Source organism: Gossypium raimondii, chromosome 8, assembly GCF_025698545.1.
Source record: "Gossypium raimondii isolate GPD5lz chromosome 8, ASM2569854v1, whole genome shotgun sequence".
Taxonomy (NCBI): Eukaryota; Viridiplantae; Streptophyta; class Magnoliopsida; order Malvales; family Malvaceae; genus Gossypium; species Gossypium raimondii.
The window spans coordinates 9,613,968-9,685,215 of NC_068572.1; the positions used below are offsets into that span (position 1 = coordinate 9,613,968).

Consider the following 71,248-nt stretch of genomic DNA (forward strand, 5'->3'; position numbering starts at 1 on the left):
GTGACTAATTGGATTGACAATACATTGAACAAGACCCAAGGAAAATAGATCTTGAATTTGTTTTTAGATTTATTCACTTGTCACATTCATAGTGTGACATACCTAAATCCTAAGTGGATTATGGATTATGTATGCATGACTTCGTACACTTTAATGAAAATAAAATCTTGAGTTTGAATAGATAAGGAACTGAAAGCTGGTGCATTGGGTGTACGACTTCTGTAGCACGTAGCATCATTCACAACAATGGAATTCATGGCCTGAGACATGGGTAAATGATATCCTCTCATTGGTATTACATGGTTGATGAAAAGTAAACATGGTAATGGGTCTTTTGTCTTTGTGATGAATGACTTAATTACTATTCTAAAGTAAATGACTTTTCATGAAAGAAGGTGTAATAGTTACCATAAGATAAAATAACATCATATTAGGAGAACGAATATTACCCTAAAGAGATCAAGGATGTCTTATGAGGGTAAGACACTTATGAAAATGTCATTGGATGAGCACTGAGTAATTACTTTTGTAATAGTATGTCGTTAGGGAGAGCTTAGTCACGATATCGAATCGAGTTGGATCACATTATAGAGTACTAAGTCAAAAGGCCCAAAACATACTCGTAATTGGATCCGATGTGAGAGAGGCCCTAAACCTCTCATATAACATAAAGGGGGCGGCAACCCTAGTAGCAATACTAGGGTGTGTCGTCCACCCCACTCCTACTCTAGGTAGGAAGTTGTTTTTCTATTTTAAATAAACCACTACAACTTAACAAGGGTTCTACCTTCTCTTCTTATAAATAGATGGCATCGATAGGGCATAATACATTACTTTGAGAGATTGTTACTCTGTTGAAAAATAGAGAGAATTTATTCTCAACTATTAAATATATTTCTCTAAAATAACAATTCTATCGATTTCTATTAAAGAATAGATAATTTTTGTTTTCACCCCAAAAAAAGAGAGAAAAATTTTTCTAGTTCTCTGTTCAATTTAATTGGTTCGAGTCCACACTCGAAGCAATTCGTTGTACAAGAATAGCAGAGAAAATTGTTTGGTTGAAACTCAGGAACAACAAAAGTCCACTAAGCTGAAAACACAGGTATGAATTCGGTTAGGGTTTATTGCTATAAATATCACAAACCGGGTAAATTTTCAAAATTTTAATTTTCCATTATGTAAGAAAATCTTTTTCAAACCAGATTTTTTCCAACAGGCATGTCATAGGATAAGTAGAGTACGAGTTACTTTGACTACGTGTTGATGAGGCAATGGGTGCCAAATCACTTCGGTTATATTGATGACCATAGGGTGCAACTCATATACTTTAGAATTGTCAGATGAGGCACTGGGTGACAAACTGGTTTGTTTGGTTGGATTCGTGTATCCATCTGAGTCTGAGTTAGGTTAATAGGGAATTAAACGTAAGATGTATAATGGTATATAAAACAAATTGAGATGGTATATGATTTGTACATCGGATTTATAATTTCGTATGAAAAGCATGATATCTTTATAATGTTCAATTGTTTATATATATAATGATACATTTGTGAAATGGTATGTTATAAATCATGATTTGGAAATGGTATTCTATGGCATTTTGTTAGGTGTTAAAATTTATTTATGTTATGCTTAGTTGTTCGATTATAGAAATATCGTTGAGTTTATACTCAGAATACGATTTTGTTTTGTACGCAGGTTAGGTATTTATCGAATCATCGAGTGTCGATTTCAACATCAATCTCAGAATCCTGATCTCAAATTTTTTGGTGAATTTCTTTTGTTGAATATAGGGCATGTACCTAAGGAAGTTTTTGTTATTTTCTTCATGGTTGGTAATGTTTATTTGGAAGATGTTATATGTATAAAGTAGTTATATGCATGCTAATATGTCACACCTGGATATCTTTATGAACCCTACTTTAAAAGAATTTTGGCACTAAATTAAACTCATGAAAGTTGATGGATTTTACCTAGAATTTTGGGAAAATTTGTGGCTAACGAGTAAATAGTTGGATTTCAATTTTAGTTTAGTTAGAAAATAACCGACAGGTTCCATAGTTGAAGACAAAATGATTAAGGATACACAGTTGTATTAAGTAGTAAAGACCATGCCAATGGAGTATATATTTATGGGTGCATGGAGACAGAATTCTTTTCAATTTTATTTACCAATTTTCCTCTTTGATCGCTCTGAAGAAGAATAGGATGTAGCTGAAAGAAGCTCTGCATGTTGCAACTGTCGTGTGAATTAAAGTCTAGAAGTGGAGAAATTGGGGAAATTGTAAGCTTTCTTACCCTCCTGTACTCGTGGATTAAAGAAAGAAGTAAAGTAAAAACTCTCAAAGATTCTATATAATCTAAGATTTTGGGTTTCTAAGGACTTACCACTTTTAGTTTAACCAATAAAGGGTTGTCATGTTTATCTACCAGGACGAATGAGGCTTTGGCGTTGGACAAGCTAAGCTGATGAAGATAGGGGATTTAGGTGAGTCTCTGTACCCTACTTTTGGGGTGTTATAATGATGTTATGTTGCTTATTGAACAACGATAGATATATATTGAGTTGGCCTGAATTTCATGATGTGTGTGATGGATAGAAGAGTCGGTTGTGTTTATATAAAAACTATGTGATCTTTTGCTAGTTGTTTGTTGCTTGTTTTATGGTTGTTTATTGATGATTAATTAATCAACGTAATGTATGTGAAATAATAAGTTGAGTGACTGTGCTTGTGTGTTCATGAAACTTGGAGTTTGGAGGGAGAAGTAGTGACAAGTTGATGAAGTTAGGATTGGGCAAATGGTTGGAAAAAGGGAGTTTTTGTTAGATGCAATCCGGTGTTGCTGGGTGCAAACCGTGATGTACGAAGCTCCAAGCCTTACAGAGAGGACACTACGGTGTTCGGGTACCACATGTCTAATGGAGCAGCTTAAAGGAATGCGTTGAAAGAGTGGGTACTATGGTGCTACATTGTGGGAATTAGTTCTCCAAAGAAGTGAGGGTATTGAATTCTGGTAAATACCGCAGTTACAATAATTACTTGGGTAGATGCCAAGCGCTACCAGCCAGAAGTAGTGAATACAAGTATTTGGGATGTAGAATAATGATATATGGGAAGAGGGTGAGACTCATGAGGGAACATGGTCAGGACCAAACCAAGGTCTAAGTCCGCTAGTAAATGGCTCAAAGTGCATAAAGCATGGGCCTTATCAACTAAGTTCGTGAACTCTCCTATGAAATTCAGTGAGTTAATTCTAAGCCAGAAATCTCAATTTCTTAAGATTATGCAATCTTACACGCATTTCATGTACAGATCTCACTAAGTTCTCCCAAACTTATAAATTTGTTACTTGAATATAGGTTAGATAAAGACTCGAAAAAATCAAGAGGGACCAAGCCAGACTCTGCCAAAGTTATGTGGTGCGCAGTAGCTGTTCATGTATATAGAGGGGCACCCGTAGAGGCCACGCCTCAGGGTTAGAGTTGATTGAATTTGTATTAAGGCATAATGTAAACTTCTAAATAACCATTAGATCACTAATGGTGTCAGGTTGTATGAAATTGAAACTAATATGATAAGTGTATAGATGTTAGAGAGTAATTTGATGTCTTAAGTTGTATAAGTATGTAATCAAATCAAAATTTATAATGTGTTAAAGTATTCAAATTATTGTGGCATTCGATACCCGGTCTTGGCGACCAGGTCGGGTAAAGGGTGTTACGTAATATGTAAATGTGGTATGAACGGTTGAACCTTAATTGGAAATGGTAAGTTTTGATATAGGTAAGTTTGGTAAGATATGATAGAATGTTAGTTAAGTAAAGTGGTATGAAATTGTGGCAAATTGGTTATGTTTTGATTGTGGTATAGGTGATGGTTGATGGTATGAATAATGTGTGTATATATAACTTAATGTTTGGATATGATATGCTCTATTTATATGCAGAAACAGTATGTATTATAATCATTGATATATTGATAGTTATTAAAGGACACTTAAATAGAGGATTAGGAACAAAAAGGGCATGTTTGGATATGAAATTTGTTGGTAAGATCTTAACGCTTGATTGGTATTTGGATATGAATTGGATATGTATTTGGTATGTTTATGTTAATATGAATATGTATTATGACCAACTTACTTCTATAAACGCAAAACATTGAGCCACTAGGAAAGATTTCTTAAATAGTTGTTGATATTGTTGAAGAAATAGATGCTAAGGATGTAGCTACTGCAAAGAATCCTGAATAAGGAAGCAATGACCATTAATATGAAGCTGATGTTTCATTGGATGAGATGGACGTCTTGGCTACACAATCGCAACCGTCGAAGCCAAACCAAGATGATTCCACATTTTCAAAGAAGAAAAAAAAGACTTCTGATGTAAATGAACAAATTTCTTCTACTTCACTTATTGATGATGTCATGTTATTAAAGGAAAACGTACGAACTGTTGGCCTTGAATTAAGTAGGAGCATTGTTTCTGAAATGCTAATTTAAGAGAAGTAAAAAATGCTCATTCAAGAAAATGCCCAAAAATTATATCTGGCCTTATGTGAAGTAGAAGGATTAACTGAGGATGAGTACTTTCTTGCATTGAGAAAAATTCCAGACTATCCAACGCAAATGCTCGTTTTCTTAAGTCTACCTTCTTTTGTGCGATTGGAATAGGTGAGAAGATTTATTTCTACCCATTAAAAGTCATGGTTGTGTTGGTGATGTTTTCGTATATTTTTGTATATGTAATACTTGGATGGTATAATGACATAATAGAATGCCACAGATTGTGTTGTAACTTTTTTATGCTGTAAAATTTAACATACAAATTATGGCTTATAAGCTAATGACATCATGTAACTTTTTGTTTATGTATGAACATTATGTTTAGATGTAAAATATAATTCTCAAGCTATTTATTACTTCTAATCTTTTGCTTTTTACTTTAGAAGATAATTAAATTATTTATTTTGCTAATGATATTCAAACACATTAAATATGCATTGCGCTTAAAAATAAAAAGTAGGCTATATATTATTGTTCTAATATTATATTTTTATTTTATTAATTCATATTTTAATAATAATTATATTAAGAATGTTATTAAATTATATGTTATCATTTTATCAAAATATATTTAATAATAATTATATTAAAATTTAATAGTAATAACAATAATTATCTACCTAAAAAATTCTTCTAATGGTACTTTGATCATTTCATCTTTTTTCCTTATACTATTACAACATCTATTTTATTCAACCAAACACAAGAATACTATTGCAGTTCTATTTTATCCTACTTAACCAAATAATTAAATAGCTCTATTTCATTATGTCGTAAGGATTTCTCAAAAACATCCTTCACGATTAATGAGATTCTGCATAAAAGGATGAAGCAGCTATATGACTTGACCTTTGGTCTTTATCACAACTTGTGGTTTCAAACCTCCCCACTACATTGCTCTCAGATTCAAATGACACGTTCACTCCTTTAACCAGAGGAGCACACTCATGTTTCTTCTAGGATAAAACACATAAAACTTCAACTTCTAGTGCTGATTCATTCTTCAATATTTCTGAAGGCAAATGAAGTTAAATAAATTAATTTAGGAAAAGGGAAAAAAGGAATAAGCTATCTAAAATAAATCTTCATGAATTTATCATGCAAAAGAAGACGAGGAAAATTATAAACAATGGGAAACTTTAAAGCTTCTATAAGAAAAGTTAATTATACATTTTCAGATTCTTTTTCACATTAATATAGGTACAATAATTATACTTACAGATGAGAGAGATGATTTCAAATCAGTAGTAGACATTGTAAAGGCATTTTCTAGATGAACATCTTTTTCAAATAGTAGGTGAAAGAGAAGGGTTGATATATGATGCAAAAATCTTAGATTGGGTTAGATAGCTTTATGATTTGTAGGTAAATAGAATCCTTCCCGATTCGATGTTTGATTCAAAGATGGCTCTTTAATCAATGGTTTGACACGAGGATTTCAACTTTTCAGAGGATCTATGAGGCAATACCGCATCTTCTTTCTTTTTTTGTTTCTCTTCTCAATCATCGGCATATAGGACAAACCCATCATGATTTCGCATCACACACGTGGAATAAATAAAATGATATAGTTAATAGAATGTCATATTTTTAAAATATATTAATTTTTTTATTTTAAAACATGTTTTAAAATTTAAATTTCTTATATAATCTTTTTTTTGAATGCTCGTGAATATTATTCCAATATTAAATGGACTCGATCTTCTCTTTGTACCCAGATCTTGCAAAGTTTATGTAAGCTTCAGCATCGCCCCGAGCTATTGCTGCATATTTTACCAGGATAGGTCGGTTTCTGCCATTAGAATGCATGAAAAGATAATATCAGGATCAAGTCAGAAGACGGCCTTGCAAAAACTATATGTCTTTCCAACCAGCATTCTAGTTTAATCCTCTCATATATTTACATTTTTCCAACTCCAGAAACTGAAAGAAGATTCCCTGATTCCTTTAACTAAATGAAATTCTTCACTCCATTTTCATTTTCCCAAAACCACTCAACTTTTGAATGTAGTTCTTCCAATTCATTGTCCAAATTTACAAGTCATTTCGCTCACCATATGTAGGAAACAGATAGAAGATTTAGAAGTGAAAACAAAAGTAATGCACTAGAGACCTGTGCTGTTAGCAAGCCCCTCGGTAAGCAAGTGGTTTGAATTTGCCTTTTCCACAGCTTCACAAAAAGTTGCCAACCATGGATCATCAACACGAGAAGCAGAATTCGGCCATTCAGATTTTGTATCCCCATGGGTCAAAGGTTGCATCCATGCCCGTGGGTTCTGGTTTTTCCATTTTTGAGTTATAGATAATAAAAAAAGTGTGTTTTAAAATAATTACAAGAGATCCGTAAACTTTAGTCAAAACTAAAATAAAAGTGTCATGTGTGCTCGTTTAATTCTGTTAAGGAATAACAAGGCAAAAACTCATATTCATTCAACGATTAATCAAGCCTTTATATAGGCTGAAGTACAACTGAAAATCACAACAAAATAGCAACTAAGCTGATACTAAATCTCTAGAAAATAGGAACTAATCAGATACACCTAAACAACATTTGACTATACTCAAATTATTCAAAATAACATCTGACATTCCCTCCCTTAAACTGATATTGCTACCGATCAGTTTAAACAAGACATAAGGTGTAAACTCTAAGCTGAGGCATCCATCAAATAAACACCAAGGAGCTTCCTTAACTTTTGAAATGTTGCAATTTTGAGGGGCTTAGTGAATAAGTTAGCAACTTGATCTTCACTTCTGTAGAAAACAAGATCAATCACACCATCTGTAGAAAGATCCCTCAAAAAATGATACTTCACATCTATATGCTTGCTCCTCCCATGTAAAACTGGATTTTTTGATAATTTAATGACTGAATTATTGTCACAAAAGATTGTTGTTTCCTCTTGCTGTACGAACTGAATTTGTCCAAGAATCTTCCTCAACCAAACAACTTGACAGGCACTTAATATGGCTGCTACAAATTCGATTTCTGTTGTTGAAAGAGTGACTATGAGTTGCTTCTTTGAAGATCATGAAATAGCTGTTGATCCAAGCATAAATACATAGCCTAAAGTACTTTTTCGATCCTCAATATCTCCTGCATAATCGCTATCTGTGAAACCAAACAAATCTGAATTTTCTCCTTTCTTGTAAAGCAGTCCGAAAGATGCAGTCCTTTTTAAATAGTGCAGAATATGCTTAGCAGCCTAAAGATGTTTTTCAATGGGACTCTCCATGTATCTACTAATGAGACTAACACCATACATGATGTCTGGCCTTGTTGTCTTTAAGTACATCAGACTCCCCACAATTTGCTTGCACATGGTGCAGTCTACTTTCTTTCCATCAGGCACTTTGGTGAGCTTTAATCCAACTTCAGTTGGTGTGGTAACTGGATTGCAATCCTTCAATTGAAACTTTTCTAAAATATCTTACACATTTCTTTTGACAAATAAAAGTACTAGCAGCAAATTGATGTACTTCAATGCCTAAGAAATAGTTCATCAAGCCGGGATCTGTCATCTCAAATTCATTCATCATGGATTGCTTAAATCTCTCCATCAAGACACCATCATTCCCTGTGTAAACGAGATCGTCTACATACAAGCATATTAAAAGTAATTTTCCATCATGACCAACCTTAATAAACAAAGTATGTTCATAAGGACACCAGGTAAAACCTTCCTTCAAAAAATAAGCTTCAATTCTACTGTACCAAGCACGAGGAGCTTGTCGTAATCCATATAAAGCCTTCTTTAGTTTGTATACCTTATGCTCACAACCAGAATTCACATATCCAGGAGGTTGGTCGATTAATACCTGTTTGTGAAGATCACCATGTAAAAAGGCAGATTTTACATCTAATTGATGAATTGACCAAGATTTTTCAGTTGCTAATGCAATCACCAACCGAATCGTGCCAAGTCTCGCAACCGGTGCGAACACTTCTTTGTAGCCTACTCCAAATTCTTGCTTGTAGCCTTTTGCCACTAGGCGCGCTTTGTATTTGTTAACGCCGCCATCCTTGTTCAGCTTAGTCTTGTAGACCCATTTGACAACAATAGTGTTTTGGCCTTTGGGAAGATTTGTTAATTCCCAAGTGTTATTTTTCTCAATTGCTTCAATTTTATCATTCATTGCTTCTCTCCACATTTTATGCTTAACTACCTCATCAAAAGTAATTAAATCACCATCCATGAACAAGGCAAGATGGATTAATGGATCTTTCCTTCGATCGATTTCAGACACTTGATAATCTTGCATCCAAGCTGGCCTTTGTCGATGGCGATGAGGGCGTCCACTAGGTGTTGTAGCTGTTTCAGAATCAGGCTGATGCATCACCGCTTCAACAGGATCAATTTTGTTATTGATTAAATTCTAATATTGGTGTTTCTCCTCAATTTCTTCAAAATCAACCGTTATTGGTGCTGCACCCTGAGCTTGATCATTCCAAGGCCAAAACCTTTTTTCACCGAATACTACATCACGACTAATTATAATTTTCTTGGTTACGAGATCATAGAGTTTGTAAGCTTTTTTTTTGATCACTTACTCCAAGAAAAACACACTTTTCCCCCTTGTCTTCAAGCTTTTTCCTCTTTTGATCTGGAACATGGGCATATGCTATACACCCAAAAATTCTAAAGTAATCAATCGTTGGCCTCTGTCCACTCCAAGCTTCTTCAGGAGTCATATTCAAAACAGCTAGTGTGGGGCTTCTGTTCAAGAGATGGATACTCCAATTTACTGCCTCTAGCCAAAAATTCTTTAGAATGGTGCTTCTTCGCATAGACTACGAACCATGTTAAGAATATTTCGATTTTTCTTCTCACATACACCATTTTGTTGTGGTGTATAGGCTACTGTAAGTTGCTTACGGATTCTATGCTTCGTGCAAAAATCATTAAATTCAAGAGACATGTACTCACCTTTACAATCCGTACAAAGAACTTTAATAAGATTGCCACTCTCCCTTTCAACAAGACTCTTGAAATTCTTAAATGTTTCGAAAGTTTCAGTCTTTTCCTTTAAGAAGTATACCCCCACCTTTCGACTAAAATCATCAATGAATGTGATCAGATATCGTTTATCTCCATTTGAAATCGGTGTGATTGGACCGCAAAAATCTAAATGGACTAGCTCAAGTTGCTTCTTTGCTCTCCATGCTTTGCCTTGTGAAAATTGAGCTCGGTGTTGTTTGCTAACAACACAATCTTCGCAAACTCCTGATGGGATTGTAATTGAAGGAAGCCCCTCCACCATCTTTTTTTGGTGTAGTGTCCGTAAGCCACCGAAATTAAGATTCCCATATCTGAAATTCCAAATCCATGCTTCCTCCTTTAATTTTACTGTGTAGCAAGTATGAACAGAATCATGAAGAAAGAGAAGAAACATTCTGTTCGATGTCATATCAACTTGAACAAGAAAATTCTGCTGCTGGTCATAAATCTTGCAAGCTCCACTTTTAAATATAATTTCATACCCCTTCTCAAGTAATTGGCTGGCACTCAAGAGGTTTGATTTCAATTCAGGAACATAAAAAACATCATTAATGGTCTGCGTTTTACCCTCCGAAGAAACTTAGATAGTTTCTTTTCCAATGACTGTAATAGTAAAGGCATCTCTAAGCTTCACTTGGGTACAATGGGATTCATCAATTGAAGAAAATGCCTCCTTGTTGCCACACATATGGTTGCTACAACCAGTGTCAAGGTACCATAAAGTTGGCTAAGATGCCTCTTTCTCTTGACATGCCATTAGGAGTATCTCTCCTTCCTTTTCTACAGTAAAATTCGTTGTCTCCACATGTCGTCCGAGATTGGTTCTACACTCAGATTTGTAGTGCCCATACTTGTGACATCTAAAACATTCAACTTTAGACTTGTCGGTTGGCCTGAAACCTGTTGAACGTCATCCTCGGCCCCTACTTCTCGCATAATTAGAGGAAGAGCCTTCTATTTTCTGATCGTTGGAATTGTTGCGTTGGTGGAATCCTCGTCCTCTCCCTCTACCATGTTCATGGTTTTTTGGATTGGTTGATACCTTCAATGCTCGTTCCTCTTGGTCTTGATGTTGGAGTTTCTGCTCATGAACCAATAACGAACCTTGCAACTCATCAATTGAGAGTTCTTCAATGACATTAGCTTCTTCTATGACGTAGACAACATAATTGAATTTCGGCGTCAAGGATCGAATAATATTTTCAACAATAGCGGTGTCCTCTGTCTTGTCACCATAGATCCGCATCTTATTGATGATTGCCATCATTCTCGAAAAATAATTTGTGACTGACTCCCCTGAATTCATTTGTAGCGTTTCGAATTTCGTACGAAGAGCTTGTAGCTGCTGCCTCTTTGCTCTTGTAGACCCTTAATACTTCCTCTCCATAGAATCCCAAATTTGTTTGGAAGTGTCCTTGCAAAGGATTGTCTCCATGATAGACCTGTCTATTGCTTGAAATAGGTAGTTCTTTGCTTTAAGATCCTTCATCTTCGCCGCTTCATGAGTAGATCGTTGCGCTGGTGTCAGAGTTGCTCCTTCCGGTTCAACGATGCCGGAAGTAACAACATCCCAATATTCTTTGGACCTTAGGAAGTTCTCCATCAACATGTTCCAATGATCGTAATGACCATCAAAGCGTGGGATTGCTGGTTGAACAAAATTATCCGTGGCCATTGCTGCTACTGCAAACTTGCTATTTTAAACTCTCAACTTTTTACTTTCACTCACACTCAAGGTTTTGCTAACCTGGCTCTTGATACCACTTTTAAGGAATAACAAGGCAAAAACTCATATTTATTCAACGATTAATCAATCATTTATATAGGCTGAAGTACAACTGAAAATCATAATAAAATAGCAACTAAGCTGATACTAAATCCCTAGAAAATAGGAACAAATCAGATACACCTAAACAACATTTGACTATACTCAAATTATTCAAAATAACATCTAACAAATTAATTAATGTGTCACGTTATTAATTTTTAGTAGATTATTAGAATTTTAATAACGAATAATTTGAATAATTTTCTTAATTAGAATAACTAAATTGACAAAAAAATCAAAGTGATTAAAATAGGAACAACACTATTTCAGGATGACTTGTGCTATAGTTTACCCTTTTCTAAAATACTTGAAAGAAAATCTTTTGAAGATAACTTTCTTTTTGTTTTATCTGAAACTTCCTTTTTCAAAATAAATATCCATAAAAAAAGTATTACCTTAAAATATTGGTCAAATTATGCTATTAGTACATATATTATGTGTAAATTATAGATTTAGTCTTTTTATTTTAATTTAATTGATTTTAGTTTTTTTTTCTTTTTAATTTTAAAATTTTAGTTTTAACCCAACTATTTAGGTTTAGGGTTTAAAGAATATGTGTTGAAAGGTGTTGACTTTTGGAATGCCAGACTTGCTAGCTGGATTTGGAGGAAGATTTTGAAGCTTCTTTTTTGAGCTGTTTTTCTCTTGGGTGGAGTAGAGATAGAGATAGTTGGCATAGATTTGCACATTCTTAGGCATTCCTTGATTGCATGGATAGACTCCCAACTAAAGATAGTCTTATTAAAAGAGGGATGGGGACTAAAATTGAGAGTAAAATATCCTTTCTTTGAATTCTCTTTTATCAAATTATGCAGAATTTTAGTACCAATGAGCAAGTTACATTGCAACATGTAAAGGATATTGTAGCAGAATTCTGCTTCTTTTTGGATAATAAAATTCATCACTTATCTAAAATAAAAAAAAACCGAAGTTTATGTGTTATTTTAAGATTTATTATAATTATATATTTCAATATACTTAATTTCATATGATGTAAATTACATAATAGATAAAAATAAATTAAAACAATATATTACAAAGTAAAAAAATAAGTCAGGTCGAGCTCAAACCTTGAATATTGGAGCTTAAGCCTAACCCATATATTTTAACGAGCCTAATTTTTTTGTCTAAATCTATTTTTTATTTGTTCAAACCTTCCTTATATTTTGGCATTCAAGTTTAGTCAACAAGCCTTGCCCTTGAATAGGTCTACTCAAATAGTAGCCCTTAAATATAATGTGAAAACAATATGTTGAAATTGCACTACACGTGATAATATGTTTGAGTATAAGATTTTAAAAATAACATAATTTATCTTACGCTCCCGTTTGGAACATGAATTTGAAATTTTAAATTTGAATTACGCTTATCATGTAAACAACAATAATAAAATACACATATTATGGACAAGTTAGTTGGGATTTAATATAATATTTATTCGAACAAGTATAAAATATGAATTTGTCAAACCCAAAAATATTTTAATAATTTTAAATTCATTGCTAAATTGGTATCCAATAAATCCATGGATTTGAGAAATTACCATGAATTTACATTTCTCACTATTTTACTACTCAATTTACACTATTTTCAAGATCCAAGTTCTTGAATACTACCTTAATGAATTTAATTGCTACTATTAGGTGAAGACTAAAATTTCAAAGTTTGAAAAGTACAAAATTAAAAATACCAAATTAGAGTATAGGGACTAAATCTGTAATACATATATAGCATAGGGGCTAATAATAAAATTTAACTCAAAATATTTTTCATTTTCCCTTTTTGGTTTTCACCCTATGCAATATCTAGTAGTATATATGATGTGTTTCACTTTTGGCATTAGGTAGGACAGGGCTCACTACTATAAATGTTAACGTTCAATTATATAATTGCATCATTGAATCACAAGTCCTCATGTTCCCTACCTGCTTAACAATGTGTCCTTAATTTCATAACCACAATTATTTCATAAATCCTTCTAAATGATTAAAAACAACGGATTTAATTAGCCACTACCTACACTACCCAAAACATTTCTCTATTTGGCAAATTAAGAGTTGTAAAATAATGAAATATAATTACAGTTTCAAACATGCTATCAATCAAATTATTATTATGTTTTGTATAAAACAAAGCAAGTGATGGTTGGAAAAAGAAAATTACTGTCGAGAAGCACGCGGCAGAAAATATAGAGTCTAGTCTGAGCGGCTCTTTTTTGTATTTCCAGCGTTAATTGCAGGCATAATAGGTAAGATATGACGCCTCCTATGGGGCTCTCTGCCTCTGCCTATGGCTGGGAATATACCCACTCACCCAGATTGATGGCATTGGCAATCAATGAATCAAAAATCTTCCTTCTTTTTTTTTTCTGCTTCATTTTCCTTTCTTTTTACAGAATCCTCCCATTTCACATCAATGATCAATTATTTATTTCCTTGACATTTTTACAGAAAATCAAAGAGAGCGCATCTCCTACCAGATTCCCCCCCTCCCCCTACTTTCTTCTTCTATTATTATAATTTTGACCAAATGGATTTGGGCGACTCTCTATAATGATATTTTTTCTATTTACCATAGATTTTCTGAAGGGCCTATATGATTTTTTTTCGTCGTTTTGCTTGTTTTCTTCTCCAAGCCGAAACGTGGCGGTGGACTGACTGGAAAGTGCAAACATATTCAACAATCTACTCAATCTGCGCTTTTGGATTTGCAACTTTTTTTTTTTAATTACACCAATAGTCACTCAATTTTAGATAGTTAATAAAATAATCACTCAAATTTCAATTCAGCCACTTAACTTTCGAAAAATAACAAAACAGTCGCCACTATCCATTTTTCGTTACAGATGCAACAGAGCTACCGTTTTCCGTTGAGCTACCATTTTCCATCCCCTATCACTGCTCTCCCATCCCTCTCCCTCCTTCCCACCATCCACTTGACCTCCGCTATCAAAAAGTTCTCTTTTCAAACCGGATGCTTCGACAGCAAGAATCGGAGGAGCAATCTCACCACAAAAGAACAAGATGAGGAATAGGAGCCCGAAAGGATGGCGAAGATTGAAGAATCAAACATTGTTGTTGGAGTTGAATTAGAGGACGTTGGTGGGAGTTCGTCTTAGATTTTGGTTGATGGTAAGTTGTTCCCGAATTTTTGGGCTTTCAACCAAATTTATGGGCAGGTCCCAAGTGGAATGTTATCGGTTTCCTTGTTCAATATTTGTTGGCTTTTGGCATCGTTTTCGTGGTATCTTTGCCTTTTTTTTTTCATTATTCAGTTTTGTTGTGTTGATGCCTAAAATGATTCATGTTTGAATTCATATAAGCCTATGAAGGATTAGGATTATGGGTTTAAATCAAAGTTACAAAATTTAACGATATGATAGCTTCTGGATACTAGTAAAGGGAAGAAAATCTACCTTGAATCCAAATGGTGGTTAGAACTTGAACTTGGTTTTGGAGATTTTAGTTGCAAAGTTCAAATGAAAATTTATGAGCCGGGGATGTGCCATAGGAATAGAATGAAATTATGCCTGTGTTAGAGTCCAAAGCTCCATTGTGGAGTTCCAAGAAAAATGACTAAGAAAGAATGTTCATACTTAAGAGATTTTTTGTAGATTACGTTTCCTCCAAAGGGGGATAAGGGAATGAATTAAAAAGTTCAGATAAAAACTAAATATGCACCCATGAAATTTGGAGAATTATGGGAGACTAATTTGACATTTTATTCGCATTTGGGTTTGTGATGGGAATTAAGAAGGTGAACAACATGTAACACCCAAACTTGCTTTTGTGCTAACCAAATGTGAAAATGTGGTTCCTGAGTTTGGTGAAACACGGTGGGGAAGAGGGGGGGAGGGAGAGAAAATCAGAGTAGGGGGGATGGTGGAGAAGAGGGAGAGGGATGGGAAAGCAGTGATAGAGGGATGGAAAATGGCAGCTCCTTAAGTTTGTAACAAAAAATGATAGCTCTATTATGTCTGTAACAGAAAAGGATTAGTGGTGATTATTTTGTTATTTTTCGAAAGTTGAATGATTGAATTAAAACCTGAGTGACTATTTTGTCAACTATCCAAAAGTTGAATGACTGTTGGTGTAATTTATTATTATTTTATCAATGGATTTTGAACTTTTAAATTGATTTTGTAGGGACCTTCTTATAACTCTTTGCTATCACATTCTTACTCTAATAAAACCCCATAAATAACCTATTATTATTTATTTATTTTAAGCAAATAAGTTTTATTCTTTTCTTTTGTTCATGAAATAGAAGCACTATTTTAATTAAAAACAAAATTATATTTTAAAATATTAGTTAACATTTCGTACTAAAATACAAATGTGACAACGATGTAACCAAACTTCACTAATTTCAACAAACATATTAAAAACATTTATTATTATTTTAGTTTGATAAACTTTACAAGGTTATAAAATATTTAATCTAAATACTTGACTATATGATTCCAACAATTGTAACCTATTAAAATTAAACTAAATAGTTAAAATTGAGCATTCATACCATAACATTCCAAAAACTTGTTTAAATAATGAGATTATCAAAATGTAAAATTACTTAACATTGATATATTATTCTATTTGATTCAATTGGCTAGAAAGTAAAATTTTATTGTTTGGTTGATTTAAATGTAAAATTATTTAAAAATTTAAAAGTATATTTTATTAAATTGTTCTCATAAAATTTTATTTTATTTATAAATGAATAAATTTCTCTAATACATTAATTCCTTATCTTCAACAGGCAGCTAGGATTCTGCTTTGATCCAAGAGACCAAAAATGAAGAAAAAAAATATATATTTTTTATTTAGATATGTAATAAATGGTTTAAAGGCCAATTTGACCAAAATGATAAAAATAAGAATGGTAAATTGTTGTCAAAGTAATATTTTGAGCAAAATGTAATATAATAGATTAAATATTAATTTTTCTCAACCTATAATAACAAATAAATATAGTTGTAATATTACTTGAAGAATATATTAAAGAATTAGAGAATTCATTAGTTTTATTATTATTTCATTTTTAACAATATGAATCACTGTCATTAAAAAGTAAGAGTAAATTTGCAAAAATATCACATTACCAAGGGAATATTAGAATTCCTAAAGAGGTCAAAAATCTTGACACTATTGAGAATGTGATATTACCGACTCAAGATAATGTTTAAACTTCGAACATTAAAATTTTACACTGAAATCTCACATTAAACTTCAAACGTTAAAATTTTACATTGAAGTCTCACATTACCCGAGAATGTTGCATTCCTTGAACCAAACACACCCATTTTTTTAAAAATTTTTAGCTAAAATAAAATTTGCAAAAGTAAAAGAATACGAGCTTATTTAGTTTTTTTTTTAAAAAACCAGAACTTATTTGAACAAACATACTGTTTACAAATTTTATATTAGTCTAATCTAAAATAATTTAAATTAGTTTCCAAACTTAATCTAAATTAAATTAAAAGCATAGTTTTTGTATCCTGAATAGATCTATCCAAATAACATACAGGTCTAACTCAACTCAGATAAAACCGACCCTAGCTTTTCACATCCAAACTCACTTGACCCCATAAGAGTAATAATAACTTTATTAAATATTATATTACAAGAATAATAGATATTATTTGAACAATCATTGGGCATTTCAAGGCTTCTCAAGTCAAGCTAGATCTTGAACAAGCAAATTTGTAACAAAGGATGGCCCGACCCGACTCATGAGAAAGTCTAGGCCTAAGTCCATTTGAAGTAAACAGCATTTGGGCGCATAGCCAAGCAGGCCGTCTTCACAAGAAGAAATTTCGTTCACTAGGCTTTTTTGTCATAGGTCATTAGTCATTACCCATGTATTATTCTACCATGTCCATGAAAAGATCATAAAAATATAGTGAAAGAATGTAGTATCCTACTATTTCAATTCTAATCCTACCATTTTAAAGTTCATTTCTTCAAAACTGCTATTTTTGTATAACCATAGCTAGGTAATATCACCAACAGATCATGCATGTAAGGGGGAAACAAACAACCATCTAAGGACTAAGGGGGCAACATTGCTCCTTCCCAACAAGAATTGCCTATATACCTGCCTGCTACTCATAATGAATCTAAGCCAACTAACTAGTTCATTTTTTTTTCTAAGCTTGGGAGCTGTCCACAAGGCAATATGAACAATAATACTTTATTCCAAGGTTCACAGATCCTGTCATGATAGACAATTGGCATGAAATGGCACCATGAAATTGATACAAAATTGCATGTAGTTTACATATAACATATTTCAGTAGACAAGGGGAATAAACAAGAAACTTTAAATAAAAGGTAAATTATTTGATTCGATATAAGTGAAAGTAGAAAAGATTACCTCCTGCCTTGCTGAAATAATTGTCAAAAATTATTTACAGGTATCAGCTTGAAAATCCAAACAAGGATACATGTACTGACCATTTATTTGAGTTGCAAATGCAGACAAAAGAAATAGCTGTCAATTAGACTATCTTTCAAGTATTCTTCCTTGCAGCATAGGCACGATAAGCTGCTAGTCCGACCACAGCAACAGCAGCCCCCACTGTAACTTAATCACAAACCCGGTTATTAACAAGCAAACTATAACAGCAACTATTATATTGTTTATTTCCGTCGAAAGGAGAGAGATGCATTAAGAAATGACATAATAATATTAACCTGAAACAAACATAAGTGAGCTATTAACAAGCCGGCGATATCGCTTTCTTTTCTTCCCTTTCTCGGTCTCAGGAATGCTCAGATGAGGGTGTTCTGCTGCACTTACGATTCTAGAAAATACACTTTTGGAATCTCTTAATTTCACACCTACAGGAATTGGAGCTTCCATTCCCAACTGCTGAGTAACCTGAAACAAATTAGAAATTCACACCATATTCAAATATTGCCATGGTTTTATTGGGTAACAAAGCAGCCAATGATAAGATATATACTCTAGCCGAGTTTTGCAGAGACATCGGAAAGGGATCCAAGTCATCCTTTGCTGCAATGAGTAGGCAAGGCACTCCATAACCACTTTCCTCTCCTCGCCTAGCAACATCCAGAAGCAATTCTCTAGATCTTTTCCATGAATATTCATCTGAACTGGCAATAGGAATACACTATCATGTAAGATAAGAGACTATTTACAGACATATCAACAGATTTCTACAGCCCTTTGAGGTGCTGGTTATTCTTCAACTTCCACCCACAGGCTAGCAGATTTAGCACAACATAGAAGCAGACAAAGGGAAAAAGTAGGATTAGTTAGTAGAGGATATTCAAAACCACTAAATTATTAATTTACAGAGGTTCATAACCACTGCTCTATAAGTATGCTATAGCACCATGATATTCTCATCTTGCAGCTTCAGACAAATAAAATATTTAACTTTACCTGTCATACAAAAACACAGCTACATCACAGGCAGCCAAACATTCCTTATTGGACAGCAATTTCTTAACTCCATCTTCTGGTATCTCTTGCAAAATAAGGGTCTTCTGAGAACCCTGTAAAGTCAACAGAGTCACAAAGATTGCCACATCAAATGTGAAAATTTCACCAGAAATGAACAGCCATGTGAAACTTCTCATTATGATCACCTCCTCTTTTGAACAAAATTTTACACCCCACATTCATGGTCAAGGATCTCACAGTGAAAAAATGGGGTGGTAAGAAAAGAAAGAGGATACTAGCAAGTTGCACAATAATACCAGGACATAGGGCATCTATGGCTATCACTCACCCCAATCTGTTCAACAGCATTAGCTACATAACGTACATCATTTGTTGGAGTGTAGTTGCTTGAGAAAGTCCTGCAGTTCAAATATTATTCTCATGAATGAAGTCATAGTATCAAAAATCTAAAGACAAAAACAATGGTATAATTTTATCAGATAACCAAAGAAGCTATAGAACTAGCAAGATCAATCAGCTGATTACGAAGGTATAGAGTCAACACCTTCCTATAAATGAATTCAACAAAGCAGACTTCCCAGATTTTTTAGGACCAAAAACAAAGCAGTGGAAAACATTTTTTTCTGTCTGCTTCTTCTTACGATCTACAGATCTTCTCCTAGTAACACGAAGGGCTGAAGTTGGATCACCTCCATATCCAATGCAAATCAAGTTAGCCAAACAATATGATGGATCCAGAGTTGTCATCAAGGCCCACTGCAAAACACAAATATGATGAGAGTTACAGTTAAGAACTAGATTGACAAGATTAAAAAGGTACAAATAACAATTAATACAGAGGAAAAGAGAAACCCTGTGTATAGTATTTTTTTAACAAATACAAGAAATAAATCTGGTCTTGGAACCATGAATTGAAGTTTCCAGCTAAAAGAGCCAAGAGAAGACAGAACAGATAAATGCAAAATATTCACAGGAGGCAATCATATTTTTCTACACATGTAGATCAAAGCACCAGTATGACATCAATGTTTAATTAACCATAGAAGTAGTGAAATGGTAAAGTATGTACTTCCATTGAGAAATCTGTGAAAGAATGTATGGAAGTATCTAGCAATATTAGCCATTTAATCATACTATGTACTGTAAATAAGTGGAGCTTCACGGCAACAGCATCCTAGTGGTCAATTCTTATTGAGTTATGGTTTACATATGCAAATTAGAAAAATGCACAAAAAACTTGTAAAATCTTTAAACAATAGGATCCTTAAGACACTGTGCAGTCAGGCCAATAATGCAGAAAGTTTAGGATATAAACAGAACTCATAACAGGGATAAATGGCCAAGATAGCTACTAAGATGCCATCACCCCTTATAACAAGAGTAAGAAATCAAGGAATGAGTAGTAGGCACAACAAACCTCAGACAAAAACCCATTAATAGTTAAATTTCCTTGAGGTGTTCTCTCTGCAGCGTCCACATAAGGATCCACAGTCCATGGACTGAATTAGAGACAACACATATGTTAATGGAAATATATTCCTGAAAATCGAATAGAATCGACTAGAAAATTGATAAACAGCAACAGAGGCTAAGTCTAAAAGTTAACTTGCCATACAAGAAAACGAAGATCAGTAGATTAAAGCAGTAGAAGTAGATTGTCAAGGCTTCAAGTGTTTTACTGCATTGATAAATGGAGCAGTACAACTGTGCTACAGAAACGATGTTAACTCTAACATGTCTATAAATGAAGAAGATAGATCCAGTAACTAAATTCACCTTTCTGGTGCAGTTACAAAGATATCATCAAACTCAGAAGGTTGCAAAGATCCATCCTGATAAGCTCAAAAAAGAAGCAGAAATACAGTGATTGTCCATAAATTTGCATTATATAAAACTCTAAATATGAAAAGGAATTGTCATAAACATTTGTTTCTTCTTATTTCTGTAAAAGTGATAAGGATTTGGAAGATTTAACACATACATTATCACTGTCATACAATCGGAAGATCCCACGCAAAAAGTCGATAGCTTCATTTGTCAGCTCCACAGTCTACAGGATGTTTAAGAGTAAGTATATTGCTATCCTCATAAAAGTTGTCACGAAAGGAATAATTAAATTATAGGAAGTACAACTATTCAACAAGTAAAGAATTTGTTACTGGGACATACAGAAAAGGGAAGGCAGGTGGGGTGGGGAATTCATCAATGATGCAGTAAAGTAGCTAAAACTTCAGAACTAGTGATACATGCAACATTAAAGCTCCATAATTCCTTCATACTGAGATCCGTTAAGCATGACAGAGCTGATTAATACTTTAGAATAAATCATTAAGCTAAATCAGGACTAGGACCAAGTGTTAATATGTCAGATGAAGAACAATCACCAAGTCATTATTCACAACCACAAAGAACCAAACAACAATTACTGTATATATGATTAATCAAGTGCTTAGGAATTTAACCAATACATATACAAGGAGAAGCAGACCAATAAACTTGAATGCCAATTTGGAACAAATACTAGTTATGTGACATGTCTACTATCAAAACTAAGAGCTACCTGATCAGGGGCATGCTTGGTTGGAACTGGAAGAATATCATCCCTGAGCTTTAACTCGTCATTATATCCAAACTTCCTCAAGACAGCCCAAGTTGTCTCAAGACGCCCTTTTTCTATAAAAAGAGCATGAAGAAAAAGGAACCCTTCAAGAGTTAGACCAAGGTCGCTTACTCCTCCTCTTATCCTCTCTTGAACCACCCTCTTTACACCCACAATCTCAGCAGGTTGTAATGGAGCATTAAAACATTTAACCTGTTCATAATTGCACAGCATGTCAAACTATCCAACTTTTTAAGAGAGCCATGGTAAGGACAAAAAAAAAACCTGAAACTCATTCAACTCTGCATCACTAAGGGCTCCATCCATATCATGGTCACAAAGCATAAATATCCGTTTCAAAGCCCTAATACATCGAGGTTTCAGAGTTTGTTTCTCTTGATCAAATAGTGGAGCTGTTGGATGCAAAACTGCCTTTTGAGCATAATAGAATACATCAGGGACCTGGAGATTTAAAAAAGAAAAAAAAAAAAGAACTTATATTTCGGCCCTCAAATCTGTAGTTACTAAAACACACAAATGGTAAAGAGATTTAACAAACATAAAGATAACATTTACCAATTGCTCAAAATTATAATCAAATAGGAAACACTTTCCAACAGGAAAAAAAGAATGGTGGAGGCTTGAATCACGATACCCACTAGAGTCTACAGCCACCAGTTAAAAGTTGAACCGCTAATGCTAATGCCAGAACATCATAAAAATAGATAGAGTAGCAACTTAAAAATGATTGTAAAGTTAACCTAAAAAATATGAAAAATAAAAAAAAAAAAACCTGAATTAGAGTAGCAGAGGAACATTCTATACAGGTCTCGATCTCCCTGAACTGCTGCATGATGGGTGCCATGACCTGTTCCAAGTTCATGGGCTGACGTTCATCTCGTAAATCAAGTTTACACCCAACAACAATCACTGGCGCCTTGATCTATTCAGATATAACATATAAAAATAATGAAAGTATGTCATTGTATGAGTAAGCAAGAAAATATATATTATGCAAATGGATTATGTCAATGCAAACCTCTAATTTACGAAGCTCGGGAAGCCAGAAGCTACTCAGACGACTGAGTGTCATAGGCTGATCACAAGCATATGTTAAAACCACGGCATCAGCTCGCTTCAACTCATCAATAAGCTTTATTCTGCTCTCCATGCTAAAGGTCAATAACAACGGCAAAGTATTAGCAATTCAGCATGCAGCCACAACTCATCAAACTTCTAAAGCCATTAAATTATCATTAGCTACTTGCCTTTCTAGTATGTAATCGTTACTTAAACAAAATAGCAATTCTTACATTACAGTTCTTTTATCATTCTAGAAAAATATAGAAGATCAATACGTTCTAAAAAATGTTAAACCAGAATTAATTTAAAAAAAGAAAAAGTAAAATCTGGAATAGCCGGATCAACAAAAACAATTAACTAATATAGGCGTACATAGATATTCGAGAAAGTTCCAAACCAATACCTTGAGGAAGTGTCAACAATGGTAACGGGGACGCCATCGGGATAGAAGTCAGAGGGGAGTCGAGTTGGGGGAAGAACCGCCGGAACATATTCGGGGAAAGCATCGGAAGCTGCAGCTGAGATGAGGCTGGATTTACCGGTGCCACGATCGCCGGCAACGACGACTCTCACGCCGGTTCGTACACCAGCTGCTGATCTACTAGGCATTGGAACGCTGTTGGTAAAAAGGAATTTGTGTTTGTCCTCTTTTTTTCCCTATTGGGTGGGTGCGTAGAAGGATTCAAAGCAGACAGGCGAGAGAATAGTAGGACAGTAGTTAGAGTGGGGGGGCTACCTATTGGCGATTATTAGCGAAGGAGATTTCTATTCATGGTGTGTGAAGCAAGTGTAGGGCCGGTTTTGCGTGTAGTAAAACTCGCCTTCTCTCACGGACAATTGTCTCCTCTTTATTGGGTATGTTTTAAGCCTACTGGGCTTTTCTATACCCAAAAGCAGTCTAATTTCATCCCTTATCCTAGTTTTCAGCTTAAAATGTCAGTTCAGAACAAAATTTGACATGGACTTTAAGGTCCGAGTTAATACAAAAGCTTACAAAAGGACTTAATTGATACGTTAGTACTCAATTAGAATGTTTTAAAGCTTAGGGACTAATTTAGAATCTGGCCCATAGCTTAGGGGCCTCTAGTAAAAGTAACCCGGTTTAATTTGTTCCTTAATTCTTCTCTCATAAACCCTAAACCCTGATCGTTAGCCTCTCCACTTAATAAAAAAAATTTCTGACAATGTTGAGGCGCTACGTTCGGGCGTCCCTCTTTGCCGCGCGTTTTTTCTCGACTGAAGCGGCGGCGGCGGAGAAAGCAGTAACAACTACTAAAAGCGCTGCGAAAACCGGTGGCGGCGGTGGAGTTGGACGAGAGACGCTGGGATGGAGGCTTATAGGGCTCGTGTATCCCAAACGCAGCGCCGTGGTTACGATACGGAAATGGCTAGAGGAAGGACATACGGTCCGTAAGTACGAGCTCAATAGGATCGTCCGAGAGCTTCGCAAGCTCAAGCGGTATAAGCACGCCCTCGAGGTATCATTCTTACTTTCTTATTAATCCCTCCATTTGTCTACAATTATGAAGTTAATAGCATTGGGATGTTGCAATAAAGTCTTAATTTCAATTGGGAACTAGGCTTGATTGTGAATTGCTGCTCGTATTCTAGTTAACCAGAATAGATTGTTTTCTAAAGTTGTATTTTGTTCTTCACGTTTTCCCCATTGTGATATGAATCCCATTTATCGAATAATTGTTGCCTATTGAAACTGGGTATGAAGAATTGCAATGAAATGTTTGTATTTGATAGTTGGCCTTATACCTATCACCGTGGTTATTTTATTGTGGTAGATATGTGAATGGATGAGATTGCAGCAAGATATCAAGCTTTTGCCTGGTGACTATGCCGTTCACTTGGACTTGATTGCAAAAGTCCGCGGATTAACTAGTGCGGAAAAGTTCTTTGAAGACCTTCCCGAGAAGATGAGAGGTCAAGCCACTTGCACAGCTCTTCTCCACACGTATGTCCAGAACAAGTTGTCTGCTAAAGCTGAGGCTTTAATGGAGAAAATGTCTGAATGTGGTTTCGTCAAGAACCCACTTCCTTACAATCACATGATCTCTCTATGCATCTCACAAGGGGAATTAGAGAAGGTTCCTGCAATAGTGAAGGAATTAAAGAAAAACACTTCGCCAGATATCGTTACTTTTAATCTGCTGTTATCTGTTTGTGCCTCCCAAAATAAGGTTGAATCTGCTGGAAAAATCTTTGATGAGCTTAAGAAAGCAAAAATAGAGCCCGATTGGGTAACATATAGTGCATTGACCAATCTGTACATAAAAGGAAAACAATTTGAGAAGGCCGCATCTACTTTGAAGGAAATGGAAAAGAAGGCTTCTCGGAAAAATCGAGTTGTTTATCCCTCCCTTATCAGTTTGCATACAAACATGGGGGATAAAGATGGGGTTCAGCAAATCTGGAAGAAGATGAAATCATGCTTCCGCAAAATGAATGATGCAGAGTATACATGTATGATATCGTCACTTGTGAAACTTGGGGATTTTGAAGAGGCTGAGAAACTCTACAATGAGTGGGAGTCTGTTTCTGGAAGCGGGGATGCTAGAGTTCCAAACATACTGCTTGCGACTTACATCAATGGAGACAAGATGGATGTTGCTGAGAACTTCTATCAGCAAATTGCTCAGAAAGGCATTTCCCCTTGTTATACTACTTGGGAACTTCTTACATGGGGCTATTTAAGGAAGCAACAAATGGAAAAAGTGTTGGATTGTTTTAAGCAAGCTGTCTGCAGTGTAAAAAAATGGAATCCAAATGAGAAGTTGGTCAGAGAAGTGTTTAACAAACTTGAGGACCTAGGTGATACTGAAGACGCGGAGAAATTGTTAGTTATTCTCCGGGATGCTGGCCATGTCAGTACTAAGGTATATAATTCACTTCTTCGTGTATATGCAAAAGCTGGTAAAATGCCACTTATAGTTGCTGAGCGGATGCAGAAGGATAATGTACGACTGGATGAGGAAACACATAAACTCATAAAATTAACAAGTAAAATGCGTGTGACTGAAGTTTCGAGCAGTTTTTGATGTTGTATGTGGAAGAGTAAGATTTCCTTTGGGATAAATTCCAAGTCATTTTGATGACAAAAGGTGCATTACACTGTTGGTGACTCTCAGCCTGCATAATTCAATGCAAATCGGTTGCAGAAAGTGTTCTAAATGATAGATACATGGCAGAGCCAGATTGGGTGACTCTCAGCTTGCATAGTTCGATGCTAAATAGGCTGCAGATAGTGTTACAAATGACAGAACAATCCGTCTGAAGCTCCATTTCTGATCGGTCTATTAACTGCTATTATTGAATACAGAAAGTTCTATGTTAATTGCTATGAGCTTAAATGTACATTGCTCAGAAAGTAATGAAGGATGACACTTTTTCCTTTTACTTGATTGAAATCAAGAACTGCACCTTACTGCTTCATTATATATGATTTCAGTCAGCTGTATCTGAAAGCCAAAACCATTGCATGCTTCCAGTTGTTTACCTATAAAAACTGAACAAAAAAATCTCACCTGAATTTGCCAACCCCCCCCCCCCACCCCAAAAGAAAAAAAAATTTCACATCACTTTGACTAGTGCCAAAGTTTTGGATAATTAGATGAACCTTTAGTGAACCGTGTATCTTATCATTATTGACCTTTACCTTCAGACAAAATCATATGTCACCTCTGCCAACAAGCAGTGAGTAGTTCACCAACATCATCATCATTATATTTGTTTAAGGTTTTGTTTACCCTTTTTTGTCAGCTAGAGAAGCGGACCGACTTTCCTAAACCAAACAGGTTTTTTTTTTCAATATATGGGTTGAAATGTCAGAGTTGGTGCAGTGGTTATGAACATTTGGCTCAAAAGCTATTAGCATATAGCTTTACAGAGATGTGTGAGGCCATTATTTGTACCCTTGAACGCATTTTTTAATTAAATTAAAGAAACTGAAGAAAACAGAAGGCGATGAGGAAAAATGGAATTGGAAGTGGGTTACCGAAGCCAATCCAATCCACGTACATAGTAACACTGGCTTGGCTTACATGAAATTACTTGGATACCCTCCACTCATTTTCTTACAACGGTGATATTCTATTTACAATAAGACGACTCATTTTGGTTTTTTTTTTTTGGTTGAAGCAAACACATTTTGGTTTTAACAACAAAAAACAATCAGATGGCCATAAACATATTACGGCGTTAAATATATATTTTCTATTACTCTCTTTTGGATTTAATCTAGAATTTTGCTTTTAAAATGGTTTAATTATGTGAAAATTGTAAAAATTTGTATATTTGTTTTAATTTATTAGAATTTGATCCTTGTACCATAAGAAAAATGAAAATTTAATAACACTTGAAACCTTCATCATAAATTACTAGCTTAGAATTAGCAATTTAGTAATTTATATAAAAAAAACAATTATTAACAGTTCAAATTAATGTGTTTGCTAACAGATCAACTTTTAATTTTATAAATTATTGTTAAATTCTGATAAATTAAAATAATAATAATAATTTCTAAAATGAAACTAAGAATTAGACTTTTAAAAATATTTGATGAAAAAGGTTTTACGGAACCCATTAATGATGATGAATTAAATTTGGTGGCAGCTATTTGCTAGCTTTTACAGAACCCCGTTAATGATAAGGGAAAAAGACACCAAAGAAATTACAAATGAAATTTACGTGGTTAGATGCGTAATTATAGTCGTAAACCAAGGTCAATCTACAATCACAATTCTCGTTTCCCGCACATGTTGGATTTCAGAAACGACTTGGTTCACCATCCTGTAAGCCGAAACTGGGATGCACGCGCCTTTTCATGAAAGTGAATAAATTATTATTATATATACTCTCCTTTCCAAGCCCTATATATGATCTAAAATGGATGCCAGTTGAGCTGCAGGTTAGAAGAAGTTGAAAGCTCAAAAGCCTCCCCTTTTTTTCTCCCAAAGAATGAAAACTGAAAAGCAAATTTCAAGTTCAACAATGGGTGCAGCTAGCGTCGAGGATACTGAGGTTGGGTTCGAAGAAGCTATGTCATGGCTGCCTTCTCATGTTCTCGACGAGGCTATTTGGCAAACCAAGATAAAAAAGGTCCGTCTTCTTCATCCTTATTATTTAACCATTCTTTTCTTCTTTTTTCCCAGTTGCCGATTTGTTTGTGTTTACTTACAGGATGATGTGAAGTACAATTATCATCGCCATCGTTCCAAGTTGCCTGCTCAGCCTTTTTTTCAACCGGTATTCCTCTTTTTTTTTTCTTGTTTGTATTGCTGCTAATTGTGAAACAAGTGGAGGAAGATTTTGGGTTTTACGAGAAAATTTTCAAAAAGCCAGGAATTAATTTATTTTGAATGAATATATATTCTACAATTTCCTGTAATGAGTAAATTCTGGTTTTGGTCTCTTTCCTATATGCAAGTATTTTATGGGATGAAGTTGTTTGATTGAATAATTTAAAAAACATTAAACATAGAAATATTAACATCAAAGTGTTCGAACGAAGTCGATTGAATTTTAGTTCGAATTGTATTGATATTGTTACCAGTACTATTCTACCATTTAAGGGTTGTGGTAGGAGTATAAGTATTATATAAAAAAACTAATAATAAAGTAATATTATACTAATTAAATCCTTAATTTTAATTAATTAATTGACTCAAATAATTTGATTTTCAAATTAAAATTTAATTTTAAATTGAGATTTTAACGTAATCTTTTGAAAACGTGATTTTCAATAAAATTACTTTTTTATCTGTATTTAAGTATTCTACTATACAATATTATGAATAAAATTATCATTTTATCTTTTTAAAAATTTTTTGAACAGAATGATAAATATTATCAAATTTTTCAATAACTCTTTTTTATACAGCATTTTTCAAAAATTAATTTTCATCTAAATAAATCTTGTATATATCTCATAGATTTGCTGAATGAATCTGATTTGATATTTTGCTTTGACATGTTTGTTTGTTTAAAACAGTGGAGGGGGAGCTGGAGACGGCATCAGACACCAAGATATTGTGGCAACGGGGGAGCATCCGGAGGACCTGGAATGCAGGCATTCTTCCTAGATTCAGGCCAAAAATCATGCGGCACTGGTGTTTTCCTTCCCCAGAGAGCTGGCACCATTTCTCATTCAAGCAGAAGACCAGGTATTTAACATTGTTTTATTTAAAGAATCAAATAGTTACTTGTGTTAAAAGTCTACATTAATCTCTTTTCCCAGCTTGTTCTCCAGTTCTTCTCCCTTCTCGGGTTGTTCAAGCTCTCAACCTCAACGTTCATGAATTGGGCCTCCAAATCTCTCCTCGCCGTGGTTTACCTCTTAACCTATATGTATATATATTCTACTTTGTGTGTGTATATATTGATCTTCGTTTCTGACACACGTAGTTACATTCATTTTCATGCAGATCCCAGAAACAATACAAGTAGACGTGGAGAGTTGAAAAATAATAGTAATAATGGTAATAAAAATGGAAAGGATCATGCATCAACAAAACGTTGTGTGGTTTCCCAAACCGAAACTTTTTCGGCGGATATATTTCTTCCTAGGGAATGGACTTACTAGCCCTATATCAAAAACAAGGCCAAGATTAACCTATATTTCCAACCCCACCCCCCCAACAAGATTATTGGACATGTTAATATCATTGACTATGTTGTACGTGATACAATAATTGTTTTTTTTTTCTTTTGGGTACAAAAGTATACGTTGAAATAATAATGATGAAAAAGAAAGTTTCATGTGGTTTTTGTACATGATATATCCTTGACCTTGATATATAACATTTAAACCATTACATGTTATTATGACATGTACCATGTTTAATCGGAATATATGTAATAAAATAATTATTGTTATTAAAATTTCCCAACCTTCATTTTATATTTTAAAGAAATAAAAATGAAATCTTCATATCTTGATTGAATTCAGTTAATGTATTGATGTAAACGCAATGAAATTCTAGGAAGATACTGAAGGAATTCTGCAAGGTCTCGTGCTAAACGATTAGGCCTCTAGTGATGTGGCTCCATCACAAAATCAATATATCTTCTAGAAGGCGTCCTTTAGCGTAAACCTCGCAATGGTTCTTGCTGACCCGTATGAGTTGTTGAGGTATTCTCAAAATTAATCACAATTGTTTGCAAGGTTCCTATTAGGGAAGCTTTATCTTTATTCTCCCAAGTAGCGGAAAAACCATCTCGAAAAATAAAGCCATTGCTCCACCAAGTGGCTAAAGTGCGATATTACACGTTTATCAAGCAACACGTAGAGGTGCCAACACATTTGCAAAATAGTGATACATGAAAAACAAGATGAATGTTGGCAGAATCTGTTAGTTCAAAACTCCGGTAAGGTAAATCTCAAACACACGATCGAAACTCGAACAAAAGAAGAAGAAATAGGATAGGCTCCAAGGCATGTATCAAGCCACTATCTTTAAGGTTATATTCGCCCCCACCTATCTTCGGTGTGCAAATGAGTTCCAAGCAAATTAACCTCGAGGATACAATGAAGCCAATGACTATTTGCGTTTTGCACTGACGAGAATAGTCCACTATGCACTAAGCAATGTATAACAAAAAACTCAATTTCTACAAAGGATTTCTGCAGTAATACTTTATAGAATAATCTAATAATATTAGAAAATGAAGGAAGGAAAGAAAGAGTATTAGAATTTGTTGATATATTTCCAAATGAAATCTCGTTCCTATTTATAGGAATTTTCATGTCTCTTCATAGAGACATCTTTCAATAGGTGTCTTTATGAATAAATAAATAATAATAATTATTCATTTAATTTTGTAACTATTCAAATAATATTTTTGAATAGTTATAATTCTTTTTTAAAAATCAAATGATATAACTTTTGACCAATGACCAAAAGTTTTATCTTTTGATTAATTACACCCATTCATTTATAGTTATTGGGATACTATAAATATTTGAAAATATTCCAACAATCTCCCCCCATTTTCAAAATAATAATCGAAATTGCATGGTAGACTAAGCTTTGAACCAACTATTCCATTTGATTAACTGAACACATCTCACACAATGATTTCAACATCAGTCAATGCATAGTATCTAGGGACACTATTATAGCCATGTGTCTATGTCCTCTTTTCATGAGTGCTGTCAGAGCCAAGCCCTTAAGCTCCTAGAAGCGGCCACACTTCCACTCACATAGGTAGATCCCATTAAAAGTGTTCCCGTAATTATAACACTCTAACATATTTATGTTATGGGTCCATTAAGAGTACATTACTCATCCTTCCCTTATCATTACGGGTACCTAGCACTTTAATCTTAGGATGGATTTATTTATAGTGCTAACAGTCACATACTAATGATGTACTTTGTCTCATTGAACTCAAGACTTGACGTTATACCAAGCGTTGAATCGAGTTTCCATCATGGGTGACTCTAATTAATAGGTTTGAGTCCCATCCCTTTTGAGGTCCTTTTTACTGCATCTCTAGCAAGACTTTTGGTCAAAGGATCTGCCAAATTTTCACTTGACCTCACATAATTAATAGTTATCACTCCATCAGAGATTAATTGTCGAACATAACTATGTCTTAATCCAATGTGTCTAGACTTTCCATTATATACTTGGCTATATGCCTTTGCTAGAGTAGCCTCACTATCACAACGGATAGAAATAGGTGAAATTGGCTTAGGCCATAAAGGTACATCATAAAGCAAATTTCATAACCATTCTGCTTCTTTAGATGCAGCGGCTAATGCAATAAATTCTACTGTCATGGTGGAATCAGTAATACATGTTTGTTTCTTGGAACCCCAAGAAATGACTCCTCCACCAAGAATGAAGATCCACCCACTAGTAGATGCATGATCTTCCAAACTTGTAATCCAACTAGCATCCGAATACCCTTCTAAAACTGGAGGATATCCATTATAACACAATCCATAGTTAATAGTTTTCTTTAAGTACCTAAGTACTCTATTCAAAGCTTGCCAATGCAAACTACTTGGATTACTTGTGTACCTACTCAATTTTCCAACAGCATATGCAATATCTGGTCTTGTACAAGTCATTATATACATAAGACAACCAATTAGACTTGCATATTTCAATTGATCAATTTTCCTACCAGCATTAGATACTAATTTTAATTGAGGATCCATGGGTGTAGATGCTGGTATACAGTTGAAAAGATCAAACTTTTTAAGCACATTTTCAATGTAATGTGATTGTGATAAAGCTATAGTGCTTTCATCTCGGGTTATTTTAATCCCAAGAATAACATCTACTACACCCATATCCTTCATAGTAAAGTTGTTTGACAAGAATTTCTTTGTGTTTTCTATTTGTTCCAAATCCGTGCAAAAAATGAGCATGTCATCTACATATAAGCAAATTATGACACCCTTTCCATTATCAAATTTGCTATATATGCACTTATCAGATTCATTTATTTTATAGCCTTTAGCTAAAACAACCTTGTCAAACTTTTGGTGCCATTGTTTTGGTGCTTGTTTAAGCCTATATAAAGATTTAACAAGCTTACATACCTTATGCTCTTGTCCTGGAACAACAAATCCTTCCGGTTGCTCCATGTACACTTCCTCTTCCAATTCACCATTTAAAAATGCAGTTTTAACATCCATTTGGTGAACAACCAAATTATATATAGAGGTAAGTGATATTAATAGTCTAATTGTAGCAATTCTTGCTACTGGAGCATAGGTATCAAAGTAATCAATACCTTGTCTTTGTGTAAAACCTTTTGCTACCAACATTGCTTTAAATTTATCAATGGTTCCATCGACCTTCATTTTCTTTTTGAAGATCCATTTAAAACCTATTGGTTTGGAACCTGGTGGAAGATCAACTAAGATCCAAGTTTGATTTCCCATTATTGAATCCATCTCATCATTTATTACTTCTTTCCAAAAAGCGAGTCTTGAGATTTCACTTGCCTCTTCAAATGTAATAGGATCGATTCGGTATTATAACAATAAGGTATCTTATTGCATATACTTTCACCTTTTCCTTCTACAAGAAACATAATGAAATCTGGTCCAAAATCTTTGACCTTTTAATCCTCTTACTTCTTCTTAATTCTTGACAAGATTCATCATTATTATCAATTTGTTTCAATGGAATCTCATTCTCATTTGAAGAATGAATCAATTGTTATGGTTGTAATTGTCTTGATATAGAATTAAATCTATTTTCATCAAAATAGCATCTCTTGATTCAATAATGTATTAATTGAAATTGAATCATTTGGTTCAATTACCATGAACCTATATGCCTTGCTATTATGTGCATAACCTATAAATATGCATTCAATTCGTCTTTCACCTAACTTTTTACGTTTAGGTGTTGGAACTTTTACAATAGCTCTACAACCCCAAACCTTCAAATAATTAAGGTTTGGTTTCCTTGTCTTCCATTGTTCATAGGGGGTTATTTTAGTTTCCTTATTAGGAACTCTATTCAATATATGACAAGCTGTTAGAACAGCTTCTCCCCAAAAACCTTGTCCAAGACCTGAATATGATAACATTGAATTTACCATTTCAGTTAAGACTCTATTTTTTCTTTCAGCTACACCATTTTGTTATGGTCTGTAAGGGCCTGAAACTTGATGGACAATTCCAGTGAGTTCAAAAAAAACTTGGATTATAGTATTCTCCACCTTTATCCGATCTTAAGCACTTGATAAATGATTCACACTGAAGTTCAACTTCAGATTTATAAACTTTAAATTTATCAAGCGCTTCATCTTTTGAATGTAATAAATATACATAACAATATCTAGAATAATCATCAATAAAAGTAACAAAATATTTCTTTCCACCTAATGTAGGAGTATTATGCATGTCACATAAATCACTATGTATCAAATCAAGCAATTTTGTTTTCCTTTTAACCTTAGGGAAAGGGTTTCTTGTAATTTTAGTCAACATACATGTATTGCATTTTTCAATATTATTATTAAAAACAGAATTAGATCTAATTTATACATGTCATTCAATTTTCTATAATTCAAATGACCTAATCTATAATGCCACAAACAAAAGATTCAACCATATAAGCGAAATAGTATTTTATTCTTATTAATAATATTAAGTTTGAACATGCTTTCATACATATACCCTTTTCCCACAAAATTCCTCCTTAGACAAAATAAACTTATCGCCTCAAAAACAAGTTTGAAACCAAACTTATTCAACAGACTTCCAGACACTAAATTTTTCCTAACTTCTGGTACATAATATACATCATTTAAGGTTAAAACCTTTCCAGAAGTGAATTGTAGTTCAACAGACCCTTTGCCTTTAATTGCTGCGGTGGAAGAATTTCCCATGTACAAGACATTGTCATTTTCACATTGTGTGAACTTTGTGAACATGCTTTTGTCTTTGCACACATGTTTGGTTGCTCCGGTATCAATCCACCATGTATTATCATCTTGTGCCATATTAATTTCAGATATCATTGCAATGAACTTTTCGTTATTATCAGCCTTAGAAGATGATTTCTTCTTTAAAAATCGACATTCATTCTTGAAATGTCCCGGCTTTCCACAATGATAGCATAAGCCTTTTTGTTTCTTTTTGAACTTAGGTGCTCTATCAGTCTGATTGAACTTTCTCTTGAATGGTTTAGTAGTCTGTACTTCCTCCGTAACATGTACTTTGGCATTTTTAGAATTTAGGTTCTGATCTTGTTTTCGATACTCTTCTTCAATACAAAGATGATTTGCCAAAGCCTCAAGAGATATTTCCTCTTTCTTATGTTTTAGACTTCTTTTAAAGTCTTTCCAAGATGGAGGAAGTTTGTCTATTATGGAGGATACCACAATCATTTCATCCATTTTCATATCATATTGCTTAAATTGATACAGCATCTTTTCAATATCATGAAATGTTCCATTACAGAACGACCATCAACCATTTGATAATTATTAAAACGACTGACAAGAAATTTCTTACTTGTAACATCTTCGGTCATGTATCTTGCCTCCAATTTGTCCCATAATTCTTTAGCAGTGACCTCGTTTTGGTAAGTGTCGAACAAACCATCAGATAAACCATTCAATATATGGCCCATGCACATGTAGTCAGCATTGTCCCATTTTTGTCTTTCTCGGGTTGCAGCAACAGATTCATTTTCATTCTCTTCAGGTCTTGAAGTATCCAAAACATAAGCAATCTTCAAAGTTGATAATAAGAAGTGCATCTTTTTCTGCCATCGTCGAAAATTGCCACCATCAAACCGATCAAGTTTAACAAAGTTGGAAGCCAACTCCCTTAGAGTTCCACTTTCATGTGTTGTGGTAGTCATCATGTAATATAACCTTAAAATTATTAGTTCAAAACTCCGGTAAGGTAAATCTCGAACACATGATCGAAACTCGAACAAAAGAATAAGAAATAGGACAGGCTCCAAGGCGTGTATCAAGCCACTATCTTTAAGGTTATATTCGCCCCCACCTACCTTCGGTGTGCAAATGAGTTCCAAGCAAATTAACCTCGAGGATATAATGAAGCCAATGACTATTTGCGTTTTGCACTGACGAGAATAGTCCACTATGCACTAAGCAATGTATAACAAAAAACTCAATTTCTACAAAGGATTTCTGCAGTAATACTTTATAGAATAATCTAATAATATTAGAAAATGAAGGAAGGAAAGAAAGAGTATTAGAATTTGTTGATATATTTCCAAATGAAATCTCATTCCTATTTATAGGAATTTTCATGTCTCTTCATAGAGACTTCTTTCAATAGGTGTCTTTATGAATAAATAAATAATAATAATTATTCATTTAATTTTGTAACTATTCGAATAATATTTTTGAATAGTTATAATTTTTTTAAAAATCAAATGATATAACTTTTGACCAATAACCAAAAGTTTTATCTTTTGATTAATTACACTCATTCATTTATAGTTATTGGGATACTATAAATATTTTGAAAATATTCCAACAGAATCAGGCCACATCACCAATACGTTTGAGTACTTTGTAAGGTCCAAAGTATCTACTTTCTAATTTGTAATGGAGTGGCATTAAAGTTTAAACATATACCCAATCTCCTTCGTCAAAGTAAACTACACATCAGTGTTGATTAGCGAATGATTTCGTTCGAGCATATAATCCTCAACTAAGGAATTCCCTATAGCATCATAAATATAACGACTAATTGTTGGTGGAGGAAAACCATACAAAACCTCAAAAGGGGTCATTCGAGTAGAAGTTTGGTAAGATGTATTATACCAATATTTTGGCCATGCATGGTAACATATGCATCCAAGTTTTGGGATAATCCGCCACATAACATCATAAATACATTTCTAGACACTTGTTGAAGTCCTTGGTTTGACCATCAGTTTGAGGATGGTATGGTGTGCTAATAGCTAATGTGGTGCCTTGTAAATAATGAATTTTGCGCCAAAATGCACTAAAAAAATCGAACTTCACGATCAGTCAAAATTTCATGAAGACAAATGATTTCAATCACAAAAGCAATAGCTGCAGATAGTTGATGAAATTGGATGGTAAATAGATGAAAGTCCATATTAAGATAAATTGTCAACAACTACCATGATGACAAATTTTCCTCTGGAAGCTGGTAACTTGATCCATGGATATGCCTTCTAACACCAAGTTAGGAATGGGCAATGGATGAGAAAACCACTTGGAATAAAGGTGATGGAAAGTTCGAGCAATGCCTACATGTCCATTTACAGGAGAAGAGTAGAACTCAAATAAAAGCTTTATATGGAGTGATAAGGTGCCCTTGAAATAGTAGAAGCCCATCTTTGAAAACATGGTCAGGTAAGGACTGAGGGTCCCTTTAACCAATGTTGTTGCAACTCAAGTAAATTTCGGATGCTCTGTATTAGTTGTTCGAATATTCTCTTCCACAACAATGAATGCAACATGAGAGAGTAAAAAAACTGAAAATGTGGTACCCTTAATAAAGCATTTGCAGCCACATTGTGTTTTCCTAGATGATATATAATATCAAAACCATAGCCCACTAATTTTCCAAGCCATTTTTGCTACTCCAGTGTTTGGATTACTTAATGAGATTCTTGAGAGATTGCTAATAAGTACTGATGCCATTTAGCACCAGCATGGGTAATAACATACATTTCCCTAAGGTAAGTCAAAGCATGTTGTATTGGGTCACTGAGCTACTAGATAAAGAAAGCAATTTGGGAGCTTATTTAGCAAAAGAATAACACCGTCCTTGATGCATTCGTCTTAACTATGAATGGTTTGGAGAAATCGAAAAGTTGAAAGATGGAGGTTAAACTCAATAATATTTCAGTTTTTCCAAGGTTTAAGTGGAGATGTCTGTCCAATGAATTAATCCTTCCTTTTTAAGCAAACAATCAATGGCCCTTCAATGGAAGCAAAATGACTATCAACTATCCCTACCAATCCTAGAAAACTCCAAACATCTTTGGCACTTGGAGGACGCCATTGAATAGCATATATTTTACTAGCATCAACTGCTTTAAATATATGGCCTAAATACAAGGGCGAGGCCAGAACAATTTTTTAGAGGGTTGAATGAAATTTTAATTTTTTATAGTCTATATCTTTATAATTTTTAAAAGATTAAATCAAAATTTTATAATTTTAGGGGTGCTAAAGTACAGTTTTACCTTTACTAATTGAAAATTTAAAAAAAATTTAGAAGACCTAAATGGTAATTTTTCATTTTAATGGGGCCGGGACCCATGCCAACCCCCTAGAATCGCCTCTGCCTAAAGACCCGACCAGAACCAACCCAAAAACGAATTTGAACCACTTGGCTACTAAGTAATGATCACATAACAGTTGAAGAAACACCCAAACGTGTTCCACATAAGCGTCCTAAGTGGAGCTATACACTGAGATATCATCAAAGAAAACCAAGATAAACTTTTGAAGATAAGGGAGAAAGACATCGCCCTTGAAATGTTCATTAGTTAAAAGTTTTTCATTTGAATTTTTTTTAAAACAAGATAATATGCAGGAAAAGAGGCACTGAATTTTTTAAAATTTCGAGAGATATTTTCCTTGAATATTTTTTAAACTGTTTTTAGTGATAGACGAAGGTAAGGCTACAGTTTGTTGATTATTGCAACTGTGCTACTGTCTGCTGATCTCATTGCTATATCTTGAGAGACAGTCGACTAATGTTTCTCCAGCACCAAAGGAGCAGCCGAATCTATCTTAAAGAAACTGTGAAAACAAGTCTCAACTATCGGTCGGTTTTTTCCTATTTACCTACGAGTATAACATTTTAATCCATTTTTTTTATTTCTCATATTTAATATATATTGTTCTGGTTTCATCTTATCTTGTGATTTAAATAAATATTTTACGTGAAACTTGTGTGCAACACAGTTTGTAATCACCTTGAAACTAAAGTGATAATCAGAAAGCAATCATTTGGGCCCTCAAGTTGTCGTGGCCAAAAGCGTTTGATAATGTGAAGGAAAACTAGTCGACAAGCTGTTGATTGTGATGCATCCAATCATACCACTCAACAACATCATCGTCAAGGTAGAAGGAAGAAATTGTCAATCTATCTTATTCCTTGAAAAACCCAATGATCTAGATTAGTGCTTGCGAAACGAACCATTTGAACTGAGGAAGGTTTAAGCCACCTAAGAGAACCCGAACCAGAGGATGCTCCCAGCGCAGACTTTACTGTTTCCGCTAGTTGTTTCCAAGTTGACAAAGCCGATAACTGACTGAGAACTTCCAAAAGCATCTTCTTCCAATCGTCAACGAAAGGCATCCATATCTTAATGGAGTGAGGAATGGGACTCTTGAATCACTTTAACATTCTCACCCAAGACACAAGAGCACCAGTGATATAAACTCAAACAATAACCTTAATGAAATAGCAAAAATATAATGAAGGAATTTTATTATTACTGTAATTTCTAAGAAAAGGGAATTGCAGCAAAGGAAAATAAAGTGCAGAAAATCAGAAAGGATGAGAGAAAAAGAAAATAGAAGGGGATGAGAGAATTGAAAGATTACAACTCAGATTATTCATAGCTAACCTTTTTGCTTATTCTTCATATAAGCGTTTCTCTGCAATGTCTGGTGCCTATCACAAAATCAATTATCCTCTAGATGGCATCCTTTGGCGTAAACCTCTCCTCGGTTCTTGCTGACCCGTATGAGTTGTTGAGGTATTTCTAAAATTGATCAATTTTATAAGTGAAATAGATAATGAGACATTATCTAATTGTGTATCACTTCCTGTCATTATATAGCAGGTTCACGCTAAGTGTAGAGATGTTCTTAGATATTCCGAAGAGGAAGCTATGGGTCACTCCACCGCTTAGGACTTTGAAATTCAATATTGATGCCTCAACTACGGGGAATCCTTGGCTATTGAGGGACGGAAACAGCATGATTCTAGTGGCTTTTCCATGTGTGAGAATTGCTAATATGAAGTTTGTAAAAATTAATATCGATAATGGTAATAGATCGATCGTAAAATAATAAGAAAAAAAACACATCAATTTTACTTGAAAATTTTTTGGAGAAAAAATCATGAGCAGAGAAAAAGAAAATGCACTAATGTCAAATTCGAATGATATAAGAGGAGTTTTGACTACATCTATTTATAGATTGAAAAACTTTATTCTAATTAATCTCAAATAGAAGCAGCCTATACCGTACAAATCCCTTTATTTTATCACTATATTTTTTTTTTAAACAAAAATTTAGGTCGCAAAACTCTAACAAAGTTGGTTGAGATTTTGGCCGTTTATATATGCTTCCTCTAGATAGGACTCTCATAAATTGGTAATTGAGAGTGCTTTCGAAAATTGGAAGGACTCTTCCAAGACCCCTAAAATGATTAGGAAGGAAATGATACAGCTAGATAAGGAATTTCTTTTGTCCATAGGGAAAGTAATGGAGATATTAACGAGCTTGTCAAGGTAGGAGTTAACATATGTTGGAACATTTTCAAATATTTATAGTGTTCCAATAACTATAAATAAATGGGTGTAATTAATCAAAAGTTATATTATTTGTTTTTTGAAAAGAATTATAACTATTTAAATAATATTATTTTAATAGTTATAATATTAAATGAATAATTATGTGTTTATTTTAAAGACATTATTATTCGAAAGATATCTATTGAAAGATGTCTCTACAAAGAGACATGAAAATTCCTATAAGTAGGAATGAGATTTCATTTAGAAATCACACCAATAAATTCTAATATTCTTTCTTTCCTTCCTTCATTTTCTAATATTATTAGATTATTATATAAAGTATTCCTGCAGAAATCCTTTGTAGAAATTGAATTTCTTGTTATACATTGCTCAGTGCGTAGTGGACTATTCTTGTTAGTGCAAAACGCAAATAGTCATTGGCTTCATTGTATCCTCGAGGTTAATTTGCTTGGAACTCATTTGCATACCGAAGATAGGTGGGGGCGAATATAACCTTAAAGGTAGTGGCTTGATACACGCCTTGGAGCCTTGTCCTGTTTCTTATTTTTCTGTTTGAGTTCCGTTCATGTGTTCAAGATTTTCCTCACTGGAGATTTGTACTAACAATTTTAAGGTTATAATTCATGATGACTACCACAACACATGAAAGTGGAACACTAAGGGAGTTGGCTTCTAACTTTGTCAAACTTGATCGATTTGATGGTGGCAATTTTCGACGATGGCAAAAAAAAAATGCACTTCTTATTATCAACTTTGAAGATTGCTTATGTTTTGGATACTCCAAGACCTGAAGAGAATGAAAATGAATCTGTTGTTGCAACACGAGAAAAGCAAAAAAGGGACAATGTTGATTACATGTGCACGGGTCACATATTGAATGGTTTATCTGATGGTTTGTTCAACACTACCAAAACGAGGTTATCGCTAAAGAATTATGGGACAAATTGGAGATAAGATACATGATTGAATATGTTACAAGTAAAAAATTTATTGTTAGTCGTTTCAATAATTATCAAATGGTTGATGGTCGTTCTGTTATAGAACAATTCTGTGATATTGAAAAGATACTGAATCAATTCAAGCAATATGATATGAAAATGGATGAAATGATTGTTGTATAAAACATAAGAAAGAGGAAATATCTCTCGAGGCTTTGGCAAATTATCTTTGTATTGAAGAAGAATATCGAAAGTAAGATCAGAACCTAAATTCTGAAAATGCCAAAGTGCATGTTACGGAGGAAGTACAAACTACTAAACCATTCAAGAGAAAGTTCGAACAGACTGATAGAGCACCTAAGTTCAAAAAGAAACAAAAGGGCTCATACTATCATTGTGGTAAGCCGGGACATTTCAAGAATGAATGTCGATTTTTAAAGAAGTAATCATCTTCTAAGGCTGATAATAATGAAAAGTTTATTGAAATAATATCTGAAATTAATATGGCACAAGATGATAATACATGGTGAATTGATACCGGAGCAACCAAACATGTGTGCAAAGACAAAAGCATGTTCACAAAGTTCACACAATGTGAAAATGACAAAATCTTGTACATGGGAAATTATTCCACCGCAGCAATCAAAGGCAAAGGATCTGTTGAACTACAATTCACTTCTGGAAAGGTTTTAACCTTAAATGATGTATATTATGTACTAAAAGTTAGGAAGAATTTAGTGTCTGGAAGTTTGTTGAATAAGTTTGGTTTCAAACTTGTTTTTGAGGCAAATAAGTTTATTTTATCTAAGGGATGAATTTTTGTAGGGAAAGGGTATATGTATGAGAGTATGTTCAAACTCAATATTATTAATAAGAATAAAAATACTACTTTTGCTTCTATGGTTGAATCTTTTGTTTAGAGCATTATAGATTAGCTCATTTGAATTATAGAAAATTAAATGACATGTATAAGTTAGATTTAATCCTATTTTTAATAATAATATTGAAAATGCAATACATGTATGTTGACTAAAATTACAAGAAACTCTTTCCCTAAGGTTAAAAGGAAAACAAAATTACTTGATTTGATACATGGTGATATGCATAATACTCCTACATTAGGTGTAAAGAAATATTTTGTTACTTTTATTGATGATTGTTCTAAATATTGTTATGTATGTTTATTGCATTCAAAAGATGAAGCACTTGATAAATTTAAAGTTTATAAATCTGAAGTGGAACTTCAGTGTGAATCATTTATCAAGTGCTTAAGATCAGATAGAGGTGGAGAATACTATAATCCAAGTTATTTTGAATCAACTGGAATTGTCCATCACGTTTCAGCCCCTTACATACCACAACAAAATAGTGTAGTTGAAAGGAAAAATAGAGTCTTGACTAAAATGGTAAATTCAATGTTATCATATTCAGGTCTTGGACAAGGTTTTTGGGGAGAAGCTGTCCTAACAGCTTGTCATATATCGAATAGAGTTCCTAATAAGGAAACTAAAATAACCCCCTTATGAACAATGGAAGAAAAGGAAATCAAACCTTAATTATTTAAAGGTTTGGGGTTGTAGAGCTATTGTCAAAGTTCCAACACCTAAACGTAAAAGGTTAGGTGAAAGAGGAATTGAATGCATATTTATAAGATATGCACATAATAGCAAGGCGTATAGGTTCATGGTAATTGAATCAAATGATTCAATATTAATTAATACTGTTATTGAATCAAGAGATGCTATTTTTTTATGAAAATAGATTTAATTTTATTTTAAGACAATTACAACAATAAAAATTGATTCATTCTTCAAATGAGAATGAGATTCCATTAGGACAAATTGATAATAATGATGAATCTTGTCAAGAATTAAGAAGAAGTAAGAGGATTGAAAAGGTCAAAGCTTTTGGACCAAATTTCATTATGTTTCTTGTAGAAGGAAAATGTGAAAGTATATGCAATAAGATACCTTATTGTTATAATACGAAATCTGGTCCTATTACATTTGAAGAGTCAATGAAATCTGAAGACTCTACTTTTTGGAAAGAAGCAATAAATGATAAGATGGATTCAATAATGATAAATCAAATATGGATCTTAGTTTATCTTCCACCGAGTTCCAAACCAATAGGTTGTAAATGGATCTTCAAAAAGAAAATGAAAGTCGATGGAACCATTGATAAATTTAAAGCGAGGTTGGTAGCCAAAGGTTTTACATAAAAACAAGGTATTGGTTACTTCGATACCTATGCTCTAGTAGCAAGAATTGCTACAATTAGACTCTTAATATCACTTACCTCTATATATAATTTGGTTGTTCACCAAATGGATGTAAAAACTTCATTTTTAAATGGTGAATTGGAAGAGGAAGTGTACATGGAACAATCGGAAGGATTTTTTGTTCCAAGACAGGAGCATTGATAAGCTGTAAAGTAACATATTTTAATCTCATTCTTAAAGCATTTTTGGATGATTAATTATGTAAATTAGTGAATTTGATACTCATAATTCTTTAAATTCATGTTTCTATACTTATGAGAGCATTTGGGAGCGAAAGGAGCAAAAAACGAGCCAAAATCAGACAAATAGAGCTGTTTCTAGGATCTACACGGCTTGGGCATTTCCACACAGGCTGACCACACGCCCGTGTCGATATTGCACCCTGCTTCCCAAATACGTGGAAAAACCCAATTTTTAGGCTTTTTGAGCATTCTAAAGTCTATAAATACAAATTAGAAGAAGACCTAAGAGGGCACTCAAAGAAGATCGAAAAAAGCACTCGAAGAACGCCATCGAAATCAACTCGGAAGTGGATTTCCCTCAAAATCGAAGATCTCCATTTAATTTCTTTCAAAGTTTTATTGAGTTTCTTTATGTCTTGTGGTTATTCTGACTTTGAGATGTTTTCATTCAGGATTATGAACTAAATTCCCTAGATACCTAGGAAAGATGAAACCTATGATGAATCTTATTATTTGATTTCTGATTCACGCGATAAATACTTGATTCTTGTTCTCAATTATGTATGCTTATTTCTTGTTTTAATATGTCTGAGATATTAATTCAAGTTTAATTTGCTTATTTCAGTGGAGCAAAAGTCCCTATTTAAGAGAAGGTCTAGCATAATTGAGTGGAGTTACATGCAATCCTAGAAATAATACGATATAAATCTACCGGATTTGAGTCAAATCTAATAAGGGAATCCATAGATCAAGTTAATGCGATAGTAGGGGTTTTAATTAGAAAGAGATTTCAATTAATCAACCTAGAGTCAGTTGTTCTTACTCTCAAAAGAGATATTAACATAATTTAGGGATTTCTACGAATCAATAAACCGTTTAATTCAGATTCATAATAATAAGTGAAGTCTAGGTGGATTCTTTACTGGGTATTGTCTATCTCATTGGTTATCTTCGATTATTTTCCTATTTCATTCTCTGTTGCGTTTTTAGTTAGATTAGTTTAGTAATTTTAGATTAAAAACAACCACTCCAATTTGTTGGCTAAATAATAGAAAAACAGTAATTACTAGTACTTTTAGTCCTCGTGGATACGATATTCCCTACTCACCATAACTATACTATTGTTCGATAGGTGCGCTTGCCTTAGTCATATATATAATTAGTTTAGTGACCATCAAGTTTTTGGCGTCATTGCCAGGGGCTAAAATATTAGGAACACTCAATTTTTTTTAATTTAGCCATTTTTATTTTTATTATATTTTTAGTTTTAGTTTTAGTTTAATTTTTGTTTTCTAATTTTTCTTTTTTTTTTGCTTCTAGGAGGTTCCTTTAGTTTATGACTAAAAGAAACCCGTTGGGACCATTACTGTTTAACTGCGAAATTGAAAGTACAGCTCGTAGAAATCGTAGAGAAGTAAGGCTGAGTCGACAGAGTATAGTAGACAAGCAAGAGGATGTTATTATTATTATTGAAGAGATGGGTAATAATCAGAATAATTAGCTGCCTCCTACGGTTACTGCGAATCTTACAAACCCAAATCCTGCTCCTCGTACTATGTATTATTATGCCAAGCCCACTCTAACTGGGGTTGAATCGAGTATTGTGAGACCCACTATTGATGCAAATAATTTTGAACTGAAGCCGAACACTATTCAGATTGTAATAGCCTGGTTTTAGCTAAATCAGTATAGTGGTTTCGGAACCACAAATTTGAGGTTAGAAAATTAGTTTAATATTATTTTTTTGTGTTTACAGCATGTGATTATATATGCATGAAAGTTTCGTGATTTAATTTTATAGTTTAATAGCTCAATTTGAGAAAAAAGACTTAATCGCGTAAAATGCAAAACTAGCATTCTATATGCAAAACTAGCATTCTATATGAAAATTAGTCTAATTTTTCTTTTTTTTTTTGCTTCTAGGAGGTTCCTTTAGTTTATGACTAAAAGAAACCCGTTGGGACCATTACTGTTTAACTGCGAAATTGAAAGTACAGCTCGTAGAAATCGTAGAGAAGTAAGGCTGAGTCGACAGAGTATAGTAGACAAGCAAGAGGATGTTATTATTATTATTGAAGAGATGGGTAATAATCAGAATAATTAGCTGCCTCCTACGGTTACTGCGAATCTTACAAACCCAAATCCTGCTCCTCGTACTATGTATTATTATGCCAAGCCCACTCTAACTGGGGTTGAATCGAGTATTGTGAGACCCACTATTGATGCAAATAATTTTGAATCAAGTCAACACTATTCGATTGTAATAGCTTTGGTTTTAGCTAAATCAGTATAGTGGTTTCGGAACCACAAATTTGAGGTTAGAAAATTAGTTTAATATTATTTTTTTGTGTTTACAGCATGTGATTATATATGCATGAAAGTTTCGTGATTTAATTTTATAGTTTAATAGCTCAATTTGAGAAAAAAGACTTAATCGCGTAAAATGCAAAACTAGCATTCTATATGTTAATTGTGTTTAATTGCTATGATTTTTTAAACCAAAGGTCCTTATGATGATATTAGACCATTGGTTGTGTAAGTGGACATTTATGGACAACCATTATATATATTTAATGTTATTTCATTAAGGTTAATTAAGTAATTTGTGATTTAAGTTTAATTAAATTAAAACAAAACCAAAATTAAGCTTCATTTCATATTTTTTTGGCCGAATATGGTGGAAGAAGAAAACATTTAGTTCATTTTAGGGTTCGGTCAATTGGGAGCTTAATTGGTAAGTGTTTTGAGCTCGGTTTTTGATGATTTGTACGCTTTTGAGATCGTTGCTTTGTATTCTAGCTAGCCCATGCCTTAATTTTTGATGTTGTCAATGTTTTTGTGAAGTGCCATTGATGAATGTTTGAGATTTTAAATGTTTGATGATGAAAAATGGATATTTGTTGATAGATTATCATATTTTGTTAAGTGATTTTTGACAAAAATGTCAAGTAGGGATTTCTTTGTGAAAATGTGAAAATGTGTGGTTAAATGTGTAAATAAATGATAAATATGAGTTGATATATGCACTAGGAAAATTCAGCTAGCTTAGGAAGGTATTAAATTGCATGAAGTTTGTGTATTTGTGAAATAGGGACTAAATTGAATAAATGTGGAACTTTAGGGGATAAAGTGTAAAAATGCCCAAATATGTGTTTGTGGACTGAATTGAATAATTTGATGAATAAATGAGTTAATTTTGAATGTATATAGATCAAGAACGAAAGAAATCAGATTTAGATTGGGGAAAATCAAAGGTTATCGAATAGTCGATCCATTCTGTTTATCCCGAAAACAAGGTAAGCTCATAAGTAAATAGATGTTTTTAAATTTAAATGTATATGTTTTATATATTGACGAATTTGATTCATATATGGTTATATATTGTCGAATTGAATTGTATATATATACTTATATTGTCAATTGAATTGTATAGGTATACACCTATTGTCGAATGAATTGTATATATATACTTATATTGTCGAATTGAATTGTATAGGTATACACCTATTGCCGAATTGAATTGTATATATATATTTATATTGCGAATTGAATTGTATAGGTATACACTTATTGCGAATTGAATTGTGTATATATACTTATATTGCCGAATTGAATTGTATGGTATACACCTATTGCCAAATTGAATTGTATATGTATTTATATATTTTTGATTTGATTTGAGCATTGGATGACTGGTTTCGTGAATGAATTGATTTAATTATGAAGTCGAAAGCCCCGAATAAACCTTAGGAAAAGTATAGGATACTGATGTCATGAGATTATGACTTCCGAGGTGTAATTTCGTGTAAGACCATGTCTGGGACATTGGCATCAAAGTGAGGAAACGTGTAAGACTATGTCTGGGACATTAGCATCGTGTATGATTCGTATAATACCATGTCTGGGACAGTGGCATCAATATGTGTTAACATGTAAGACCGTATCTGAGATATGGCATTGTACGAACCTTACATGATTTCCGAGTATCCTTAACAATTCCAAATGGTTCAACGGGCAATGTCAAATCGAGACCGAAGGTGAATTTTGAGCTAAATGGTTTAGGTATGTGTGAAGTTTATATGTTCATGAAATATTGAGGTAAGTTTAGTACTTAATATGGTAGTATGAATTTACATGAGTTAGTTGAATGTATATGTGTTTGAAATTTATTTAAATTCAATCTATTTGAATTGAATTATAAATATCATTAAGATGATTTATTTGCTTATGGCTTACTAAGCTTCCAAAGCTTATTTTGTGCATTTTTTCATTGTTTATAGATTATCGAAGCTAGCTCGGACTAGGGGATCGTCAAGAAACGTCATCACACTATCGAACATATTGTTGGTACTTTTGAAGCTTTGTATATATGGTATATGGCATGTATAGGCTGGTGAAATTTTGGTACGTTTGAATTGTAAATTCTAGCCATGTGAGTTAGCTTGGAAATGGTGTATGTGATGAAGTTGCGTTTGGGATTATGATATGAGATGAATCATGTAATTGATGTGTACGTATTATGGTTAAGTGTTTAGCATGCTTATTATGATAGGTGATGCCCTTGAATTTGTTCAATTTGGTTTGGATGTCTTAATGATCAAATGATGCAATTGGTATGATATTGAGATGATAGATTGGTATGTAGCTGAGGTATGAGTTGGTTGTTTAAATATTGAGAAAATGAATGTTTGAACCTAAGGTGAATTGATGATTACAGTAAGTTAAATCGATAATACCTCTTAACCCTAACCCGGCAAAAGACACCAGTTAGGGGTGTTACACAGATGGTACAACAATTTGTTCAGCTCGCAGGTTTGCAAGACGGAGATCCAAATACTCAATCGGCTAATTTTCTAGAAGCTTGTGATACTTTCAAGATAAATAGCGTTTCTGACGATGCCATTCACCTACGGTTGTTTCCCTTCTTGTTGAGGAACAAAGCTAAACAGTGGTTGAATTCTTTGCTATGTGGTTCTATCACTATATGGGATCAAATGACCGAGAAATTTCTACTGAAGTATTTCCCACTGGCTAAGATGACCAAGTTGAGGAATGATATCTCTTCCTTTGTTCAGATCGACTTAGAGACCCTATATGATGCATGGGAGAGGTATAAGGATTTATTAAGACAGTGTCCTCACCATGGGTTACCTCTATGGCTATAGGTTCAAACCTTCTACAACGGTTTGAATCCCTCAACTAGGCAATTGATCGATGCAGCAGCCGGTGGTACTCTGAACAATAAAACACCTAAAGCGGCTTATGAGTTTATAGAGAAATTGAGTTTCTTTATGTCTTGTGGTTATTCTGACTTTGAAATGTTTTCACTCAGGATTATGAACTAAATTCCTTAGATACCTAGGGAAGATGAAACCTATGATGAATCTTATTATTTGATTTCTGATTTACGCGATAAATACTTGATTCTTGTTCTCATTTATGTATGTTTATTTCTTGTTTTAATATTTCTGAGATATTAATTCAAGTTTAATGTGCTTATTTCAGTGGAGCAAAAGTCTCTATTTAAGAGTAGATTTAGCATAATTGAGTGGAGTTGCATGCAATCCTAGAAATAGGACGACATAAATCTATCGGATTAGAGTCAAATTTAATAGGGGAATCTATAGATCGAGTTAATGCGACAATAAGGGTTTTAATTAGAAAGAGATTTCAATTAATCAACCTAGAGTCAGTTGTTCTTACTCTCAAAAGAGATATTAACATGATTTAGGGATTTCTACGGGTCTAGACACAAGTGAATAAATTGTTTATTTCAGATTCATAATAATAGGTGCAGTCTAGGTGGATTCTTTCTTGGGTATTGTCTATCTCATTGATTATCTTCGATTATTTTCCTATTTCATTCTCTGTTGCGTTCTTAGTTAGATTAGTTTAGTAATTTTAGATTAAAAACAATCACTCCAATTTGTCGGCTAAATAATAGAAAAACAGTAATTACTAGTACTTTTAGTCCTCCTGGATACGATATTCCCTACTCACCATAATTATACTATTGTTCGATTGGTGTGCTTGTATTATTCATATTTATAGTTAGTTTAGTGACCATCAAGCATAAAGTATGTAAGCTTGTTAAATCTTTATATGGACTTAAACAAGCACCAAAACAATGGCACCAAAAGTTTGACAAGGTTGTTTTAGCTAATGGCTATAAAATAAATGAATATGATAAGTGCATATATAACAAATTTGAAAATGGAAAAGGTGTCCCGAGGATCTGAGGATCGGGTTTGGAGTGAGAAATAAAAATTTGATTATTGATTAAATTTTGAAAAGGAAAATAATTTAAAACTTAAATTTTGAAAAATTAAAATTTGGAGAAACTTTGGAACTCTGGAGAAATGAGTTTTGATTTCTGAAATGGGTATTTCGAGTCCTGCCTTCCATTCTGAATTTGATAACCTTTTATAGAAGGCTATTATCTCTTTTCATAATTTGAAACGAGAAATTTTTCCCGTCCATCATTACATAATTGAGACTTTGATTAAAACTTTTCAAAGAATATATTCTCTGATTACAAAAATACAAACTACATAGAATATTTACTGTTCATGCGTCTTTCTTGCAGGGAATATTTACTGTTTACGCCAAAGAATATTTCCTGTTCACTTGTCTTTTCTTGCAGGGAATGTTTACTATTTACGCCAGAGAATATTTCCTATTCACTTGTCTTTTCTTGTATCATCTTTTCTTGGTCTTAGTGATGGTTACTAAAGTGGTATCGTCCGCAAGATCTACCGTTTTGATTGAATATGCTAAAGATTTCTCATCTTCGGATTCGAAATCCAATGAGCTAAGCATTTCAGCCATGATTTTTTTGTATTCCTTATTGGTTTTGGCTTGAGCTAACATAGCACTAGCTGTCGACTTTGCTTGAAGGAATTTTGCTGTGGTTTGGTCTGGGGCTACGGACTTACATAATCTTAGATTCTTGTTGAAAAAATTATCCAAATATTTTGAATCATATTTTTCATTATTAAACTTGTCCCACCATTTAGTTCTATAGTTTCGAACTAGTAATGGAATTCCAGTATATTGATCTTGCTCATAAGAATAATTCCATGAAACAATCCAAGAAATGCATAGTTTTGAGAAAAAATGGATTGTCCTGTAAATGTGTTTTTGGTCTAATTCAGGCTGAAATTTGTTAAAGAATTTGGGCCATAAGTTTTGAATTTTTTCTGGTAGTATCTCAAAGGATGATGGTCCTTACCAATTCCACCATTCTTGGAACCAGTTTGGGAATTTGAATTAGGTACCGTATTTGAAATATATGAGCCAAGAATGCCTCATGTGTTGGTTGTTCATTAAGAAGACATTATACCATGCCATTTGGTAATCCCAATATGTAAAATATGGGTGATGGTCAATTTTGGTGGTAAATTTGGCTGAGAATTTCTTGATAGAATTTGGGTTTTCATTCCAATCCCTTGGTCGAAGAATTTTTAGTATTTGGGCTGTTGAATGGGTAATAAAATTTGGATCTTTTGGGTCTATGTAGTGTTTGAACAGTACTGGTCCAGTTTGAACCAGTATGTTTTCATAATATTGTTGGGGCTTTTGAGAATCCAATGGTTTGAAATGCCATCCATTGAAAAGTTCTTTTGCAAGTGTATGTAGAGGTTTTTCTGAAAATTCTTCCTCCATAACAAGAATTTTTTTAAAATATTTGTTTGGAAAATATTGTGAGGATTTTTGTGTAGCAGTCTGTGAAGACCCTGCTATTTCTTTTGGAAAAACATCTTGGAGATATATCTCTTTTAAAACATTTTTGAAAGATTTTGGTTTATGTAAAACAATCTCTTTATTTTTTCAAATCTTTTCCGCTTCAGCAGCAATTTGTTTGAGATGAGTTTCCTCTTTCATTTGTGAAAAGGCCAATGCTACTTCTGGGGATTGAGAAAGGGACTCAATCCATTGATTTGAGAACCAATTCCATTTGGATCTTGTGCATATTGAACTATTGTATTTTTGGAGGACTTTGATGATGATGATGATTTTCATTTTCTTCTTCATGGCAAATTTCATACCATGACTTAATTGGTTTTGAGGAAATTTGGATTTTGGATGGCTCTCCTATTTTCCCTTTTCCTTTGTCTCGGAGTTTGGGTGGCATTTTTGAAGAAACTCTCTGGTGAGAAAATCAGGCAAAGAATTAGTTTCTCCTTTGATGTATTAAATATCAAAATCAAATACGCTCAAAATTGCCTGCAATCTTGCAAAAATCTATTTTGAGGCAATATTTTGAACATCTTTTTGTAAAACTTCTTTTGCTGATTTGCAATTGATTAGTAAAAGAAATTTTTGATTTAATAAATCACTTTGGAATTTTGAAATGCACAAAACAATTGGTAAAATTTCCTTTTTAATGGTACTATAATTTTGCTGAGTTGGATTCCAATGTCTGAAAGTAAACTGAACTATTTGCTCTTTTCCCCCTTTAACTTGTTTTAGGATACCACCGTATCCTATTTCAGAAGCATATGTTTCTACAATCTTGGGGGCATTTGGATCTGCTAAATATAAACAAGGAAGCTTTGAGATTTGCTTTTTAATTTGGGTGATAATATTGGTGTGGTCATTTGTCCAAGGTTGCAGATTCTTTTTGAGCTTATCATATAACGGTTTACATGATTTGCTAAGACCTAGATAAAAATCTATGACATAATTGAGGCTTCCTAAGGATCTTTATAATTGGACTTTATCAAGGATTTGGTCTGGGAATTTGCTAGCAAACTCTATGGACCGTTCTATTGGGGTAATGGTTCCTTGGGTAATGTAATGACCTAAAAACCTTACTTTGGTTTGGAACAAACTTATCTTGTATTTAGAAGCTACTAAACCATTATTTTTTATGACTTTTATAAAGATGGATAAATGTTTGAAGTGTTTTTCTAAATTTTCTGAAAACACTAATACATCATCGATGTATACTATTGTGGATTGAGAATATTGGTAAAAATATATCATTCATTATTCTTTGAAATTCGGATGGAACATTTTTAATCCAAAAGGCATTACATTCCATTCATATTGTCCAAATGATATAGTAAATTTCGTTTTATACCTTTCTTCTTCTTTTATTTGGATTTGCCAAAATCCAGATTTCATGTCAAATTTTGAGAAAATATTTGCATTACAAAGTTTCTGTAGCAAATCTTTCTTATTTGGTATTGGGTATCTAATCTATTTTAAGGCTTGATTGAGAGGTTTGTAATTAATTACTAACCTTGGGGTTCCTCTTTCGAGTTTTGGGTTTTTTATTACATAAAATGCTGAACAACTCCAAGGAGAACTGCTTTTCCTAATTAAATTTTTATTAAGAATGTCTTGTATTTCTTTTTTACAAAATTCTTCCATTTCTTTGTTCATTTGTATGGGTCTTGCTTTTGTGGGTATTTGTCTTTCATCAAAATTGTTTTCATATGGTAATGTTACTTTGTGTTTTTTCCTATTCCAAAAAGCATTAGGAATGTCAGAACAAATTGTTGATTCTATTTCTTCTTTGATTTGATTTATCCCTTTTATACTTCTCTTTTTCTATTTGTTCAGTCAATTTTTAGAACATATTTCTTCTTTTAGAAAAGAGATTTGTTTTTGTTTATGATTAATTAAATTATTGATTTGCCCATTATGGATGGATAAAGATTTTAATAAGTTGAGATTTCTTACTTTTGGTTTTTTACAAAAGGAAATTCTACTTTAGTGTTTAAGACTTTGGTGGAGATAGAATTATTTGTTACTTTATAAGATTTGAGTAAAGACATGAATGAGGTTCCTAATATGACATCTTTAGTAATATCTTTTACCATTAAAAAACATGTTTGATATTTTATACCTTTATTGGATATTTCTGCATTGAGAATTTTGTAAGTAATTTTTAGTTTTTTACCATTTGCAGCTTTAAGAGATTCTAATGTTTTGTCATAATATTTTGTTGGAATTATCCCCTCTCTAATGCAGTTTTGGTCCGCTCCTGTATCAAAAAGGGCTATTGCTTCTAATTGGAATTCATTGTTTATGACAATATTTATTTTTATTAAATATCTTTGAATAGATACTTCAGTTAGAACCATCATATATTCTTACGTATTTTCTTCAGGTTCAGGTTCAGTTTCTAACGAACTTTTTTCTAAGATTTCATGTTTTAAGGTCTGCATTTGTTTTTTCATTTCTTGTTGTTCTATTTTAAGTTGAGAAAGTTCTAATTTAATTTGTTTTATTTCTACCGTAATTCGAATTTGTAATTTGTCTTGGTTTTATTTTTGCATATTTATTAAATATTATATCTTGTATATTATACATTTGTGATTGACTAGAAATAATTTCTTTTTCTTTTTCGGTTTCTCTTTTAATGAGGATTTTAATTTCAAAAGGTATTCTCTTTTAAGTTCGGGTCTTAAATTTTATCAATAACTTCTATCATAAATTCTTGGTCTTTTGTTAACATATTAATTGAGGGTTCATTTTCATTATTAGAAGATTGGGATGTTGTATGTAATTCATCTGTTTGGTAGATGTATCATTTTCGAAGAAGTTGTTTCTAATAGAATCTCATTTAATTTTTGTTCTATTTCTTCATCTAAATTTAAATTATTGATTTTTCTTTTAATTTTACAATATTTTGAGATATGTCTTGGTTTTCACATCTATAACATTTTATTGTTTTATCAATTTTGCTTTTTGTTTTTTGTCGTTTCTTTCCTTTTCGTATTTTCTATATTTGGGTTTTTTATAATATTCTGAAATATTCTTTTCCTATTTTTTTGTTTTACAGGCAACATGTTTTTGAAGAAGAAGGTTCATTCCTAATATCAAATTGGTGTCGAATGATCCTAATTCCTTTCTATATTGATATCTTTTTTTTTCTTAAGTTGTTTTTTAATTTTAAATCTTGACAAATTTTTAATCTTCTTTTGGGTGAAACTAATTAGTTCACCATATGTAAGCTTTTCATATTGAATAATGCCTCTGTAATTTTCTCTTATTTGATTTCTAACTTTTCTCCTAATAAAGTGGGAAGTCGTGCTAGAAACTTTTATTTTCAAAATGGTTGTTGATTATCAGATCTTTGCATAACTCTAGTCATAAAGACATCTTTATACCATTTAAAATTGGTTAATTTTTTGTATTTTAAATTTGATAATAATTCTAAATTCCTATCTTTAAGATGAGAAGGATCTCCTATAAAGTGTTTAGAGATTGAGAAAATTAAAGTTGCTACTGCATCTTGGATTTCTCTTCCTTGTTCATCTAAAATAATTCTTCCTTAATCATCCTTTTCTATTGCTTTTAAAATTTCTTCCTGTTGGGTTTTAGTGAGTGCATGATCCTACCATCCTTTTAATTGACCAGTAAATCCACCAACTAAAAGATTAGCTATAGCATGATCACTGATTAATCCATTTTGGTTTTGGGTTTTATAAACATTTGAAACCATTGTCATTTGTTGTAATAAACTAAGAATATTGTATTCAGACATTCCATCTATACTCCATTCATAGTATTGGCATTGTATTTATTCTGGAAAATAAGTTTTTCTTCTATATTAAGATCAAGTGCAGTGTTTTTTGGATAATATAATCTTTTTGGTTCTTTCCAAGCCATCTTGTTAATTTGTTGTTCATTTGACTGGTCAGAGTCAGATTGGGAGGATTGATGTAGTGTATTTACTGAATGTTGGGCTTTTATTGGGGTATCAGGTGCAATTAATTTAGACTTGTAACTTTCCAAAGCATCAAGTCTATTTTCGATTTCTATTAAGAAATCATTTTGGGTTTTTTGGAAAGGTTTTGGAATCTCATAAGGTGTGAATATTGGTTCTTTTAGAACTTTTTTCTGTTATCTCTTTTACTGTTTCTTTCTTAATCGGTTGACTTTCCACCAAATTTTCAATATAATCTAATTGTTTTCCTATTGTATGCAGGCTGATATTTGTATAGTTGTTTTGTTATACTATCATTTTAACATCTTTTGATGAGATTTGTTCTTCTGCATTAGAAGCTCTCATTCTTAAAGGATTTGCTTTTATTCCAATATTTTTGTGAAGATATTAAACCTCTATTAAAGGGGGATGTCGAGATTCAACTTCTCCTTTATTAGTCTGCCACCTAGTATTATGTTTTATTGTATTAGCAGATTCTGAGTAATATTCTTCAAACCATTCAAAGAATTTTATATGGATTTTATGGGTATTCATAAATTCATAATATTCTTGAAGAATGCTTTCTTTTTTATCATTATATTTTTTAAAGTAATTTTTTATTTTTTGCTTATTTTTGTTGGAATAGAAGTGCATTCTACAATTCTTTGTTTATCTCAAAAGTTTTTTCTAAAACAAATATTTCTGAATTTTCTCCTTGCCTTGCATTATTAGTCATTGATGAATATGTTGGTGACATATGAGGTGAATTTTGGGGACTCTCTTTCTGTCTGGCATAGATAGGTTGAGCTATATTTGAGGAATTATCTATTCCTTGTAAATTGGTTCTAAATGTTGTTAGGATAGAAGAGACAGAGGCTCTAGTTGTCCTAAAGTCTGTTGTTTGTGTTTCTGGATTTGACTCTTCTTCTAAATTTAACCTCCTAAAAGTTGTGCTAGTACTCCCTATTTCGAAGGAATATCTTAGAGGCATTCTTTGTGGCCCGTTGAATATTAATTCAACTGTGCCATCTTGGTGTTGAGAGATTTCATTTAATGAAGCGTTTCTTATAGGAGTTGGTGCCACAGGATCTGTAGCATCCTCAAGTTTCCACTTATCAGGAAAGTTTATTTCATACCATTGTATTGTTCTTGGGATTGTGGTATGAGATATTGAAGTATCTGTTTCTATTAAGAGGGTTTCTCCTTTGGCAAATTTGCTATATATGTAGATGACATGCTCATTTTTGGCACAGATTTGGAACAAATAGAAAACACAAAGAAATTATTGTGAAATAACTTTTCTATGAAGGATATGGGTGTAGTAGATGTTATTCTTGGGATTAAAATAACCCGAGATGAAAGCACTATAGCTTTATCACAATCACATTATATTGAAAATGTGCTTAAAAAATTTGATCTTTTCAATTGTATATCAGCATCTACACCCATGGATCCTCAAATAAAATTAGTATCTAATGTTGGTAGGAAAATTGATCAATTGAAATACGCAAGTCTAATTGGTTGTCTTATGTACATAATGAATTGAAATACGCAAGTCTAATTGGTTGTCTTATGTACATAATGACTTGTACAAGACCAGATATTGCATATGCTGTTGGGAAATTGAGTAGGTACACAAGTAATCCAAGTAGTTTGCATTGGCAAGCTTTGAATAGAGTACTTAGGTACTTAAAGAAAACTATTAACTATGGATTGTGTTATAATGGATATCCTCCAATTTTAGAAAGGTATTCGGATGCTAGTTTGATTACAAGTTTGGAAGATCATGCATCTACTAGTGGATGGATCTTTATTCTTGGTGGAGGAGCCATTTCTTGGGGTTCCAAGAAACAAAAATGTATTACTGAATTTATTGTATTAGCCACTGCATCTAAAAAAGCAGAATGGTTAAGAAATTTTCTTTATGATGTACCTTTATGGCCTAAGCCAATTTCACCTATTTCTATCTGTTGTGATAGTGAGGCTACTCTAGCAAAGGCATATAGCCAAGTATATAATGGAAAGTCTAGACACATTGGATTAAGACATAGCTATGTCCGACAATTGATCTTTGATGGAGGGATCACTATTAATTATGTAAGGTTAAGTGAAAATTTGGCGAATCTTTTGACAAAAAGTCTTGCTAGAGATGCAGTAAAAAGGACCTCAAAAAGGGATGGGACTCAAGCCCATTAATTAAAGTCACCCATGATGGAAACTTGACTCAACGCTTGGTATAACGTCAAGTCTTGAGTTCAATGAGACAAAGTACATTATTAGTATGTGACTGTCGGCACTATAAATAAATCCATCCTAAGATTAAAATACTAGGTACCCGTAATGATAAGGGAAGGATGAGTAATGTACTCTTAATGGACCCATAACATAAACATGTTAGAGTGTTATAATTACGGGAACACTCTTGATGGGATCTACCTATGTGAGTGGAAGTCTGGCCGCTTCTAGGAGCTCAAAGGCTTGGCACTGACAGCACTCATGAAAAGAGGACACAGACATATGGCCATAATAGTATCCCTGGATACTATGCATTGATCGATGTTGAAATCGTTATGTAAGATATGTTCGGTTAATCAAATGGTATAGTTGATTCAAAGCTTAGTCTACCATTCAATTTCAATTAACTTTAACATGTTTTCACTAAGTGAAGGTTCAATCATAAGATACCTTCATTTATGCAAATTGATTTCAAGAATATCAAAATCTAAAATATTTTGAAAATGGGGAGATTGTTGGAACATTTTCAAATATTTATAGTGTTCCAATAACTATAAATGAATGAGTGTAATTAATCAAAAGTTATATTATTTGATTTTTGAAAAGAATTATAACTATTTAAATAACTATTAAATACATTATTATTCGAAAGACACCTATTGAAAGATGTCTCTATGAAGAGACATGAAAATTCCTATAAATAGGAATGGATTTGATTTGGAAATCACACCAATAAATTTTAATAGTCTTTCTTTCCTTAATTTTGTATTATTATTAGATTATTCTATAAAGTATTACTGCAGAAATCCTTTGTAGAAATTGAGTTTTTTGTAATACATTGCTCAGTGCGTAGTGGATTATTCTCGTCAGTGCAAAACGCAAATAGTCGTTGGCTTCATTGTATCTTCGAGGTTAATTTGCTTGGAACTTATTTGCACACCGAAGATAGGTGGGGGCGAATATAACCTTAAAGATAGTGGCTTGATACACTCGTTGGAGCCTTGTCCTATTTATTATTTGTCTGTTCGAGTTCCGTTCGTGTGTTCGAGATTTTTCTCACCGGAGATTTGTACTAACAATATGTATAAATGTGTTTTCTTCTACTTGTTAGGAGTTATATTGGTTCGGTTCAATCAAATTTTTTAGATTTTTGAACCATTCATTATAATTTGGCTTAATTCAGTTTAATTTTCACTTTTCATATATTATTTTTTTTGTTTTGATTTTTAGACTTATTTTGATAAAATGAGCTTTTTTATAATTTTTAAATATTATTTGACAAAATTTCAAAATAATTTTTATAAATATTTCTAAAAAACAATAAATTTTGATAACTTTGTAATTATTTTCATTATTTTAAATGTAAAATATTTATTTTTATATCATAAAATCTTAAAATTAATTATATATTAAATAAAAAATAGAATTCGCTTCAGTTTCGGGTAATTAAAGTTTTTCAACTTGCATTCCATAAACCGTTCAAATATTTTGATTCAGGTTGATTTTCTGTTTTTATCATTTTTTTCTCAACCCGAGTACTTATGTTGTTTTGATGCTCTTGTTTCCTTTTATTTACGCTGTGTTTAGGTTGCAGTGATGATGGTGTTTTGGGAGCTATTTTTTCTAATGTAACTATTTTGCTTGATATGAACTACCTATTGCCCCTCCCCAACCCATAAATAGGAGGATAATACGTTTCAGTGCGCTCGTACTCACGTCCTCCTACATTGATAATAATACCCATGCCAATTGAACTAAGGCTGAATTGACACATGATAAATAGTATAAACTAGGCTAATTCCGCTACACATCCTCAAATTACAACTTAAATTCTAAATTAGTTTGCAAACTTTAAAATTTTTAAATTCTAACAGAGTTATCAAAAAATTTGTATTAATTAAGTCATTCTGTTAGCTTTAGCTGTCAGATTGAGTATTAAATGTTAGCTCAGATTTGAAGTGTTACATATTTAAAATATGTTGATTAAATTTTATTTTATTTTTTGTTATAACCAGAGTATCCATCATTAGCAACAATGGCTAATCCTCTCGTCTCAAGTGCTCTTTGAAGAGATAAACAACTGGCCATGAATTGTACTCCACTCCTATAAGTGATGATTGAACTCCCGACCATATAGTTAAGGGATGGAGTGAGCAACCACCAAAAAAGATTTTGCACTTGTTGTATGGACAACATAAATCTAACGCTTTAAAAAATCATTCTAAATTTTAATAATACTATCTATTTTTTTACATGTCAAACAAGTTGTTTATGCATAGCTATACATGTGCTTAAATTTTAATTTATATATTTAAATATATTTCATGTCAAATTTGAACTAATCTTAAACGTCTAAATTTACATTGGTCCAATGAAAGAATCTTATTAACATGATAATAAATTAATAATAGTTTAAAACTTGTTTAAAACATTTTAAAATTTAAATACTATATTAATCCTTTGTATTTAAAACATGTTTAAATAAGAGTAAATTACACCAACAGTCACTCAGTTTTGGGTAGCTAACAAAACAATCACTCAACTTTTGAAAAATAACAACATAGTCATTAACGTTATAAAAAAGTAACAAATTAGTCACTGATTAACAGTTTTCGTTAGTATCTTAGCGGGACCGCTGATGTGGCAAGTTAAGTGTTGATGTGGTCAGTTAACTTGCTATGTTGGATGTATATAGTGGAAACCTACCCAATTTAAAAAGAAATTAAAAAAACCCCTGAAAAAACCCCTTAACAGAGAATAATAATAATAATAATAATAATAATAATAATAATAATAATAATAATAAAAGAGACTGTAAAAGAAAAAGTCTTCTTTGCTTAATTTGGCAGGTTCTGATTCTTTGCCATTGAAACACATGTCTTTGCTCTTCTTCTTCTTCTTCTTCTTCTTCTTGGCTCTCTTCCTCTGTAACCTTCTGCCATTGTTGGCTGGGTCTTGTGGTTTAGCTAAAAAAGAGCATGATTTCGAAAAAAAAAAGTACACCGAAGGGAAGCTTCAAGCTAAGGAATTTGCATCTTTGCTTAGTCGAATTGATTAATTTTGGCATTTTCATCTTCTTACTAAAATTTAATCAACCAAATCTGTACCAGAGATGAAATGCTTTAGTCAAAAGTTCATCTTCTCAATAAGAAGCAATACGCTTAAGCACGCTACTCAAATAATGCTTCTTTAGTTTTCTTCATCTCAGATTGCTTGACTTGAAACAAAACACAGCCATATCTTCAAGTGAATCAATTCTCCTACAACATATACCATTCACTGCATATTTTGTTCTAAAAATTTTGCTAATAATATCATGCAACCACTCTAAAAATGCTTCATGCAATTGGGAAATTTCAGCAAAATTATTAGAAATGGTCATTAGTTGTTTCACTGCAGACTTTGATGCTTCCTCATCTAACATACAGCCTTATGCAGATTAAGGTTGATTGTACTCACCAGTACTGATTGTGTAATACAAACGAGTCAGTTGCCACTTTTTTCCCATCATCATTGCGGTTCTAATGGTAGAATGCATGTGTCCTATTTTGGATCTCGTCAAATGACCATAACTAGCTTCTCGGAATGCAGAATACTCCGGTTGGGGATCTAAAAATCTGTAGAATAAAAAAACCATTTGCTTAATTTAGCAAGGTATGTAGTTTGTAATAGATTAACTGTAAACAAGTAGCTAAATATCATTGTTGTCTTTGTTGCAACATGCCATCAAACTAACCTTCCAGCTAGACTTTCTTGATTTCCACCATCTTCGACAGTGATGTAAACTGGAGCTGATTTGTCTGGTACAGGGTAACGTTCGCCACTTGATACATTGTACCTTATATTTGAGATTCGATACTGAGAATTCAGAGGAAAGAAGCATGAGCCTTCTTTCCATAAAGTATACCAATGGTTGTACTGAAATAGATACAATGGACAACAAATTATGCATGAAAGAGTTTAGTATAAAGAGTTCAGGTGGCTCAAAAATGACTTGAACCCATTGATGATCCAAGATCTTCAGCTTTCCTGCACAATGCATGAAGGAACATGTATCAGTGGAGATGACATCCACAATCTCACATCACATTAATTGAGTTTCACAGAAAAGATGAATAAATGGGATTCTAGATGCTAATGCTTGAACCAACCCATAAGTCAATTTTGGTTATTAGTCATACAATTACAATATGGAAACATGGTACTGCCAGTTAAAGATAAACATGCTGACATTATATCAAGTGATGACTAGTGAGGTTAACATAGGGTGGGAGTGGCCTTACCTTTCAAGGAGACCTCTCCATCAAGAAACCCAAAAACAGAAAAGGAGACTTTGTTTCGTACGGAGTCAAGAGCTTCAACAGCCTGAACCATGTCCTTGGTCTTGAAGAAAAGGTGCCCCAATGCACTTCTGTAGCCGCCTCCTAGTGACGTGGGATTCGAACAATAAACCACATCTCAATCTAGAAAAACCACAAGACCCTGCCAACAATGGCAAAAGGATACAGAGGAAGAGAGCCAAGAAGAAAAAGAAGAGCAAAGACATAGTGTTTCAATGGTAAAGAATCAGACCCCGCCAAATTAGGCAAAGAAGACTTTGTTTTTTTTAGAGTCCCTTCTTCTTCTTTGTTAAGGGGTTTCTTTAGTTTTTTTTTTCAATTTCTTCTTAAGTTAGGTGGGTTTTCACTGTGGACATCCAACCCAACAAGTTAATTGGCCACATCAGTGTTCCCATTAAGACACTAACGAAAACTGTTAATCAGTAATTGTTTTATCACTTTTTTATAACTGTTTTGTTATTTTTCAAAAGTTGAGTAACTGAAATGAAATCTAGGTGACTGTTTTGTTAGCTATCCAAAATTGAGTGACTGTTGATAGAATTTACCCTTTAAATAATGACTTAATAAAACATTTTACCTAAGCGTTTTGGAAATAGCAATGCATATACCTAGCACATGTGCATAAAGAGTTTGTTAAATAGATTTTAGGTACCAAATAAAAAAAAATAGATATCATATTAAAAAAAACAGTTAAACTTGAATATCGAATCGAACAAAAATTTAAATACTAAATTAATAAAAAATGTTTAAGTGAAGTAACAAATTGGACCATAAACAAAGATTATATGAAGCGTTGAATAATTTTTAATGTTTCCAGAGCACGTGAGCTGGGTCACGTGTTTTCACCTGTTCTATACTTCTATTCCGACCGCGGAGATTCTGTATCCCGCCTCCAATCTTGTATTCAAATTTTTAAAAAAAAAAAAAAAAGGAAAGAAAGAAAATCAGAAAGTTTTCAAAGGATCCAAAGTGGGGGAAGAAAATGGAATCGACGGAAGGAGAAGGAAGCTCAGAGCCGGAGATACAGTTCACGGAGATCGAGACGACGGCCGAGTGCTTGGACGGCTCCCTCATCTTCCATGTCGTCAAGGACACCATCGGTTTCATTCTCTACATGCATCAGCAAATCCCTTCGTATGTTCCTTGCTTTCTTTACTCCTCATAAGAAAAAAATGAATAATTAATTTCTCTGTTTTTTATTATGAATTTTAACGAATGGATCCCTTTCGAATCCATCATCCTTTTGCTTATATTTAATCAGTTTGTAATTTTATATCATAGAAATTCTAAAGTTTTAACTGTTCCTTTTAAATACATTTATTTTAATCAACAATGTTGTATAGGATAATACTAATTACATTGTAAATTATACTTCATATCCAGAATTTTGCAGGATATCACTCTTGAATTCGACTTAATGCATACTGAATACAAAGAATTGGTATGTTAGCTTTGTTGGTTCATTTATTTGCACTTTTAAAAAAAAAACCCTTAAATTTATCATTTTTATAATTTTTTTGCACCCTAAGAATTGTGAGTTTTAGGAGGTGGATCTTGCAAAAACTGAGTTAAAGGCATCTTTGCGACGAAAGCACATTGGCAGAATGAGAGAGGTTAAGCAAGGGATCAGAAAGATGGAAAAGTTTATGAGTACAATTTCAAGTCTTCAAAGTGCGTTGCAATTGTTAATAAGTCAAATCCCTAACATTCATGAGGTTATTTTGGTCCTTGGTACAAGTCCAATTCGGCCTCAGCATGTTTATCAGTTGTGTTTTTCGCATGCAAATCCTGCTCCGTCCGCTGAAGCTAATTTCATCAAAGGCAAAACAGCAGAATGGCTTTCAAGGAAGGTACCTATTGCTGCTGTTTCTACTTCAATTATGAACCGCACTTTTTGCGCCATGTAAATAGTTATTCTGTTGAACAGGCTATTAGGGCATTGATTTCGAAAGATGCAGGTTCCAGTTCCTATCCAGGTAGTTCCTTGAAATATTTCTGTTGTCAATGCAAGTGAATCTGTGCAAGTTAAATTAATGGCTGTCTGTTCATTGTTTTTTAGGCCCTACAAAGTTGTTTCTGATGGTTAAAGCTCCCACCTCACTCAATCTGCCCTTGCATTTTCTTCCAAAACGTGACTTCAGATACAGTAAAAAGGTAAAGCGGGGGCTCAGATCTCCCATGAAATCATAAAATAAACTACAATTTAACAAATTGTTTATGCACTAGTGTTAGCTATATGCATTGCTATTTCCACTTTTAGTTTGTAAGCAGTAAGTTGATGCATCTTTCCTTTCCCAGATTGTGCCTTTCAGGTTACGGTTTAGATGCAGAACCCAAGGTTTGAAAATTGATGAGGATCACAATTCACTGCCTGGCAGATCAACAGGGATAGATTCTTCAAATGATCTAATCTGGTACAGGGCTTCTTTGCATCTAACTTATTTACTTTGTATCATAATTGTTGTCAACTGCTGTAGTTCAGAATTCAGATCTAACTATTTTGGTTCAAATGGAAAATTAAGATCCCCTTCTATGTAATAAACCTTTTTGGAAAAAATTTAAGCAGGGAAAAGGTTTAATATAGGTAAAGTCAAGATGGTTCAATCTTCAAAATTATCTTTTGAACTTCTGGTTTAAACTAAGAGACTGATTTTGTAATAATAGACTGTAGTACACGGCCATGAATGTCATTGTAAGAATGGTTTCAAGCTGACTGTGAAATCCCCATATTGACATTGAGAACATAGTCTTTCTCAACTCTAAAGCTGTATGTTTAGGTTATACTTTTCTAGTTCAAGCATGCAGAAGGTGATTCACACATATGATATTGGCAAACTAAGGTGCCCCACCACTTTGGTAGATGTTAAGTGACTATCAATATTTGTATTGATGTTCTCTTGCACACATTTACAAGAAAACCTAGCAGCTGGTTACCTTGTTGAAGGTTGCTTAACTTGAAAGCGAGTCTTTACATATGGTTCAATATTTAAATCAAATTATCTTAGAGGATTTCACAGAAGTGTATGAATTGAGGTTATCCCAACGTTGCTTATAACCTATTTCATTCTTTACAGGTTTCAGTGTCGGCATGCAATAAAAGGCATAGCATTCAAGACACCAGAAGAAGAATGAGAGGTTCATTGACCCATGATGAAATGCTGTCTTCCTGTCTCATTAAGAGGCTTGTTATACTTTCTATATGCATAGATGTAAGAGTTCGTACTAATTGATTGACAAAGCTGCAAGTTTGATGGCTGTGGTTGTAAATGGCCGATTGCTACACTCAACTTCAGCTTTATAACCTGCAATCTGAACTTCAACTTTGTATGTTATACTGTCTTATTGACTCCTCCGTTTTGTAGCTCCCTAGAATCTGTAAAGTTTAAGCATTACTTGAATACAATTATGCAAAGGCAATTTATTTGACGAATACATAACCAAAATATTTCTTTTGGTTACAAAGGTTAAAGCATAGAAAACCAAGATTTGAAACATTTGTGAAACGAGGATGTTGAGAGACAATGACAATGAAACCTAATCAACATCTACTCTCAAATTTAAAAGGTTTTTAAATGGGTTTGTACACTGTTTGGGGCTGAACTTGGCAATATTTTTCACATTGGGCTTGAACATTTTTTTTTTATCTAAATTAGTTCTTGAACTTGACATTTGTTACTAAATTGAGGTCTGAATTAGGTAACTCTTCACATTGGGGTTTGAATAGTTTTTCTTGTTCAAGTTAGTATTTGAATTTGACAATTGTTTCTATATTGGCGTTTGAAAATTTTTTTTGGTCCAATCTTTTTTAACGAAATATCAAGGATTAACTTGGACAAAAAAAGTTTAGGCCTTGATTTGATATGGAAATAATTATCAAGTTTAGGGACTAACTTGAACAATAAAAAAGTATAGATACCAATGTCAGAATAATTTCTAAATTTAGGGCTTAACTTGAAAAAAAAGGATTCAAGCCCCAATATGGGAACAATTACCAAGTTTAAGTTAGTATATTAACCCTTTTAAATTTAGGGTCTGTTTGATTGAAGGAATTGATTTTCCGGAAAATCATTTCCAACTTTTCCAGCATTTGATTGGCGGAAAATATTTTCTATTTGGAAAAAGAACTCCAAAACAAGGGAAAATGGGTTATATTTTAGGGAAAATGTCTTACCCTTTAAATTTCCGTAAGACATTTTCCGTGCTCTCCTCTCTATCGCCTCCTTCATTCCTTCCTTCATTTTCGGTAGAAAATTGCTTCTGTTTATCGAGTTTCCAGTAACTTGTTTTTTTAATTATTCAATACTTGTTTTTTTAACACAATTACAAATAATTTATTTGATATTAATTTTATTCAATTTATAACGATTAATATTGTAGCTTAATAATTGAGTATTATTATAAATAAATCATTGCAATATATGTAAAAATAATTTAAAATATAAAAATTTATTAATATATATCAATATATCTAAAAACAATTTTTTCGAAAAATATTTCCAGGAAATCTGCCAAGCAGTCGAAAATATTTTACACAGATTCAATCAAACACTAGAAAATATTTTCCAGTAAATTATTTTACAGAAAAGTAAAATATTTTCTCGAAATTATTTTACGAAAAATATTTTACTGGCAATCAAACAGAATAAGTTGGGAAAAGGGCAAAGTCAAATACTTTTTTTTTTGGTGGGGGGGGGTTAATGGCTCGGCAGTTAAAAGGCCAGGGGCCCAGTGCTGAAGTGAAGCATAAGTCTCGGGCTAGCTATTGCTATTGGTCCACTGTAATTTTCTGTTAATTGAGAAGTAAAGCAACTCAACTCAAACCAGAACAGATGAACGACCAATGGAGCCGAAGGTCGAAGTGAATGAACTCTCAGTCTTCGTTCTTTCTGCAACCCTCTGAACCTTAAACTATCTACCTTGTTTGAATCCGAATAAATCCATAAAAAATACTTGAAAGAAAACCATGAAGTTCCAAATCGAAGACGTCACCGTCTACTTCCCTTATGATCACATTTACCCGGAACAGTACTCTTACATGATCGAACTGAAACGAACCTTAGATGCCAAAGGACATTGCCTTCTCGAAATGCCTACCGGAACCGGCAAAACCATCGCGTTACTATCTCTCATCACCAGCTACTCTCTCTCCAAACCTCAAAGCCCCATGAAGCTCATTTACTGTACACGCACTGTCCACGAGATGGAAAAAACACTGGCCGAATTAAAGATTTTGCATAATTACCAGATTAAACATTTAGGACCCCAAGCTAGGATTCTTGCTATTGGGCTTTCCTCCAGGAAGAACTTGTGCGTCAACCCAACGGTTGTAGCCGCGGAGAACCGTGATTCGGTGGATGCTGGGTGTAGGAAGTTGACAGCGAGTTGGGTTCGAGCTTTGGCGGAGGAGAATACCGATGTGACTACGTGTGAGTTTTTTGAGAGTTATGAGAAGGCTGCTTCTGCCGCCGTGTTGCCACCCGGAGTTTATACCCTTCAGGTATTTTAATATAACCAGTGTATAATTTGAGTTTCGGTTTCCAATTGTGAACCGAGTTTTGAAGTTTATTTAGGTAGCGTTTTGGTTGTTTGCGTCCGGAAGTAGAAAGCAAAATGCGCAACAATTTAAAAAGCAAAGAATAAAGTGTTTATGTTACAATATTAGTTTGAAGTTAAAAAGTAAAAGGAACACAAATTTTAACGACAAAAGGAATGATTTTATCTTTATATTGGACTGATTATGTTACAACTGATGTAACATTTTTGTAATCTCTGTTTTTGGCACTGTTCTTTTAGGAGTTGAGGGCCTTTGGGAAGGAGAAAGGGTGGTGTCCGTACTTTTTGGCTAGACATATGGTACAGTTTGCAAATGTGGTTGTTTATAGTTATCAATATTTGCTTGATCCAAAGGTGGCTGGAATCATATCAAAGGAAATGCAGAAAGAGTCCGTTGTGGTCTTTGATGAGGCTCATAATATTGACAATGTGTGTATTGAAGCACTTAGTGTTAGTGTTAGGAGACAGACACTTGAAGGAGCGACAAGGAATCTTAGTAGGATAAGTCAAGAGATTGATAGGTATGTATTCTTTTAGTAGGATTCTTTATGCCTCAAGTAGTTCTCCATAAATATTTTGGCGCAGCTTTTAGATTAGTTCTCGGGGATTATACCGTTGTCAATTTCTGAATTGGATCATGGTAGGAAGGTTCAAGGCCACTGATACAAGCATACTTCGTGCTGAATACAACCGACTTGTGGAGGGTTTGGCGCTGAGAGGAAACCTACCTAGTATGTGGAAAGTTCTTTTTCTCTAAATGTCTTCATCACTTTTTCTTTTGCTTTGATGATAGTCGCACACCATCAATTTTACTATTTTCCCATGCAGTCACAGACAACTGGCTTTCAAATCCTGCCTTACCGGATGATATTCTAAAGGAAGCTGTACCTGGAAATATCCGTCGAGCTGAGCACTTCTTGCATGTTCTACGTAGATTGGTTCAGTATCTAAGTGGTAGACTGGACACTGAAAATGTTGAGAAAGAAAGCCCTGTTGGTTTTGTTGCCTCTATCAGTAGTCATGCTGGAATTGACCAGAAAACATTGAAATTTTGTTATGATCGTTTGCATTCACTCATGTTGACCCTAGAAATAACTGACACAGATGAGTTCTTACACATCCAAACAATATGTGACTTTGCAACTCTTGTAGGCACTTATGGTCGTGGGTTTTCAACTATTATTGAACCCTTTGATGAAAGGATGCCACATATTCCAGATCCTGTCTTGCAGGTTGGTCTTAGTTATTCTTCTTCTTTTCTAAATTAGTGATTTGAGTATGTTGACAAACTTCCATATCCATGGAAATAACATAAGGGTTTTTTCCTACCATTAACATGTCCCTGTGATAATTTCCAAAATCCCCTTTTTATTGAGACCCTGCGTTTGGAAGCTTCATCTCTGTGTTGTTTTGTAGGGGAAGAAAATGAAGAAGATAAATTTTCATTGTTATTAGTTTTTGTGTATAGGATCTTTAATTTCATAACATCTATTTGTCAGATGTGGTCATATAGATGATTCGTTTTCCATGTTGACATCATTGTATGCCTCTGTTTCACACTGCAATCTAATTTAATGGTTTTCCTAGTGCTTGCATTCCAGTGTATTCTACACATTTTTTCACTTAGAATATTATTAATATCTGATATTATTTAGTCATCTAATATTACTAAACTTCATGATTTGGCATTCCAGCTTAGCTGTCATGATGCTTCACTTGCCATAAAGCCTGTTTTTGATCGATTCCAATCAGTTGTTATTACATCTGGCACACTCAGCCCAATTGATCTGTACCCTCGCCTTCTTAACTTTCATCCAGTTGTTAGTCGTAGCTTTACAATGTCCTTGACTAGAGATTGCATATGTCCAATGGTTCTCACACGAGGAAGGTAGGCATATTTTAATCTTTACCTTGAACTTACAAAATTGTAACTTGTAAGATATTGAAGCCTCATAAATATAGTCATTTTGTGTCAATTACCATTTAGCTTGTTCTTGCAGCGATCAACTTCCTGTTAGTACCAAATTTGATATGAGAAGTGATCCTGGTGTCGTGAGGAATTATGGGAAGCTCTTGTTGGAGATGGTCTCCGTTGTCCCTGATGGAATTGTCTGTTTTTTTGTCAGTTATTCATACATGGATGGAATTATTAACACTTGGAATGACACTGGGATTCTGAAGGTGAGGATATTTTCTCTCTTTTATGTGCAAGGAATTTGGGCAATTTTCACTCCCTTCTGGCTTCCACCCTTCTTTATTTTCTTTCATTTTTTTCCCTTGCCTCCTATATATAGGACTGGTTCTTGTGAATAACCTTATATTTGTACTGAAAGTAGATATATATCGTTTTCCAGATGAAATGTTATTAATCCATCTCTTGTAGGAAATAATGCAACATAAGCTTGTCTTCATTGAGACGCAAGATGTTGTAGAAACGACATTGGCACTGGACAATTATCGCAGGGCTTGTGACTGTGGAAGAGGTGCAGTATTTTTTTCTGTTGCCAGGTACCATTGATAATGAAATGTGTAATTTTAATCTTTGTTAGTAGAGTGTGCTATATACGTTGGTAGTTAGACAGGGTCATGGGCTTAGTGTCACTAGATTGTTAAGGCCATTCTAAGTTTGTTTCTGTCTTTGGTTCCATTTAGCCAAAACCGGTTGTCTTCATCATGATTTCTTCATACTAGCAGTGTATCTAGTATAAAGAGAGGGGACGTAACTTTTCACATCTTAATGAAATTACTTGGAATTCTCATGTATGTTGCAGAGGAAAGGTTGCTGAAGGTATAGATTTTGATCGACATTATGGCAGACTAGTAATCATGATTGGTGTTCCTTTCCAGTATACGTTGAGCAAGTGAGTGAAATCGAACCGTTTAATTACCTTTCCAGTATACGTTGAGCAAGTGAGTGAAATCAAATCATTTAATTACCTTTCCAGTTTCCATTTTGCTTATTGCACTTTGTAGGCATAGGCAATCTATAGTTACAATTGTTTTCTATTAATGAAGTAGCTTAAGTTAGACTTTCCATGTTTGCATGTCAATAAACTTCGGTTTTCTTTCAGGATATTGCTGGCAAGGTTGGAGTATTTACGAGACACATTCCAGATAAAGGAAGGAGATTTTCTTACTTTTGACGCCTTGGTATGATTCTAAATCCATCTTCGTCACCAAAAAAAAAAAGACTTGCATTCCTTAACATGTAATCATGAAATGTGACACCTGTTTTCTTGACCATGGGACTTTATTAAGCAGAGGCAAGCTGCTCAATGTGTGGGCCGAGTTATCCGTTCAAAGGCTGATTATGGGATGATGATATTTGCTGATAAGAGGTTTATATATCTCCCTGCTCTTTTTCCTGTATATTGAAATTAGAAGTTGTGTCCTTGGGCTAGAAGAATTGCCTTTTTCAGTTACCTGCGCAAAGTATGTGAACTTATGGCTCTTATTGTTTGTCTTAATTTTATGGCTGGAAATAAACATCCTATGTTTGAAATTTTTGGAAGCTGTTATTCTGTTAATTGCTTGTTAAGGGCTATGAAAATTGGGCCTGAAAGTTTGGTATTTCTTTATTGAATCTATTTCTTTTTGGCATCTTTCATATTTTTAGCTAGTATAGTAAGGAGTCAATAAGGAAGCTTTGCTAGAGTTCTGTAAGATGACATTTTGAGCCTTCTAGACTGTTCATTGTGATTTTTCTGTATCTTACTCATCTTTTATTATCTTTTATTTGTTAATAATTCCATGTCCTGAAAATTTTCCTATTTTCATGCTCAATTGGACTTCTGATTTATTAGTTGATTTTTTAATTAATGCAGGTATAGCCGACATGACAAGCGCTCAAAATTGCCAAGTTGGATACTGTCTCATTTACAAGATGCAAACCTGAATTTGAGCACTGACATGGCTCTGCATATAGCAAGAGAGGTGTGTCCTTCCATTTATCCTTGAAAATTTTGTGAACACTTGGGATAAAAAAGATAAATGCCTTCTAGACCATAACATGATTAGTTGTATATATAAACAAAAGTATAATCAAGGTTTTCTCCAATGGTTAGTTGTATATATAAATCAAGGATATAGTAATGAAATGGAGTTGTTTTGACTTTTGAAGTCATTTGAATTCCCTTAGAAAATTACTTTTATATGAATCATTGAGGTGGTAAGATTATAAGTTGAGACCCTTCTGACTGTTCTTTTTATACTAAAAAGCATATTTTGTCTGTTACGGACTTGTGTGCTTGGATTGAAATCATGTATAGATCATAGACCCTGGAGAAGGTTGATTTTTGTATCAGTTTTTCTTTGTTTATATATGATGATACAAAGTATTAATATTTTCAATATTTAAATATCAGAATTACCATATTAGAAGTTAATGAGCTATGGCTCTCATATCTGATCATTGTGATCGGTTTCCTAAGTTTTGCCTTCTTTTTCCTTGGGAGTGCAGTTCCTAAAAAAAATGGCTCAACCATATGACAAGACTGGTAGCAGTGACAAGAAGACTTTACTCTCACAAGAAGAGTTGGAGAAATTGGGCG

The 71,248-nt window shown here is 33.4% G+C and overlaps 5 protein-coding genes, 1 long non-coding RNA gene and 1 other non-coding gene across 10 annotated transcripts in view; 5 read left to right on the plus strand and 2 right to left on the minus strand.

Moving 5' to 3' along the window:
- The first annotated feature begins 13,445 nt into the window (after positions 1-13,445).
- Positions 13,446-15,533, plus strand: LOC128042947 (uncharacterized). Its single transcript, XR_008198566.1, has 2 exons — positions 13,446-13,648; positions 13,851-15,533. It is a non-coding gene; the product is annotated as an uncharacterized LOC128042947 (long non-coding RNA).
- A 2,175-nt stretch (positions 15,534-17,708) lies between these two features.
- On the minus strand, positions 17,709-23,265 carry LOC105790732 (mitochondrial Rho GTPase 2). 2 transcript variants are annotated; one of them, XM_012618478.2, is made up of 14 exons: positions 22,917-23,265; positions 22,470-22,602; positions 22,224-22,373; positions 21,716-21,892; positions 21,392-21,643; positions 20,813-20,881; positions 20,608-20,663; positions 20,249-20,330; positions 19,376-19,587; positions 19,160-19,229; positions 18,811-18,923; positions 18,368-18,518; positions 18,096-18,282; positions 17,709-17,979 (listed from the first exon to the last, which is right to left on the minus strand). In XM_012618478.2, the coding sequence occupies exons 1-14, from the start codon at positions 23,120-23,122 to the stop codon at positions 17,912-17,914; spliced, it is 1,926 nt and encodes a 641-aa protein (XP_012473932.1). In that variant the 5' UTR covers positions 23,123-23,265; the 3' UTR covers positions 17,709-17,911. The 2 variants fall into 2 exon arrangements, with proteins under 2 accessions (XP_012473932.1, XP_012473931.1); XM_012618477.2 differs by having other exon boundaries at positions 17,709-17,985.
- Positions 23,266-23,632: 367 nt separating this feature from the next.
- LOC105790733 (pentatricopeptide repeat-containing protein At4g02820, mitochondrial) lies at positions 23,633-25,918 on the plus strand. The gene is made up of 2 exons (XM_012618480.2): positions 23,633-23,991; positions 24,307-25,918. The coding sequence occupies exons 1-2, from the start codon at positions 23,698-23,700 to the stop codon at positions 25,558-25,560; spliced, it is 1,548 nt and encodes a 515-aa protein (XP_012473934.1). The 5' UTR covers positions 23,633-23,697; the 3' UTR covers positions 25,561-25,918.
- A 1,506-nt stretch (positions 25,919-27,424) lies between these two features.
- Positions 27,425-29,341, plus strand: LOC105793560 (hypothetical protein). Of its 2 annotated transcripts, none has more exons than XM_012622456.2 (5): positions 27,425-27,619; positions 27,701-27,766; positions 28,512-28,683; positions 28,758-28,847; positions 28,945-29,341. In XM_012622456.2, exons 1-5 carry the CDS (start codon positions 27,479-27,481, stop codon positions 29,100-29,102), a joined length of 627 nt encoding a protein of 208 aa, XP_012477910.1. In that variant the 5' UTR covers positions 27,425-27,478; the 3' UTR covers positions 29,103-29,341. The 2 variants fall into 2 exon arrangements, with proteins under 2 accessions (XP_012477910.1, XP_052491281.1); XM_052635321.1 differs by having other exon boundaries at positions 28,770-28,847.
- An 18,609-nt stretch (positions 29,342-47,950) lies between these two features.
- Positions 47,951-48,057, minus strand: LOC128032332 (small nucleolar RNA R71). The gene has a single exon (XR_008188459.1). It is a non-coding gene; the product is annotated as a small nucleolar RNA R71 (small nucleolar RNA).
- Positions 48,058-62,037: 13,980 nt separating this feature from the next.
- On the plus strand, positions 62,038-64,506 carry LOC105790736 (hypothetical protein). The gene is made up of 7 exons (XM_012618483.2): positions 62,038-62,279; positions 62,529-62,586; positions 62,690-62,995; positions 63,073-63,121; positions 63,205-63,299; positions 63,444-63,559; positions 64,220-64,506. The coding sequence occupies exons 1-7, from the start codon at positions 62,128-62,130 to the stop codon at positions 64,275-64,277; spliced, it is 834 nt and encodes a 277-aa protein (XP_012473937.1). The 5' UTR covers positions 62,038-62,127; the 3' UTR covers positions 64,278-64,506.
- Positions 64,507-65,944: 1,438 nt separating this feature from the next.
- Positions 65,945-71,248, plus strand: part of LOC105790737 (general transcription and DNA repair factor IIH helicase subunit XPD) — a 5,588-nt gene continuing 284 nt past the window's right edge. Inside the window, exons 1-12 of one of the 2 annotated variants that reach the window (XM_012618485.2) lie at positions 65,945-66,642; positions 66,939-67,219; positions 67,347-67,429; positions 67,527-67,930; positions 68,393-68,586; positions 68,699-68,879; positions 69,082-69,206; positions 69,470-69,559; positions 69,770-69,848; positions 69,960-70,036; positions 70,523-70,631; positions 71,158-71,248. The exon at positions 71,158-71,248 is cut by the window's right edge and continues 284 nt beyond it. In XM_012618485.2, coding sequence (XP_012473939.1) covers positions 66,109-66,642; positions 66,939-67,219; positions 67,347-67,429; positions 67,527-67,930; positions 68,393-68,586; positions 68,699-68,879; positions 69,082-69,206; positions 69,470-69,559; positions 69,770-69,848; positions 69,960-70,036; positions 70,523-70,631; positions 71,158-71,248 — 2,248 coding nt within the window. In that variant the 5' untranslated portion in view covers positions 65,945-66,108. Of the gene's footprint in view, positions 66,643-66,938; positions 67,220-67,346; positions 67,430-67,526; positions 67,931-68,392; positions 68,587-68,698; positions 68,880-69,081; positions 69,207-69,469; positions 69,609-69,769; positions 69,849-69,959; positions 70,037-70,522; positions 70,632-71,157 lie in introns of those variants that run through there. The other variant, XR_008198557.1, reaches the window with a different exon arrangement.

What these genes read in the sequence shown, in the direction of transcription:
- LOC105790732 (XM_012618477.2), bottom strand. Translation starts at nt 23,122, where the DNA reads ATGCCTAGTAGATCAGCAGCTGGTGTACGAACCGGCGTGAGAGTCGTC. An exon ending in ATGCTGTTGAACAGATTGGG is followed by an intron (nt 18,924 to 19,159) that starts GTGAGTGATAGC and finishes TTGACTTTACAG; the next exon opens with GGTTCTCAGAAGACCCTTAT. An exon ending in CTCACTTATGTTTGTTTCAG is followed by an intron (nt 17,986 to 18,095) that starts GTTAATATTATT and finishes TTTGTGATTAAG; the next exon opens with TTACAGTGGGGGCTGCTGTT.
- LOC105790733 (XM_012618480.2), top strand. Translation starts at nt 23,698, where the DNA reads ATGTTGAGGCGCTACGTTCGGGCGTCCCTCTTTGCCGCGCGTTTTTTC. An exon ending in GGTATAAGCACGCCCTCGAG is followed by an intron (nt 23,992 to 24,306) that starts GTATCATTCTTA and finishes TTATTGTGGTAG; the next exon opens with ATATGTGAATGGATGAGATT.
- LOC105793560 (XM_012622456.2), top strand. Translation starts at nt 27,479, where the DNA reads ATGAAAACTGAAAAGCAAATTTCAAGTTCAACAATGGGTGCAGCTAGC. An exon ending in GGCAAACCAAGATAAAAAAG is followed by an intron (nt 27,620 to 27,700) that starts GTCCGTCTTCTT and finishes GTTTACTTACAG; the next exon opens with GATGATGTGAAGTACAATTA. An exon ending in CTCAGCCTTTTTTTCAACCG is followed by an intron (nt 27,767 to 28,511) that starts GTATTCCTCTTT and finishes TGTTTAAAACAG; the next exon opens with TGGAGGGGGAGCTGGAGACG.
- LOC105790736 (XM_012618483.2), top strand. Translation starts at nt 62,128, where the DNA reads ATGGAATCGACGGAAGGAGAAGGAAGCTCAGAGCCGGAGATACAGTTC. An exon ending in AGGTTCCAGTTCCTATCCAG is followed by an intron (nt 63,122 to 63,204) that starts GTAGTTCCTTGA and finishes ATTGTTTTTTAG; the next exon opens with GCCCTACAAAGTTGTTTCTG. An exon ending in ACTTCAGATACAGTAAAAAG is followed by an intron (nt 63,300 to 63,443) that starts GTAAAGCGGGGG and finishes TTCCTTTCCCAG; the next exon opens with ATTGTGCCTTTCAGGTTACG.